This window comes from Oryza glaberrima, chromosome 3 (genome assembly GCF_000147395.1).
Source record: "Oryza glaberrima chromosome 3, OglaRS2, whole genome shotgun sequence".
NCBI lineage: Eukaryota > Viridiplantae > Streptophyta > Magnoliopsida > Poales > Poaceae > Oryza > Oryza glaberrima.
Genome location: NC_068328.1, coordinates 26345444 through 26417078, shown reverse-complemented (window position 1 = coordinate 26417078; position 71635 = coordinate 26345444). Strand labels below are relative to the sequence as shown.

Below are 71635 nucleotides of genomic sequence, written 5' to 3'. Positions count from 1 at the left end.
TTGGGATTCTCCAAAAGATAGTGTCTTTTTTTCTTCCTTTTTCGGTTACGCTTGGTGAGAAGATGATTTATTTGGAGATGGTGGACGACGCCTATTTCTGTTTTCTGGCTGTCTAATTCTGATGATGGCGTCTCATGTTTTTCAGGTGCGTTTTGCGTGAAGCGGGTTTTAAGGATGGTTCTAAACAAGGTGCTTGAGCTGTTTTGTGTGAAGAAGAAGGATTCCAAGAAGAAAGGTGCTGCACAGCTGCACTACTGCCCCTATTTAACATCATCTTTACGTCAGCTGCTTCTGTTTGTTTGATTGATCCTAGGATGCTTTCCTCATCTGATGGCACATTATCAGTTCGTCTTGTGCACTCTTTCTTCCATGAATTCTGTTTTTTTTTTCAAATATGAACGTGTTTTCTGGTGAAAGGATACTGCAGATTAAATGGGGTTGTCATAATGGATTGACATTATTGGATAATTGTGGCTGCTGTACATTATTGCTATATCAGATGCTTTGAGGTTAACAAAGTATACCAAAATGTGATATGTGTAGTAAACTTAATCTCAACAGATTGAGAGTGCTACTAGTGTGATTGGATATATTCACTGGAGAGTGAACTTGTGAATAGTCTGGTATTATGAATCCATGAGTCTTGGTGATCAATATTGTTTTGAAGTTTGTTAAACTGTATAATGAAAAAAAACTTAATATTTCATTAGCCTGTATACCCAGCCACGAAATCCGCATCTCCCTCTGAAGCATGGAATTCTCCTTATTTTGTTTCAGAAAGATAAAATCAAGTGTTTTGCTCTTCTGCCTGGAGTTTTCTAATAAAAGAATATTTTCATGCAGGCAAAGCCATTAATCCTCTTTGTAAAGGTATCTTTTCATGCAACTTTTTCCTCCTTGTTTGTTTTTGTAATTCTTATGCTTCATGTAGCTGAACCTGTTCTTTTAAAAAATTAAAATGAACAAAAAAAAAAAAGCCCCCCCCCCCTCCCTGTTTACCCCCATAGGGGATATTTGTTACTTTAACAGAACTACACATTATCTAAATGTTCATCACTCTTTGCTTTGCTGTCAGTCGGTAGTATTGATGCAAGTAAACCTCTTTTTTGCAGTTAAATGAGCTTCAGTATCCTATTCTGTATCTCTGTCTTTAAGATTGGTGTGCCTTTTTTTGTAACATCTTGGTTTGAAACTAGTTACTCTACTGGCTTTCAGTTGCCGCTCCACACCCCACTGCCAATGTCAGCACAAACAACAGCCTTTTGGATCCCTTTTCAACTGGGAATGGTACTGTGCTATCTGTGCAAAAACATGAGCCTGAATGTTCAAGTGTTATATCATCAATGACAAGGACAGAATATGGATTTGAAAGTGATGGTTGCAATTTGTTTAGCCATTTTGATGTTGTTCAAGATTTTTCTGATCATTACTATGCAAAGAATTCACCAGGGAAGGTAAGCTGTGCGTTTTATGAATTCCATTTCTATCAATAGATCCAACTGTGAATTAATTTCCTGTCTTTATCTGTGGCCACTGATCAGACCTCCAAAGATTGGGTGAAGACAATCCAAAATGAATGGAGGCTTCTACAGAAAGATCTACCTGGTCAGTACATGCTTTTATATGGCAAATCATTGTATTCAATTTTATCAAACCGTCAGTGCCTAGATGGTGAACACATATAATGGTCCTTTCTTATACTGACCTCTGTTTTATGCCAATTATATTGATCCGTGTGACATGCTAACAGACTATGTTTGAAAACTTTCTTGAGTTAAAGGTAGTCACATGCTCAGTTTGGGTTTGAATAGGATATATTCATTGGTTATACCAATTTGTTTGTGGTTTGGAGTTTTGTTACAACTGTTGCTGAATCCCGAACTAGCTAATGATATTGTCTATGCTTGATGTATAAAATACTTTATTCGTGCTATATCTGATTTATCTGTTAGTTTTTGTTAATGTGTCACATATCTTTTAGTTATGGTCTGCATTTATCATCCCTTTTCCATGCAATCTTGTCATAGAAGCATAACAGTCTTCAGAACTTAATCTTGCTAAGTTTGGGTAATGGGACAAATGGAAAAGAATGTACATATCTCAAATCATGTTGCTGAAGGAAGCTAATGTATCACAAGTATCATTACATACAGTTTACATTTGCGCCTTAAGTTTTTCGTTTAGAGCAACTGTGACTGAAATAGCTGATGTCTTCAATACTAGAAACTTGCATCTCAGTCTGGTTTCAATCATGCAGAATCTATCTTAGAGTTTATGAGGATAGGATTGATCTGCTGAGGGCTGCCATTGTTGGGCCAGCTGAAACTCCATATCATGATGGTCTGTTCTTCTTTGATGTTTGCTTTCCTTCTGAATACCCACAATCCCACCGGTATGAAACCACTTCACACACGCTTTCCACCATTATTTTCATGTTACTACCACCACTGGTATAACCTCTTTAAAATAATATCCAACGTGTACAGAAAGTTCATTACCATATGCATTTCCCACTTGATGTAATTTCAAATTGCTTTGTTCTACTTTTGGGCCATATATCTGGCAGTAATTCAAACAAATATAGTTTTGCCAGGAGTTCTAGCTAACGTTTCTTCCCGGTCCTTGAGATCACATCCGCTTGGTTTTGCATGTCCTATTGAAACTTGCTGCCTATTAGAACCTCCTTAGTTGTCTCAATACTTTTACTTTTATTACTGCCATATTAATTATCTTGTTGCTGAGTCCTGTTTTGATGATTATGCACAAAGTATTCAGTTGTTCTGGTACCTAAATGAGTAGTTTGCTTGCTGGCGTATCACATGACTTAAACAATAATACTTCTCTTTTTGTAACTGAAATTAAGTCAATAAAAAGGGAAAAAAACTTGCTATTACATACAAATCAAGAAATTAAGTCAAAAAATGGAGAATAAAAGAATGGTACCTTCAGTGTGGCCAAATTGAAAGGTTGCATGTGATAGTATGCCAATATTGTTAGGTTTACATAGAATCTTTCGTGAGAACCATTGCCATTGTAAGATCATCCACAAAGAATACCATCAATGCATATGTATTATCATCCTGTGTACAAAAATAGCAGGCAGCAAATTAACCAATAAAAAACTGCTCATAGCATAAACAACTAAACCTAAATAGGACCACATATATCATTCATGTTGAACTAATAATGAGCAGCAAACCAGAACAGGGATCAGTGGCTAGATCAAATAGGTACACTTGCATATAGTATATAGAAATCATAGTACAACACAAAGGGAAAAATCGTTCATTGCTTTAAGTAGAACTGCATACCAAATTGGGTTTAGCCGAGTCGTCGCCATACGCTGGTACAGTCATGGCTTGTTATTGTTGTCCTAGTCATGGCCGAGCCGCTGCTCTCAATCTCTCTTATCGTCCCTGGCGTCCTAGCCATCGCTCGGATCTGGCAGTAAATGGAGTGGAGAGCGATTAGAAGAGGGCGAGAGCGAGGGAGGCGATGGTGGGGTGGGGATGGAAGAGGAGAAGATGGTGGCGGCGACTCGTGTCCCTCGCTTCCCTGTGGCCAGATCCACCGGTGACTTATGTGATGGCCTCTCTCGGAGAGAGCGGCGGCGGCACGGTGAAGATGGCTGGAGGAGGGTGAGGAGGCACGCGGGTGAGGATGGGTGGCGGCGCTAGTTGTGACGACGCGGGTGAGAGGAGGAGGGCGGCTAGGGTTTTGGTGCGGTGTGGTGACATCTGCGCCGTTCATTCCCAATCTGACGAGCGCACGGCTTAGGCAGCCACAAAGGAACACGTGGGTGGTCAGATCGACGTTAGTGCGAGATCCAACGGACGACAACAATGGGGCCTGGCACGTAATTAACAGAACTGTGGTGGCTTTTTTTGCAAAAGTGATAGCTGACGTGGCATCCCTACTTCCAGCAATCCCACGGCATTTAGAGAGATTAATATATCCAGTGGTCCAAAACCAAATTGGTGTGTTGGCTGGTTAAGAGTGAGTGCAACTTTTATACAGTCGCATGTGCCTGTTAAATATAGTTGTTAGTGCTCCACTTGAAAAAGTTGCTGTTATTTGTTTAAATCTTATGCTTTAGCTGGAAAACAGTATAATCTCTAAAGCAGCATCGGCATTTTCGAAGATCTTAACATTTGGTTGATTATATGCAGCTTGACGCATGTGCACATCCCTTCTTTGATGAGCTACGAGAGCCCAATGCACGCCTGCCATGGCAAATGGTCGTCCATTCCCTCCTCTGTTCAACTTCAAGCATGAAGTAAGTAAACGAGAACATTTTCGAACAGTCGCTTTTTATGTTACATTTATATTTACCTGTCATGGATGCTTATCAATGCTCATTTCTGCAATGCAGCTAACTGGCGCCTCTCCAGAACTCGTCCACAGACTCATACCGGATCATATCAGACAGCAACATGGCCTCAACTTGCGCATGCTGGGAGTTAGAATGGCACCGTAACGCTCACCGTTTTGTTCGTTTATTTTTCCATGAGCTGGACATTGCAATCCTAGATGACTCCATTGTCTTGGACTTGGGACTCCATCTCAGATTGCACCATCCATGATTCTTCCATGATCTATCCATCCGTCAAGCCATTTCCGCAAGGTCTCAGTACCAGAGAAGTACAATTATGTAAAATATCTAGCCATGGAGAAATGCGTGCTGCTGCTGCTGGTGTTAAGTACGTGACAGGGCATGCTGGTTGAGTAGTAGGTAAGGTTAAGGATAAATATAGTTGGTGGAGACTGAGAGACATGTTAAGCTAGGGAACCCTGCTTTCTTTTTTTTCTCCTTTCATTTTGGTTTCTTCCCATTTTGTGATCCTTAGCATTGCCCTACAGTAGTATAGCTGCTCCCAGTTTTTGTTTGCTCTTTCATCATGTAAATACCAATCCCAATCCCAATCGCAATGAACCCTCTTCCTTTACATCCTGGTCTACTCCCTGTGAGTCTTAGGTCTGTGAGTTTGTGCTGCTGGTTCTCCATTCAAGGTGGCTTGGGTGTGCGTTCTGATCGATTTGGCGTGACATGTCTGTTTCCGTAGGGAAGGACTGCAAGGAGAAGCACCCTAACGTCAAGCAGGTATCTTGTGGCGCGTTTGTGTTGCTCTGCTGCATTAACTGCTACAATGTGTGTTCTGACTTGGTTGATTTGGTGGTGACAAGTGCAAGTCCATGTCTGATGCTGTGAGTTCCTCACTTCCTGTGCCCATGTTCTGAACCGTTCCATATGCATCTCTCACTTGATATAATTTCAAATTGCTGTGTTCCACTTTTGGGCCATATATCTGGTAGTAATTCAAACAAATATAGTTTTACCCGGAGTTCTAGCTAACGTCTCTTCCCGGTCCTTGAGATCACATCTGCTTGGTTCTGCATGTCCTATTGTTTGAAACTTGCTGCCTATTAGAACCTCCTTAGTTGTCTCAATACTTTTAGTTTTATTACTGCCATATTAATTATCTTGTTCTGAGTTCTGTTTTGATGATTATGCGCAAAGTATTCAGTTGTTCTGGTACCTAAATGAGTAGTTTGCTTGCTGGCGTATCACATGACTTAAACAATAATACTTCTCTTTTTGTAATTGCATTTCTTGGTTAAAGCTTATATCTCAGTTGACCATAGGCTATAGTGGAAAGTTCATAGATCAAATATGTTAAGAGTAATGGAATCTATTTACTCTGCTGTGCATTTAATTGAAGCAGAGATTTCTTAATCTGGTTGGCTATTTGATATCAGGTGAAAGCAAATATTTGAATGATATTATGTGAAACATACGACAGGTTTTGGCACTTGACAAATGCTTTGTTGACCCACGTTGTTTATTAAATCCCACACAAGAAGTAATGAAGAGGGCATTATACCATTAACAGATGCTATTCCCAATATTCCAATCGTAAGTTTTATTTTATGTTGGTGAAAATCTAGTTTTCATTGTTTTCTCCATAAATGCCTTGCGTGTGTAATTCTTGTACATATACTCCCTGAACTGTTATTAATATATTTGAACAGTATGATTCATATGATTCTGTCCCGTTTTTGATTAAAAAATTTAGGATATCGCCTAAAAGATGCTATTAGCTGTTACAATCTTATCATGAGCAATTTATGATCTGCACAACCAGTAAGTGATTGCTAATTTCACGTTAGAATGATGGCATAGAGTAGAATGAATTGTACCTTTGTTTATAAGTTAAAAACTTTGGGTTATTTATTCTTGTATTTGGTAATACAATGATGTCCTGTTGCCTTGCTTCTATAACGTGGCAATAATAGGTCGGGCTACTCAATGTCGCTAAGGGCTACTATGGCTCAGATTTACCTTTTTTTTAAAAAAGGAAAGCACTAAACTAATTTTAATTTATCTTTGTAATGAATGATTTTTTGGGATTGTGTTTCTGTGTGTGTGGGGGAGGGGGATGCGAATCCGTATATGTTGTTAGGGGCATGTGGATTTGTAAATTTCAATACACCGGGAAGGGCAAATTTATTGCATTGTTCATGTATATGGTATTTCTCTCAAGTACAAGAGTACATTGATGACATATATTCAGATGTTTGCAAATTTCTTTACTGTAATCTTCCGTTATCAGCTTATAGCCAACAGGACCAGTTTATTACAAGGGTACCAAGATAAGTTTTTTTTTTTCTAGAAAGGAAGACAAATGGAAAACCTGCTACAAGTACTAGTTTAGAAGCTTTAAAATACAAAGGGCAACAAACATTCTCCTCTCTTCTCGTAACTTCTTTTGGTATTCTAAACTCTGAGTAACATCCCTTGATTATTTTTAATAACATTTCTCGATTTTGTAATCGATACATTTATATGGATTATACATGTTCAGTTTCTAACCTACAATTGTTTTTTTTTTTCGGAATTTGGTGTTAACTTTTGTGTGTTCGATGTTTTTTTTTTGTGTTTTAAAGCTTTAATTCTGCATTTCAGATTGGATTGAGACTCTAATTTGGACCTTATTTCGTTTCTTGCATGGCATTTAATACTATTGGTTTCTTACTGTATGCTAATATTTGGACTTGACAGATTCAGTTCTATATGCCTAAATGCTTTTATTAAAGTTGATATTTCTTTTTTTTTAATCATCTGTTACTTTGCACTTCAATCAGTTTTCTAAAGCTTTAATTTGGTATTTCTAATTTCTTATCCAAAAATTACGATTTGTTTTGCAATTCCTTGGTTTCATCCTTGATACTTTTATTGGGATTCAGAAAATTCAGATTTGTTTTTTTTTAATTTGGTACTCCCAACTATAGAAATAGGATATTCTAGTTCACACGTGGCCCTTTTAATTTGTAATCCGTCCTCCCCCCTCCCCTAAAAACACTGAATTGATTTCTTCCTGGACCCTTTTAAGTTGGTGTTTCCTTTTATCCATAAATACTTTCTTTATATTTCGAACCTATTCTCTATTTGAACTTTTCCACTTTAGCTTGCTACTTATGATTGGATTTTTAGAGATTGGTGTTCTTTTTTAGAAAAAGAAGGCCTCTTAGTCTTATGTTTTTTTTTGGTTATGTTATTTTAATTTGGTTATGTTATTTTCAAAAAGAAAATATTTGCCTATATTTCAACCTTGTGGCTTTTTTGTCCCTCGAGGTTTCATTTCCCGTCCTCGTTTAAACTTTATGTTTTTATTTGGATATCTTCGAACGTTCTTCTCTATTAATGGTTTTGATATGCTATTTGGAATTTGGATCCTTAGATACCGGTTATTTTTTGATCCTTGAGTTTCAACTAGGTATTTTTAGTTTGATTTCTTCAATTACCAAACTCTCTTTTTGGAACTTCCCTTTAGACTTTAAAACTTTATTTTACTTCAGAAATGACAATTTTCGTAATTTTGTTTGAACTTATGCTTACTAGTTTGCGGAAAGAAAACATTTGCCCACATTTCAACCTTGCGGCTTTTTTGCCCCTCGACGCTTAATTTCCCGTCCTCGTTTAAACTTTATGTTTTTAGTTGGATTTAATAATCTTCGAAGGTCTTATGTATTAATCGTTTAAACTTCATGTTTTGAGTTGAATTTCTTTATCTTTGAACGTTCTTCTCTATAATGGTTTGGATATACTATCTGGATTTTAAAACATTAATGTGGTTTCTCACTTACCGATTGTTTTTTAATCCTTGAATTTCAACTTAGTATTTTCAATTTGATTTCTTCAATTACCAACTTTCTCTTTTTGGAATTTCCGTCTGGACTTTAAAGCTTTTTTTTACTTCTGAAATCCCATTTTCCATAATTTTCTATGAAGTTATGCTTTCTAGTTTGTGAAAAGAAAATGTTTGCTTACATTTCAAACTTGCGGCTTTTTTTTCACTCGATGCTTCATTTAACGTCTTCGTTTAAACTTTATGTTTTTTTATTTATCTTCGAAAGTTCTTCTCTATTAATGGTTTTGATTTGCTATTTGAACTTTAAAACTTTGATTTGGTTCCTCACTTATCGATTGTTTTTAAATCCTTTAGTTTCAACTGTGTTTTTTCAGTTTGATTTCTTCTATTACAAAATTTCGCTTTTTGGAACTTCCGTTTGGACTTTATAGCTTATTTTTGCTCTGAAATATCATTTTCCGTAATTTTCTATGCATTTATGCTGACTAGTTTATGAAAACAAATTATTTGCTTAGATTTCATCCATGCGGCTTTTTTTTTGTCCCTGGACGGTTTATTTTCTTTCCTAGTTTGAACTATATGTTTTTAGTTGGATTTATTTATCTTCGAATGTTCTTCTCTATCTTTATTAATGGTTTAGATATGCTATTTGGACTTTAAAACTTTAATTTGGTTCCTCACTTACCGGTTGTTTTTTTTTAGTTTGATTTCTTCATTTACAAACTCTCTTTTTGGGACTTCCTTTTGGACTTTAAAGCTTTATTTTATTTCTGAAATGCTAATTTCCATAATTTTGTTTGAACTTATGGTTACTAGGTTGTGAAAAGAAAATATTTGCTTACATTTCAACCTTGCGGCTTTTTTTGTCCCTCGACGCTTCATTTTCCGTCCTCATTTCAACTTTATGTTTTTAGTTGGATTTATTTATCTTCGAACGTTTTACTCTATTAATGGTTTTGATCTACTATTTGGACTTTAAAACATTAATTTGGTTACTCACTTACCGGTTGTTTTTACACCCTTGAGTTTCAACTTGCTTTTTCCAGTTTGATTTATTCATTTACAAACTTTTTCTCTTGGATTCCTTGATTTTGAAAGGTTCTTCTTGCATCGATTCTTCAAAAATATCATTTTTGGAGTATCCAATTTTTTTAGTCGTAACAGTTCGTCTCCCTTAAATTTGTTTGAACTTATGCTTTCTGCTTTGACTTGATGTTTTTAGTTGGATTTCTTTACCTTTACATCGTTGAGTTTCAATTTGGTACTTTAGGTTTGATTTCTTCAGTTACAATGTTTCTCTTTTTTGATGTTCTCATTGGACACTAAAAGCTTTGTTTTAGTTTTGAAACCCTACTTTCCAAAATTTTGTATAAACTTATGCTTACTAGTTTTCGAAAAGAAAATATCTCATTGCGTTTAAACCTTGATTTCTTGAGTTTTAACTTGGTTTTTTCAGTTTGATTTATTCAATTACAAACTTTCTCTTTTTGGAACTTCCCTTTGGACTTTAAAAACTTATTTTGGTTCTGAAATCTTATTTCCTAAATTTTCTAATAACTTATGCATACTTCCTCCGTCCCAGAATGTAGGTATTTCTTAGGTAGGCACATAGATGGAGAAAGTAGGTAGAGATAATTGGAAGAGGGTTGTGATTCGTAGAGAAGAGAGTAGGTGAAGAGAATGGTTGTGATTGGGTTAAGAGGAGAGGGTAGGTTGAGAAATAGCTACATTTTGGGACGGAGGTAGTACTAGTTTGTGAAAAGAAAATATTTCCTTGCATTTAAACCTTGCGGTTTTTTTGTGCTATGACGTTTTAATTGTAGACTTATAAATAAGTTCTAGACTTACGTTTCCCTGTTTATGGAAAAAAATATCGTGGCTGCAAGCTGCTCGTCTTCATTTGGTTGCATCTTATTGATTTTATGAAAATCGTAGCTTGCTTGTCCTAAAAAAAAATTATTGGTTTCTCCGTTGACGCTTCATTTTCTATCCATATGTTTAAATTTTTTTACTTTTAGTTGGATTTCTTTATCTTTTCATCGTTGGGTTTCAATTTGGTACTTTTAGTTTGATTTCTTCTATTGCAAACTTTCTCGTTTTGGAATTTAAAGCTTATTTTAGCTCTGAAATTTTCTATGAACTAGTTTGTGAAATAAAAATATTTGCTTAGATTTCAACCAAGCGGGTTTTTTTTTTTTTTTGTCCCTCGACACTTCATTTTCCGTCCTCGTTTGAACTTTATGTTTTTGGTTGGATTTCTCTAACTTCGAACTTTCTTCTCTATTAATGGTTTTGATATGCTATTTGGACTTTAAAACGTTAATTTGGTTCCTCACTTACCGGTTGTTTTTGCATTCTTGAGTTTCAACTTGGTATTTTCAGTTTGATTTCTTCAATTACAAAATTTCTATCTTTGGAACTTCCCTTTGAATTTTATAGCTTATTTTTCTCTGAAATCTCATTTTCCGTAGTTTTCTATGCATTTATGCTGATTAGTTTGTGAAAACAAAATATTTGCTTAGATTTCATCCATTCGGCTTTTTTGTCCCTCGACGGTTTATTTTCCTTCCTAGTTTGAACTATATGTTTTTAGTTGGATTTATTTATCTTCAAACGTTCTTCTCTATCTGTATTAATGGTTTTGATATGCTATTTGGACTTTAAAACTTTAATTTGGTTCGTCACTTACCGGTTGTTTTTTCGCCCTTGAGTTTCAACTTGATTTCTTCAATTATAAACTCTCTTTTTGGAACATCCCTTTGGACTTTAAAGCTTTATTTTATTTTTGAAATGCCAATTTCCGTAATTTTTTTTGAACTTATGGTTACTAGTTTGTGAAAAGAAATATTTGCTTGCATTTCAACCTTGCTGCTTTTTTTTTTACCATCGACGCTTCATTTTCCGTCCTCGTTTAAACTCTATGTTTTGAGTTGGATTTTATTTATCTTCGAATGTTCTTCTCTATTAATGGTTTTGATATGCTATTTGGACTTTAAAACTTTGATTTGCTTCCTCACTTACCGGTTGTTTTTTAATCCCTTAGTTTCAACTTGGTATTTTTAAGTTTGATTTCTTCAATTACAAACTTTCTTCTTGGAACTTTCCTTTGGACTTTAAAGCTTTATTTCACGTCTAAAATGTCAATTTTTCGTAATTTCATTTGATCTTCTTTTTACTAGTTTGTGAAAACAAAATATTTGCTTACATTTTAACCTTGCAGCTTTTTTGAACGCTTCATTTTCTGTCCTCGTTTGAAATCTATGTTTTGAGTTGGATTTCTTTATCTTCGAACATTCTTCTTTATTGATGGTTTTGATATGCTATTTGGACTTTAAAACTTTAATTTGGTTCCTCACTTACCGGTTGTTTTTATAATCCTTGAGTTACAACGTGTTTTTTTTAGTTTGATTTCTTCATTTACAAACTCTCTTTTTGGGACTTCCAATTGGACTTTAAAGCTTTATTTTATTTCTGAAATGCAAATTTCCATAATTTTGTTTGAACTTATGGTTACTAGGTTGTGAAAAGAAAATATTTGCTTACATTCCAACCTTGCGGCTTTTTTTGTCCCTCGACGCTTCATTTTTCGTCCTCGTTTCAACTCTATGTTTTGAGTTGGATTTTATTTATCTTTGAACGTTCTTCTCTATTAATGGTTTTGATATGCTATTTGGACTTTAAAACTTTGATTTGGTTTCTCACTTACCGGTTGTTTTTTAATCCCTTAGTTTCAGCTTGGTATTTTCAGTTTGATTTCTTCAATTACAAACTTTCTTCTTGGAACTTCCCTTTCGACTTTATAGCTTACTTTTGCTCTGAAATCTCATTTTCCGTAATTTTCTATGAATTTACGCTTACTAGTTTTTTTTTTGAAATCCTAATTTCCGTAATTTTGTTTGAATTTTTGGTTACTATTTTGTGAGAAATATTTGCTTGCATTTCAACCTTGCGGCTTTTTTGTCTCTCGACGCTTCATTTTCTGTTCTCGTAACTTTATGTTTTGAGTTGGCTTTTATTTATCTTGGAACGTTCTTCTCTATTAATGGTTTTGATCTACTATTTGAACTTTTAAACTTTCATTTGGTTATTCACTTACCGGTTGTTTTCTAATCCTTGAATTTCAACTAGATATTTTCAGTTTGATTTCTTCAAGTACAAACTTTCTTCTTGGAACTTCCCTTTGGACTTTAAATATTTATTTTACTTCTAAAATGTCAATTTTTCGTAATTTCGTTTGAACTTATGTTTACTAGTTTGTGAAAATAAAATATTTGCTTACATTTCAACCTTGCGTCTTTTTTGAACGCTTCATTTTCTGTCCTTGTTTAAACTTTATGTTTTGAGTTGGATTTCTTTATCTTCAATTGTTCTTCTCTATTGATGGTTTTGATATGATATTTCGATTTTAAAACTTTAATTTGGTTCCTCACTTACCGGTTGTTTTTTAACCCTTGTATTTCAACTTGGTTTTTCAGTTTGATTTATTCAATTACGAACTCTCTTTTTGGAACTTCCCTGTGGACTTTAAAGCTTCGGTTTACTTCTGAAATCTCGTTTTTCGTAATTTTCTATGAAGTTATGCTTTCTAGTTTGGGAAAATAAAATATTTGCTTACATTTCAACCTTGCGGCTTTGTTTCCCTCGACTTCATTTTTCGTCCTCCTTTAAACTTTATGTTTTGATTTTGATTTCTTTATCTTCAAACGTTCTTCTCTATTGATGGTTTTGATATGCTATTTGGACTTTAAAACTTTAATTTGGTTCCTCACTTACCATTCGTTTTTTAATCCTTGAGTTACAACTTGGTATTTTCGGTCTGATTTTTTCAATTATAGACTTTCTCGATTTTCAGTTTGTATTTGCTTGCATTTAAACCATGCGGTTTTTTCTGATATGGCATTTTACATGTAGACTTATAAAATAAGTTCTAGAGTTACGTTCCCTGTTTATGAAAAAAAAATATCGTGGCTGCAAGCTACATGTCTTCATTTTGGTTGAATCCTGTTGATTTTATGAAAATCGTAGCTTAATTGTCCTGAAAAAATTATTTGTTTCTTCATTGACGCATCATTTTTCATCCATAAGTTTAATTTTTTTTACCTTTAGTTGGATTCCTTGATTTTGAAAGGTTCTTCATGCATCGATTCTTCAAATATCATTTTTGGAGTTTCCAATTTTTTTAGTTGTCATAGTTCGTCTTCCTTAGGTTTGTTTAAACTTATGCTTTCTGCTTTGACTTTTTGTTTTTCGTTGGACTTCTTTACCTTTTCATCGTGTAGTTTCAATTTGGTACTTTTGGTTTGATTTCTTTAGTTACAATGTTTCTCTTTTTTTTATCTTCTCTTTGGACTTTAAAAGCTTTGTTTTAGTTTTGAAATCCTAATTTCCAAAAATTTGTTTAAACTTATGCTTACTAGTTGTTGAAAAGAAAATATCTCTTTGTGTTTAAACCTTGATTTCTTGAGTTTCAACTTGGTTTTTTCAGTTTGATTTCTTCAATTACTAACATTCACTTTTTGGAACTTCCCTTTGGACTTTAAAAACTTATTTTGGTTCTGAAATCTTATTTCTTAAATTTTCTAAGAACTTATGCATACTTTCTCTGTCCTAGAATGTAGGTATTTTTTAGGTAGGCACGGATATGGAGAAAGTAGGTAGAGATAATTGGAGGGTTGTGATTGGTGGAGAAGAGAGAGTAGGTGAAGAGAGGAGAGGGTAGGTGGAGAAATAGCTACATTTTGGGATGGAAGTAGTACTAGTTTGTGAAAAGAAAATATTTCCTTGCATTTAAACCTTGCGGCTTTTTTGTGCTACAACATTTTAACTGTAGACTTATAAATAAGTTCTAGAGTTATGTTTCCCTGTTTATGGAAAAAAAATTATCGTGGCTGCAAGCTACATGTCTTCATTTGGTTGCATCATATTGATTTTATGAAAATCGTAGCTTGCTTGTCTCAAAAAAATTATTGGTTTCTCCATTGACACTTCATTTTTCATCCATAAGTTTAATTTTTTTTACTTTTAGTTTTGGATTTCTTAATCTTTTCATAGTTGAGTTTCAATTTGGTACTTTTAGTTTGATTTCTTCAATTGCAAACTTTCTCGTTTTGGAACTTTCCTTTGGAATTTAAAGCTTATTTTAGCTCTGAAATTTTCTATGAACTTATGCTTACTACTTTGTGAATAGAAATTATTTGCTTGCATTTCAACCTTTCAGCTTTTTTTTTCCCTCGACGCTTCATTTTCTCTCTTAATTTGACGCTTCATTTTCTGTGTTCATTTAAACTTTATAGTTTTAGTGGAATTTCTTTATCTTCGAACGTTCTTCTCTATCTCTATTAATGGTTTCGATATACTATTTGGACTTTAAAACGGTAATTTGGTTGTTCCCTTACCGGTTCTTTCTTCATCCTTGAGTTTCAACTTGGTTTTTGAGTATGATTTCTTCAATTACCAACTTTCTCTTCTTGGAACTAACCTTTGGACTTCAAAGCTTATTTTACTTCCGAAATCTCATTTTCGTAAATTATCTAAGAACTTATGCATACTTCCTCCGTCCCAGAATATATGTATTTTTTAAGGTAGGCACGAATATTAAGAAAGTAGGTAGAGATAATTGGAGGAAGGTTGTGGTTGGTGCAGAATAGAGAGTAGGTGGAAACAATGGTTGTGATTGGTTGAGAGGAGACGTTAGGGGGAGAAATAGCTTCATTTTGGGACAAGTTACTGTGCAGGAAATAGCTAAATTTTGGGACGGAGGTAGTACTAGTTTGAGAAAAGAAAATATTTCGTTGCATTTAAACCTTGCGGCTTTTTTGTGTTATGACGTTTTAATTGTGGACTTATAAATAAGTTCTAGAGTTACGTTTCCCTATTTATGGAAAAAAAATCTTGTGGCTGCAAGCTAGACGTCTTCATTTGGTTGCATCTTATTGATTTTATAAAAATCGTAGCTTGCTTGTCCTAAAAAAAAAATTTGGTTTCGCCGCTGACGCTTCATTTTTCATCTATAAGTTTTAAATTTTTTACCTTTAGTTGGATTCGTTGATTTTGAAAGGTTCTTCATGCATCGATTCTTCAAATATCACTTTTAGAGTTTCCAATATTTTTAGTTGTCACAGTTCGTCTTCCTTAAGTTTGTTTGAACTTATGCTTTATGCTTTGACTTTATGTTTTTAATTGGATTTCTTTACCGTTTCATCGTTGAGCTTCAATTTGGTACTTTTGGTTTGATTTCTTCAGTTACAATGTTTCTCTTTTTTTATCTTCTCTTTGTACTTTAAAAGCTTTGTTTTAGTTTTGAAATCTTAATTTCCAAAATTTTGTTTAAACTTACGCTTACTAGTTTTTGAAAATAAAATATCTCTTTGCGTTTAAACCTTGCGGCTTTTTTGTCCCTCGACGCTTCATTTTTTGTCCTCGTTTAAACTTTATGTTTTTAGTTAGATTTATTTATCTTCGAATGTTCTTCTCTATTAATGGTTTTGATATGTTATTTTGACTTTAAAACTTTAATTTGGTTCCTCACTTGTTTTTTCATCCTGGAATTACAGCTTGGTATTTTCAGTTTGATTTCTTCAATTACAGACTCTCTTCTTGGAACTTCCCTTTGGACTTGAAAGCGTTATTTTACTTCTGAAGTGTCAATTTTTGTAATTTTGTTTGAACTTATGTTTACTAGTTTGTGAAAAGAAAATATTTATTTGCATTTCAACCTTTCGGCTTTTTTGTCGGTCGACGTTTCATTTTCCGTCTTCGTCTAAACGTTATGGTTTTAGTGGGATTTCTTTATCTTCGAACGTTCTTCTCTATTAATGATTTCGATATGCTATTTGGACTTTAAAACTTTAATTTGGTTCCTCCCTTACCAGTTGTTTCTTCATCCTTGAGTTTCAACTTTGTTTTTGAGTATGATTTCATCAATTACCAACTTTCTCTTCTTAGAACTTCCCTTTGGACTTTAAAGCTTTATTTTGCTTCTAAAATCTCAATTTCCGTAATTTTCTAAGAAGTTATGCTTACTAGTTTGTGAAAAGAAATTATTTGCTTACATTTCAACCTTGCGGCTTTTTTGTCCCTCGACGCTTCATTTTCCCTCCTCGTTTGAACTTTATGTTTTTAGTTGGATTTATTTATCTTCGAACGTTCTTCTCTATTAATGGTTTTGATTTGCTCTTTGGACTTTAAAACGTTAATTTGGTTCCTCACTTACCGATTGTATTTTCGTCCTCTAGTTTCAACTTGTTATTTTTAGTTTGATTTCTTCAATTATAAAATTTCTCTTTTTGGAACTTCCCTTTGGACTTTATAGCTTATTTTAGTTCTGAAATCTCATTTTCCGTAATTTTCTATGAACTTGTGCATACTTCCTTCGTCCTAGAATGTATGTATTTTTTAGGTAGGCACGGATATTAAGAAAGTAGGTAGAAATAATTGGAGCATCGTTGTGATTGGTGGAGAAAAGAGAGTAGGTGAAGAGAATGGTTGTGATCGGTTGAGAGGAGAGGGTACGTGGAGAAATAACTTCATTTTGAGACAAGTTACTGTGTTAAAAATAGCTAAATTTTGGGACGGAGGAAGTACTAGCTTGTGAAAAGAAAATATTTCCTTGCATTTAAACCTTGCGGCTTTTTTTGTCCCTCGATGCTTCATTTTCTGTCCTTGTTTAAATTTTATGTTTTTAGTTGGATTTGTTTTTCTTCGAATGTTCTTCTCTATTAATGGTTTTCCGTCCTCGTTTAAACTTTATGTTTTTAGTTGGTATTTTTAGTTTGATTTCTTCAATTATAAGCTTTCTCTATTTTCAGTTTGTATTTGCTTGCGTTTAAACCATGCGGTTTTCTGTGATGTGACGTTTTAATTGTAGACTTATAAATAAGTTCTAGAGTTACGTTTCCCTGTTTATGGAAAAATAATATCGTAGCTGGAAGCTAGACGTCTTCATTTTGGTTGAATCTTGTTGATTTTATGAAAATCGTAGCTTGCTTGTCCTGAAAAATTTATTGGTTTCTCCGTTGACGCTTCATTTTTCATCCATAAGTTTAATGTTTTTACCTTTAGCTGGATTCCTTGATTTTGAAAGGTTCTTCATGCATCGATTCTTCAAATATCAATTTTGGAGTTTCCAATTTTTTTTAGTTGTCACAGTTCGTCTTCTTTAAGTTTGTTTGAACTTATGTTTTCTGCTTTGACTTTATGTTTTAGTTCGATTTCTTTACCTTTTCATCGATGAGTTTCAATTTGGTACTTTGGGTTTGATTTCTTCAATTACAATGTTTCTCTTTTTTGATCTTCTCTTTGGACTTTAAAAGCTTTGTTTTAGTTTTGAAATCCTAATTTCCAAAATTTTGTTTAAACTTATGCTTACTAGTTTTTGAAATGAAAATACTTCTTTATGTTTAAACCTTGCGGCTTTATTGTGCTCTGATGTTTTTTGGACTTATAACTAAGTTCTAGAGTTACGTCTCCTTGTTTATCCAAAAAAATATCTTGGTTGCGGGCTAGACGTCAACATGTGGTTGAATCTTATTGATTTTATGAAAATCGTAGTTTAGTTGTACCAAACGATTTCTTGGTTTCTCCGTTTGTCATCGAGAAGTTTATATTTTACAGTTTTAGTTGGATTCCTTGATTTTGAAATGTTCCTCTTGCATCAATTCTTCAAATATCCTTTTTGGAGTTTCCAATTTTTTCGGTTGTCATAGTTCGTCTTACTTAAATTTTTCTGAACTTTAATTTCTAGATTATATAAACAAAATATTCTTTTGCATTGAAGCCTGACCGTTTTATTTTGCTCCGGCGTTAATTTTGAATTGAGTTGTAGAGGTTGGTCTCCCTGTTTTTTGAAAACAAATAACTTTATTATGACCTGGACCCATGCATTTTGGTATTTTCTGTTTCATTTCTTCAATTACAAAGTTTATCTTTTTGGAACTTCCCTTTGGACTTTAATGCTTATTTTAGTTCGGAAATATCATTTTCAATGAATTTATGCTTAATAGTTTGTGAAAAGAAAATATTTTCTTACATTTCAACCTTGCGGGCTAAGGCTTCATTTGTCATCCAGATATATTTTGCACTTTTAGTTGGATTCCTCGATTTTGAAATGTTCCTCTTACATCGATTCTTCAAATATCCTTTTTGGAGTTTCCTGTTTATTCGGTTGTTATCGTTCGTTTTACCTAAATTTGTCAGAACTTTAATTTCTAGATTATATAAACAAAATATTCTTTTGCATTGAAGCCTGACCGTTTTATTTTGCTCCAGCGTTAATTTTGAATTGAGTTGTAGAGGTTGGTCTCCCTGTTTTTTGAAAACAAATAACTTTGTTGTGCACAAGGCCCATGCATTTCGTTGCCCCTTGAAGCTTTTATGAAAATCGCGGTTTCCTTGTATCGAATGATTTTAGGTTTCTCCCTTGACGTTTCGTGTTCCATCCTTTCGTTTATACTTTATGCTTTTAGTTGGATTTCTTTATTTTCGAACATTCTCTTGTATTAACACTTTTGATCCTCGCTTTGGACTTTAAAGCTTTAGTTTAGTTCTGAATTGTTAATTTCCTAATTTTGTTTGATCTTATACTTACTAGTTTGCGAAAAGAAAATATCTGTTTGCATTTCAACCTTGCGGATTTTCTGTGCTTTGACGTTTTAATTTTGGCCTTATAACAAAGTTCTAGAGTTACGTCTCCTTGTTTATCGAAAAAAAAAACTTAGTTGTGGGCTAGACGTCTACATTTGGTCACATCTTATTGATTTTATGGAAATCGAAGTTTGGTCGTACCAAACAATATCTTGGTTTCTCCGTTTAGGCTTCATTTTTTCATCCAAGAGTTTATATTTTGTACTTTTAGTTGGATTCCTTGATTTTAAAACGTTCGTCTTGCATCAATTCTTCAAATATCCTTTTTCGAGTTTCAAATTTTTTTGGGTTGTCATGGTTCGTCTCCTTTTAAGTTTGTTTGAACTTTGTTTTCTCGTTTATTACAAAATATTCTTTCGCATTTACACCTGACCGATTTATTTTGCTCAGACGTTAATTTTGAACTTATGATTGAGTTGTATAGTTGTGTCCATGTTTATCGAAAATAAATAACCTTGTAGTGAGCTAGACCCATCGATTTTGTTGCACCTTGAAGCTTTTATGAAAATCGCAGTTTCCTTGTATCAAACGTTTCTAGGTTTCTCTCTTGACGCTTCATATTCCATCCTTTGATAACTCTATGCTTTCAGTTGGATTTCTTTATTTTCGATTCTAAAACATTAATTTGTTAAGTTTTACAGTCCAAATATGTTGGTGTTTGAAACTCATTTAAAAAAACTTCAAAAAAATTTAAGTAAATTGCACATGGGGCCACCCCTTTTCACCAATGTTGCAGCTTGGGCTATGGGTAACCCTTGCTTTTCACTTTGGACCTAGGTTCTTTGAAAAATGTTTCACATTGGACCTGTTCTTCTTCCTCTAGCTCTCCCTCATCCTCTCTCTCTCCCTTCTCAATATCGAGCCCTCCATGTTGGTGAGCAGGACCCCTCCCCTACCCCCACGCTTGTCCATGGTAGGCTCCACCAACACCGACGCAGCGACACTATGCTCTCTGTTACTCCTGGTTTTTTCCTCTCCTTGATCTTGATGGTCTCAACCTCCAACACTCTGCCTTGTCCGGGTCCAGGAGCACAAGCAGCTCCTTTCGTTCCACTTGCATTCACATTTTTCTCACATTTTTCTCAACGCCGCTAGCTCTGGTTGGCTCTAGCAGTAAATTTGTTAGCTTGAGCACAGAGAGCATGGAGGCCAAGTTCACGTGTACTGCAAGGTTGCACATCACAAAACAGAAAAGGGAGGACAACCAAAGGAAGAAGAACCAGTCCAAATGGAATATTTGGTTAATACATTCGGTCCAAAGTGAAAAGAGACGCTCATGCCTGGTCCAAGCCACAACATTGGTAAGTAATGGTGGTCCAATGTGAAATTTACTCAAAAAAATTTCTATGATTCGCTTTAGCAATTTTCCAGTAGTTTCTTTTAGATGATTTGTTTTGCAGGTTCCTACTAACATGAAATCTGCCGGAGGTGCAGAAAAGATCCCCTACGAGTAACTGGGGCTCATGGCTTCTGGGGTGCTATCTTTTTTTTTATAGATAATGGATTTTCATTAATCCGGCCTCTATATCCACGAGGGATATACACAGCCAAATGATACAAGAGCACTTAGACTCACACCTCGTTAAAGAGGAGAACACGCACAAAAAAAACCTAGGATCTCAACACATCCCTGCTTCTTGACATTCTCAAATGAAACGGCCATATTTGACGAGTGGAGGTCGTCTAGTTATCACCGCCCCTAGTGCGTTGTAGCTACAAAACTCCGGTGGTGTCATCTTCATCCGCTTCAAGTGAGTTGATGCCACGCTCCGCCGGTAAGCCCACCTTCATCCATCATCGTCCAATCAGAACTAACCGACCAGACGCAAGCCGAAAGTATCCGCTTCCACTTCACCGGATTCCTAGGCCTCCACCTCCAACGTCGGAATCCACCTCTGCCTCTTAGACTCCCAGGCCTCTGCCGCCGACGGGATCTGCCTTCGCCTTATGTGCCTCCTACTTGTCAAGATCCTTGCACTGGCACAGGCCGCCGTTGTCTCGGGCCGTTGGCCACCTGATGTGACCATGGCTACTACGGATACATCTGTTGCTCACATCATGGATGAACAACAAGATATCAAGTTCAAGTCCTCCAAGTGCTGGAATCCGATTCGGCCACCTACTACACTGCTGACTTCAAACGGCCGCCGAATCTCCATACGACCTCCGTTTTCGGCCCGTGAGTACTTGATGGAAAGCTCTCGGAGTCCTCTTTCCAATGCATCAAGCCTTATTGCCAAATTCCATCTCAGTCGGCAGCAACTGAAGAAACAAGGTGCTGCGACACCTGTAATGGGCCTATGGGCTTGTAACTTCGTTTGGGACCCCGGCCCAAGTGGGGCCCATGTGGGGTGTGCCCCAATCAAGTGGAGGACGACCTAGGGTCCTCCTATCTCCATAAATAGCTTGGTACCCCTTCAGGGTATCTCGGGTTTGTTTAGATGAAAGTTTAGCCATTGCTACTTCCTTGCAGCGCGCGTGTCGGCTAGACCGTCCGTCTGCTTGTATTCGAAACCCCAACTTATCATTTGTGCTCAATTCCTATTTGCAATTCATATTGCTTTTATCTTGTTCTTGCTTGTTTCTTTGATTTGCTTGCAGGAATAAAGTTGATCTGCACCGGCAAGATCAACAACCCACGGAGAGGTGTATCGATCGCTAAGGCGCAACACAACGTCTAGTACGGTTGTTGTCGGATCGTTAACGTTTCTTCCAAATCGTAGTTATCACAACTCACCGAAAGATCGGGCCAACAACAGCCTTGAGTTTCGAGAGGAATTCAGGGTTCATCAGGTGGTATCAGAGCTTTCTTTGCTCGGTGAGTTTTTATCTACCTATAACCAGAAAATTTCCCAACAAAAAAAATTGTATCCTATACCTAGCCATCTTTGTGCCTTTGCATGTTCTTTTCAGTTTTTGCGTTGTTGAGTTTTGTGTTGCATTGTCGAGTCGTGTTGCTGGTATTAGCGTCTAGTTCGTTTAGAGTTTCGAGTTCTGGTCACGTTTTGGACCATAGTCGTCGCCGCCCCCGTGTCTCTGTTGTCGTGAGGACCTACGAAAACGGAATCGGCTCGCTGCCACGGTTCTTTTTTCGTAGTTTTCAGAAGAGTTGCATAGCTTCTGTTTGGTGGCTGTGCCGTGATGGTGCGCTTGTGCATGCGCGCATGAGAAAGATGGAAGGAGAATATTAGATTAGATTGACTGGTTTGGTTTCTATTTAGTGCCGAGTCTGTTTCTATTTATCACCTGGTACCTTTCCAAACCGAGGCCGAGTGGGATTCCTTCCCTTGCGTCATCTCGTGGCCGAGACTTGTGAGTCCGACTCACACTTCCTCATGATTGTTTCTGTCTGGGTTGGTTAAACACTTCGGTGAAATTTTATTTTGGTGTCGGATTCAAGATCAATTTGCAAAAACGGAACCGACATAACTTGAGCATTCCATTTTTGTATAATTTTTAATTTTGGTTTGGACTTTTACAGTTGAGTCCCTGTAATTTTCATATTTACATTTGAGTCCCTTTGACCTTACATTGAGGTCCTTGAGTCGGTTTTTGGTAAAAAAATAAAAATAAATAAATAAAAAAGGCAGAAAGGTGCTAAAAAAGAGAGAGAAAACAAAAGCCGCACAAAAAAAAGAGAAAGGAAAAAAAAGAAAATAAAGAAAAATAAAGAAGAAAAAGAAAAGAAAGAAAGAAAAGAGAAAATCAGTTGTATCATTGAGATTTCTTTTATATATTAGAGCATGCTTGAGTTGTTTCTAGTGCTATCTTGTGGTATCGTTTGTGTCTAGGCTCGCGTCTCTAGTACGTTCCAGCCTAGGACTAGCATGGTACTTGACTTTGAACAATTATTCAACTTTGCATTCTTTGATTTGAGCATTTGCTATTCCTTTGCTACATATTTAAGCCTACCCAGAGCTCCACAGATTTGATTGCAGCCGTACAACAAGTGTTTGCCAAGGCATCGATACATCCAAACTCCATTGGGGTGCTTGGTTGAGTCAGTGTACATTACCATTCCGCTTGCTTTGGTAAGAACTTGTAAGAGCTTGGTGAAAAGCTTGAGTGTGTGTAATATTTCAGCTGCCACTACCTAGTAGTTGATAGGAGCGTGCATATTCTTGTGTATGCTTCTTGTTTGCTACTAACCATGGCAGGATTGCACAAGGGGAAACGAGATGGTCATGCTCAACCTCGACTTCTTCACCATCAACGAGATATAGCGACTTCTTCACGCATTGCATACGAGGTACATGATAATGATCTTGCAATGGTAGAATCTAAATTGCCAGTTTTTGATGGTAAGTATGATTCCGCCGCTTATGTTAATTGGGAGCTAACAGTAGACAAACAATTTGATGAGTATGATTTCCCTAATGCTCAAATGATTAAGGCTGCTAGTAATAAGTGTACCGGTTTTGCATCTTTTTGGTGGTATACTATTGGCCATAAGCTTGAAACTTGGGATGAATGCAAAACAATGATGAGGAAAAATTGTGTTTTCATATTATAAACGTACTCTCCTTGAGAAATTAGAACATCTAAAACAAGGTGACAAAACTGTTAGGGAGTACTTTCATGATTTTAAAATTTGTATCACTTATAGTGATTTACAAGAATCTAATGAGAACACAATGACTAGATTTTTCAGAGGGCTTAATTCCAATATTCAGGCTAGGCTTGTTAATGTGAAATATAATCATATAGGCCAATTGTTCATGCTTGCTTGCAATGTTGAGCACAAAATTTTGGACAACCCAACGGAGCAACAAGCTATGCTTGTGCCTCCTATCACTAATGTTTTGCAGGAAGTTCAGAACAGTCCCCAAAATGAGAACGATATGTTTGAGATGTCACTTCCATCACTCGCGAATGAGGAGAAGGCTGATACACCTACATTATCTGAAGAGGGCATAAAAGGTAAATTAAATGGTGCAGAAATTACTCAAGTGAGTATGCTTCTGATGAATTACATTTTTCAACTTTCCATGTTGACCTAGAGCAAACTTTAGTGGAACCTACTTCTGAATTGCCTTTGTCACAAGTTGATTTGCATTCTGTTCCTTGTGATAAAGAAGAGTTGTATGATAGTACTTCACTTATATCCATTCCACAACTAGTGAATGAACATGCTACGTTTAATCTTGATTCTCCATGTACTAAATTTAAGCATGTTATTCACACGTCCAGCGAGAATGATGAACTTCAATTGCAATCTTCTTTAAATACATTGGGCTATATTCTGTTTGATGATTCTTGTGAGCTCAATTGTTTGAAGGACAAAATATTTGCTCATTTTGATTTGCCATGTCCAGCCAATGTTATATTTCACATCTTTGGCGAATATAATGATCTTGGAATATATTTTGTGCATAGACTTTACATCTGCTCGGATTTAGAACTTCCTGTACATGTGGATAAAACATACAAGCTAGAGAGAAATGTTATTGCTAACCAAATTGTCTCGAGTTTGCCTTGTTTTAATTGGAAGAAACAGGTTGTTGTAAATGGACTACGCAAAGAGCATCATATGGAAAAACCGAGGATGGTTTTCTGTGAAGAATGGGAGGATGATATGACCATGACTACTACGGATACATCCGTTGCTCACATCATGGATGAACAAGATATCAAGTTCAAGTCCTCCAAGTGCTGGAATCCGATTCGGCCACCTACTACACTGCTGACTTCAAACGGCCGCCGAATCTCCATACGACCTCCGTTTTCGGCCCGTGAGTACTTGATGGAAAGCTCTCGGAGTCCTCTTTCCAATGCATCAAGCCTTATTGCCAAATTCCATCTCAGTCGGCAGCAACTGAAGAAACAAGGTGCTGCGACACCTGTAATGGGCCTATGGGCTTGTAACTTCGTCTGGGACCCCGGCCCAAGTGGGGCCCATGTGGGGTGCGCCCCAATCAGGTGGAGGACGATCTAGGGTCCTCCTATCTCCATAAATAGCTTGGTACCCCTTCAAGGTATCTCGGGTTTTGTTTAGATAAAGTTTAGCCATTGCTACTTCCTTGCAGCGCGCGTGTCGGCTAGACCGTCCGTCTGCTTGTATTCGAAACCCCAACTTATCATTTGTGCTCAATTCCTATTTGCAATTCATATTGCTTTTATCTTGTTCTTGCTTGTTTCTTTGATTTGCTTGCAGGAATAAAGTTGATCTGCACCGGCAAGATCAACAACCCACGGAGAGGTGTATCGATCGCTAAGGTGCAACACAACGTCTAGTACGATTGTAGTCAGATCGTCAACGTTTCTTTCAAATCGTAGCTATCACAACTCACCGAAAGATCGGGCCAATAACAGCCTTGAGTTCCGAGAGGAATTCAGGGTTCATCACCACCACAACCGAGGAGGTCTTCTCTTCTGCCTGGACTCGCAGGTCAACCGCCACTCCTAGGGTCGTTGCTACCTACGAAGCCACCTCCGTCGGATCCGCCTTCTCCCTGCCGAGGGCTGGTTGTCGACGCTTAGGTCATCGCTGTCCTCTGCCACATCCGCCGCCACAGACCTCCATCGCGCCTGCCGCCAGCGTCCTCCACAGCGCCCACCGCCTCCCGAAGAAACGCCACCGCAGACGGCTCGCCGCTACCAGCCACGGCGCCGTTCTCCTGACCACCTTTGCTACCACGCGCGGCCAGGCGCAAGCCCCCCACCACTGCCCACGGCCCCATCGTCTCCGGCGTTGGCGCGCCACCAGATCTGGGGGCAAACCCGAGACCAACTCCCCCGTCAGGTCCCTCCGGAGCCTTGCTGCTGCCTTCCTCGCAGTCGCACGGCACATTGGCGGCAAGGCAACAGCGAGGAGACGAGAAGTCAAGGAGAATGTAACCCAATTGTTCTGGGGTGCTAGCTTATGCCTCCATGACTTTGCAGCACATATGCAGGTACATAGTGAATACTAATCCTTCATAATGTGGAATTGTCGAGGTTTGTTTATTCTATTAGTTTCACAGACAGTCTGATTGATACATGTACTTTTAGGGGTTTTGCAAGATAGGTTTCTAAGTTCAGTTTTCCTTGTTTGCTTGTAATGTTTGTGATATAGTTGTTTAATTAGTGTGATTTATAGATTTCCCTTGTATAGTTGCCCCTTAGTTTCTTGTGAAGGTGACCTTGCGTGTATTGCTAATATCGTTGTTGCTTATGCTTCATTCTGCCATGATGGGTGATGGAGATTTTGTAAGCTTTTGCGATGGTTGGAACACAGTAGTTGAGTGGCTAATTGATTTTGTGGTGTTTAATAGGTTACAGCATTCTGCTGATGGGTGGAGCACAATAGTTGAGTGAACAGTATATAACATCTTTAGTCTATTATTTCAATACCTAAATTATCATGAATGTGTTGAATTCACTTTCCATGGTAGTACTAGTTGAGAGATTGGCTATTGTTTTTTTTTCATTTCTCTGATCTAAAGTTTGTTCCATGTTTTTTGTTCACATCTTGCTTTTCCTAGCTCTTCAAACCTGTCCCTTCCAATGCATTACCTGTCAATGCATTGTGTTATGTGAGGAAGGACCAAGTGATACGTGTTCTAAGTAGAACTACCTGTCTGTGCCAACCAATAACTCTACAACAGTTCTTACAGTATATCTAGTTCATTTTTTTTCTCCTTACAAATTTTGAAGATAATTTCGTAACACTTGGGGCTAGAAAGTCTGGTTAGTACGAAGGATTTTTTTTTTGTTATGTTCTTGATTTGTCCTGTTAAATTGCTGTCATATGTGTTGTTCAAACTTGAAATTTGGAAATAAAATTAAGATATTACCAGTAAACATAAATGCTAAAAGCCTAAAACTAAGAATGGTTTCCTGTACTTGTGGTTGTGTATTCATCTATTTGCATGGGTCTCTTCAATAGCTGGAGGGTGAATACTCTTTGGAACTGTATCTTCCATAGGTCATTTCATTAATGGAATACTGGACTTGTGTCAGGGAAGCTGAAAACTAACAAGAATCTCAAACTAACCACGGTAGTTGGTTCTTTATATTATACATATGAAATAAGGAGGCCGCTAGTAATATTTCTTAATGTTAATGGATGTTTCTTCTTAATATTCTCTGTTAATGGATGTTTCTCAGTTTTGACAAAGAGATATAACATACTTAGGTTCTCTTAATGTTTTTGGTCGGAGATTGATAACTCAATATCACTATTTGTGAACTGATGCCAATTTTGATTAAGGTTCCTAATGCAATACCAGAAAACCTATAGTAGAAAGCATAAATCCACACTGCACTATGCCACTATGTACTGGTTATCTTCTTTGCTTGAAGCTCAATGGTCTGGTCTGCAGTTGGCTATCCATTTCTTTCATGTGAAGACAGAGCACCAGATTTTTATATGACCTTGAACTAACCAAAATGCTTCTGTGTTCTTCTATATTTTGAGCTTACTTCATGTTTTTTTAGGTGTGCTAGATACTGCCTATTTATTAGAACTGATCTTGGAGTGATTCTGTCCTTCCAAGTATCCAATTGAGAAGTATTCGCGGGTGATGTGTTTCTGTTTTGTCCTGAAATTACAGCTTGATGATAGAATAGGATGGTCCTGGCCTTCCAGAGCCTGGAGACGATTGCAGGAGAGGTGGTGCCACACTGTCTGCTTGGGTGGTGTGTGTTCTGGTGTTGGAGATGGGAGTGTGTGTGATTGTGATTGAATTGATTTGCAGGTGTCGATAGCGCCCATTCCAGGTAAAAGGGTTGAGCACCAAGGTGTCAAGATTGAGCTTCTGGGTCAGATAGGTATGATATGCGCCCTTGATCTGGTTGATTCTGAATATGAGTGCCCTAATGCCTATGGTGACTGCATCAAATTGGTGGTGTATTATAAGACATGTTAGTTCAGGTTGCTGAAAATGTGATTTGTTTGTAGACAAACAAATGTGAACGGACAGGTTCTTTGTTCCGCTGAAAATTCATTAGAGTATTTACCCAGCCAATGTTGTTTCAAATTCTCATAACCATGATAAAGTATAGGATTTAATTGCTTGAGAAACTGGAAAAAGTACTCACATGAGCACTTCTTTTCTTCTACCATTATCAGCAGCATTGATCTTCAATAGTTCAGGTACTTCCAAGTTCTAACATTATTATTACCTGTGATCTTTTATATTGCAGAGCTGTACCATGAGAGAGGCAACTTCTATGACTTCACTTCGTTAGGTAGCTCTCTCAAGTGATTTTGAAGAGTCAAGGAAAAAGAGCTCTCTATTAAGGTAGTCTTGATCTTTTTGCATCTCTTCTTGTATGTCATTGTTCCCTTCAGGTTCTTTGCACTCTTCATATCTTGATAAATTTTGATGCTTTACATTGTTGATTGACCCCAAGAGCACTATCTTGCAAGTTTAGCAGGAAAATTGAACCCTCTGAAAACTTTCCTATCTACAAATAATGGAATATGACTTAGAGCTTGCTGTTCAGTTGTAAGCCAGTAAAGCTGTTCAGTATCTTAAGTATTTTTCTCCTTTTTTTTGTCTGTGTAGTGCGAGAATTAGATGTCGCTGGTGAAATCTATGAAAGGAAGACTTATCCATTTGAGTTCTCTACTGTTGAGATGCCTTATGATTCGTATAACGGAACAAATGTCAGATTGAGGTAAGAAGGCCAAGATGCTTTCGTTATGCATTGCACAGGTCATAACAAGAACAGCTTGCATGACTTGTAGTATCGACAACTTTAATAACACTATCTTAAAGATCAGCCCCCCTTGGATTTTAGGTTCTTAACTACCGAAGCGAAGAAAAGGCTGGATCAAGAAAAGGGGTACTACGAGCCCTCTGCCCCACGCATCTAACCAGCTCGCGTGGTTCACCGGTTCCACCGACGTCACCCTTAGATAGAGTTATTCTGTCGATACAGAGATGCGCTTGAAAAGATCAAACTGATTATTGATCAAAATTTAGGGTTTGAAACTTAGGTAATTAACTTCTTCTGCGTAACCCAAGAAGAAATTGGATCGATTTTTGAGAAATCGAATTCAGTTAAGACAAGGGAAATTAAGATAGCAATTTCTGAGCCGTATGAGGTAGGAAACTCTCAAGTACGGTTCTAGGGGAAGGAACTACCTATTCCGAAAAGTCGTGTGGAATGCTTGTAGGTACATCCTAAAAGTTAGGATTGGCAGACCATATGCTACTATTGTTGTGGAATATCGAGATTTCTGTGTAAGTCTGTAACTCCTACAATTTCATTTGGCGGACCATATGCTACTTCTAAAAGTCATGCTTCATTTCGCTACCTTTATATATGTTGATAATCTGTAACTCCAGAAATTTTTGCCATTCTAGTTGGTCTTGGTAAAATTAGATGTATGTTGGCAGTCTCATATGCATCCATTGTTCTAATTTATCCTTTCTTGTTATTAATAGGTTTGAATGGAATTCGTTTCAGATTTCATCATTGAAAACATACAAGGGTTAATTAGTTTATGTTTCTTTTTTTTTTCAGGTAAGTAATTACACTCCTCTTCCTTCAATTAATACTCCAATAGCATCAAGCTGAGTGCTAGTAATTGGATGGCTGTGTTAGATGTCAGTTTCGGTTATATTTCTTTATTTGTAAAGGGGTTTTCTGCATATTTGTATGCACCTGTACATGTATGCACATATTTGGGCCTTTGCCCTGGGATGAATACAAGTGCTATTCACAGCATGGTATCAAGAGCCAAACTAGGGTTAGACTCCTCTTGCCTTAGATGATCCAATTTTTTCGGCACTTCCGTGCATCGATTTTTCTATCGAGTACCTGGGTTACTGTTGCTGCCTCATTGTCGGCGTTGCTCGTCACAGCCGCCGTCCGTGGCTAGCTCTGCTGCTACCGTCGCTCGTCGTCGCCGGCCGCCCGTCGCCAGCCGTTGCTGGCCGTCGGGGCCTCGTGGGGGCGGGGGCTCGTCGCCGGCTGTCGCTGGTCGTTGCCCGTCGCCGAGGGCCGCTGGCCGTCGCCCGTCGTCGGCAGCCACTCGCCACCGGCTGCGCAAGTTCGCGGCTGCTCGCCTTCGTGCGCGGCTTCGATCTGTACGGCTTCGAGCCTTCGACGTTTCGTTTTCATTTTTTTTTCTTCTTTTGACCGATCTGGATAAGATCCTTAAAAAAAAAAAAGCCACGCCTCTCCGGAAAGGCTAAGGGCGATCGATCGCCCCTGGCCTGGCGCGGTCCCCGCACCCTCCACCTGGTTTCTTTCTATTTTAGTAAAATGCACCTAAAGTTTTATTTTAGAGACTAAAAGTTTATAAGTCAAAAGTTTATATATCTGATTCAAATTTAAATTTGAATTCAAATATTTTTATATATAGTATTTCTATACATCTAAAGTTTATACACCTAAAATTTATATACCTAAAGTTTATATACCCGTTTCAAATTTGAATTTGAATTATATTTGAATTAAATTTGAATTTGAATTCAAATATTTTTTATATATATAGTATTTCTATGCATCTAAAGTTTATAACCTAAAGTTTATAGACCCAAAGTTTATAAGTGAAAAGTTTACATAACCGATTCAAATTTGAATTTGAATTCAAATATTAGTTTATAGATCTAAAGTTTATAAGTCAAAAGTTTACATACCCGTTTTAAATTTAAATTTAAATTCTAATATTAGTTTATAGACCCAAAGTTTATAAGTGAAAAGTTTACATAACCGATTCAAATTTGAATTTGAATTCAAATATTAGTTTATAGATCTAAAGTTTATAAGTCAAAAGTTTACATACCCGTTTCAAATTTAAATTTAAATTCTAATATTAGTTTATAGACCCAAAGTTTATAAGTCAAAAGTTTATATACCCGTTTCAAATTTAAATTTGAATTCAAATATTTTTTATAGTATTTCTATACATAAATTTTTTCTAACTTTATTTTTTTCTTTTTATTTTTTTGGTGTACTGTATAGGAAGAGAAGGAGGGGAGGAAGAAGGTGAGAAAGCGCATAGGGGGGAGGGGAGTGCGGGCGCGCATTAGCAACACCCACGCCTCTCCTAGTCTTTTTTGTGACCGAGGCTTAAAAAAACAAAACAGAAAAAAAAATAGCCGCCTCTCCTGATCTTTTCTGTGACCGAGGCTATAAAAAAGAAAAGAAAAGGAAAAAGAAAGAAAAGAAAGAATTTCCCGCTTCTCTGCTTGCTGCCGCCGCTTTACTTTTGCACTCTCGTCGTCAGCCATTGCTCTTTGATCTTTGATGATGTCATCTTTGTCGGACATAGTTTCAGTTTCTTGTTGCCCGGTTATTTTTGATGGTGTCACTATAATCATTGGACTCAGCATATGCGTCTTCACATGCGTGGTCAGCGTCTTTGGGATGTTATTTCTGGTGAGCTACTTTTTCCGGCTTGCCCCGAGGTTCCTTCTGCCTGTTCTTTCGGCTTAGCCTACTGATGAGGACAGAGCAAAGGTGCGAAAGACTTATGGAGACTTATCAGAGTCAATATGCTATGTACAAGGCTTGGTTAGATGAGGATGCTCGTGCTTCTGCTATTCTTGTGGCTAGTATGGAGGTTCATCTTACTGGCGATGTGGTCATCCTTGCTTCTGCTCATCTTGTGTGGACACACCTTCGTGATCGTTATGCGTCTATCGGTGATGCTCTTTATCTTGCTATGGTGCGTCAAGAGCAGTCTTTACAGCAGAGGGATGCTTTAGTGGATGAGTTCTATACACAGACTACACAGGTATCCTCTATTTGGTGCCAGCTTGATTCTTTGGTCCCTGATGTTTGTCGTACCTGTAAGTGTTGTCAGCGTCAGCGTTCTCACATGGATCTTCGTCGTATCTATGACTTTCTCACTTGTCTTCGCTCCGAGTATGAATCGACTCGTGCACAGTTGCTTGCTCGACACCCTCGTGTTACTTTGATGGAAGCTCTTCCGGAGATTCGTCTTCGCGAAGCGGGTGTTCTAGTGCTTCCTTCTGGCTGTTCGTACTACAGCTTCGGTACCTTCATCACCGGCAGCCGCTTCCTTTACTTTGCCATCACGTACTTCTTCACCAGTTGTACTATCTACCAGTAGTCATCTTCATTACACTTATTGTGATAAGGATGGACATGTGGAATCGTTTTGCTTTCGGAAGAAGGATTTGCGACGTGGTCGTTCTTCACAGGTTACCAGAGGTTCTTCTCCGAAGAGTACTGGTAGTTCTTCTTAGAGGAGTACTGGAAGCTCAGATACATAGGAGAACCTTACGTTGCTACGTCGCCTCACTGCCTCTGCTTCGACTGGTTCAGTTGGTTCAGTTGCTTTGCCTTCTACACACTCGGGCTCTGTTGTTTCTGGTTCTCACCCTTTCACTGAGGGATCACCATCTGCTTCATTGTTGCCCTTTTCGCCTGGTTTATTGGCGCGTTCCTGTTGAACTTGATATGGTCTCCAAGTCTTAGAGATGTGCTGCTGGCTGCATGTTGATTTTTCACCCAAAATATCCAGCATGGCTTGGTCCAATAAACACTGTAAGGATGTCGACTCTGGCTGTGTTCAGTGGTGGGTGTTGGGAACCCATCACCCACGCACGGAAAACGGAGCAGTCCATTAGCGCGTGATTAATTAAGTATTAGCTAATTTTTTTTAAAAAAATGCATCAATATGATTTTTAAGCAACTTTCGTATATAATTTTTTTTGCAAAAGCGGAAAACGAGAAGAGAGAGTTGGGAACTCGTGATACCGAACACAGCCTGAATGTTTGCATGTGTATGGTGAGCTATACTGTGTTTAAGTCAATCTGAGGAACAGCAGCATAGCTGCTTTGGGTTAATCATTCTTCAGAAGAGTCCAACCATGATGAGCACATGTTTGAATCAGTTTGAACTGAATATGTGGATGCGTGATTGAACAGGTGTTTTGTTGGAATCAGTACAACCATGATGAGCGCAGTATTGTTGAATAAAACTAGATTTGTGTTTGTATAATCAAACCCTGTTGCAATTAATTAAGTCAAGTTAGTGAGAATTGGGCGTACGGCTATATATAACGGTTCTGTTTCGTAGCGGATCGATTAGAGAAATGGATCATGCGCACCTCATAAAAAAAAAGGGAAAAACGGGATCCTGCTGCCATGATGAACCTCGTCCCCCCGCACGTCTTCTCATAAAAAAGTCTACCTGTTGCTGTATACTTGGAAAGTATTTCAATACCAGAAATATATAAAGAAGTGTATTCTAAATAAAGTATAAAGCTTACAAAAGAGAAGAGAAGAGCTACTAGAACCATACCCGAACTCTTCCGAAGGCTTCCGGACTTCGATTTCTACTCTATTTCTATTCCATTAGCTTAAGAACACTAAACTAAACTTTAGAGAATATAAAAGAGCTTTGCTTGAGGTGTGTGAAGAGAGTGAGGAGGTGAAGTCCTTTTATAGCTGCTAATGACAGTTGTGGCAGTTGGAAATGTCCTAATTGCCCTGCAACCGTTCATGGGGATGAATCCTGGACGTCCACACAAAACCCCAAGATGGACAGCACTGATGGGGGTTCGGCCGAACCACCAGGGGCTGGGCCAAACCAGCCCATACTCGGCTGGCGACCTCCTCCACTGCTTCTCTCCGTAGACTTGTGAATTTTTGGCCCAATTGGTCGTATAATTTCTGAGTTCTTGGCACATTCATACATAAGTCTGGTTTTCGACATCGTTCGATTGATTTATTGTCTGATTCGATGTCAATTCTCCTTCACTTTATGGTTATTCTCTGCAAAAAGGTTAGTAAACATAATACTAATGGAATATTATTATTCTAAATTGAATATGCATTGCAAACATAACTAGTTCTCCTCTATTTTGGTAATATTGACGGTCGAAACTGATCGCTAACGACCATCAACAGTGGGCCAGCTCCCGCCTTGCCCATCCCTTGACGAAGGGGGCGTGGGGTGGCTTCGTGGTTGAGCGGTGGAGTTGGGCTTATCTCAACGGGAATTAGGAAAGCGGCGAGTTTCTGAACCTCGGTGAAAAATCTCTTGTCTCCTTGTCTCATTTATTTATCGCATTTATATTTGTGCAATTTACATTGATAGAGACATACTTGAGATCATATCATCATAGGATTGCTAAACTGAACTTAGGAGTGTAATTTACTTTCCTAGAGATATAATTGAGCCACTATCACCCTAGGTTTGTAAAACATAACTTAGTTGTTTAGTTAGACTTGACCCTCACCGAGCCTAGTAACTTAGGTTAGTTTTGATTAGGTGTCATTTAGTTTTAAATCGCCTATTCACCCCCCTCTAGTCGAAATCTCGATCCTACACCCTAAACCGAAATACTAATATAAAGCATCCCTGATTTTGCAAAACTAGGTCACGTTAAGTCCCAAGGCAACATTGCTCCTCGGTTTTGGTGACATGGCGACTGAGTCAGCGTGGGCCGATATGGGCCCCACATGTTAGCCGATAATCTTCTTCCACCTATCTCCTGTCTCTTTCCATCTCAACCCAAAACTCCAAGGCAGCCGGCAACATGTGGGGAGAAAAGTGGTGGCTAACGGCCGCGTCATGCACATGCGCGTGCAAAGAGCGGCCGAGCTCGGTGAAGAGTGCGGAGAAGCGAAGTAGGAAGGGCTCCCGGCACGTCGTCCCCTCAGGGCACACCGCCACGCCGCTGTGCGGTAGCTCGCGCGCATCTGCGTCTTGGTCGCGTGTCAGCCACACCATCGGGATTGGCGAGAGGCTCTCCTAAGAGACGGGAGATAGAGTACATTGAGATGCCTGAGCACGGTCGTGAGCACCACTGGCTCCATGAGTGTCCGTGCGTGCACATGAAGAGGACGTCGAACGTTGAATCAAGGGAGAGCTACTCGGTGGCCGACGGCGGTAGGTAGAAGCTCGACAGCGACGACCAACGATGGGCGGGGAGAAGGCTGGCAGCTGTCGAGAAGCTTGATAGTGGCGGGCGACAGGGAAAAGGGCGTAGGCATCGAGGATGATGTAACCACATCGTGGTGTAAATGGAGTTGACCTCGAAGATGATGCGGCGGAGCCGCGCGTGCTCTCCGCAGAGGAGAGGCAGAGCTCGGGGACACCTGAACACATCGACTTTTGAGTAGCTCGGCAGGGATGGCCCTGAGCTCGAGGGATAGGAGCTTGGCCAGCGTGACGAGGCGGAAACCCTAGCCCTCGCGCACACAGGTGAAGACGACGTTGCTGTTGTAGTTGGGACCTGCCCGTACAGCGCGTGCACAAGTCCATGACGCGAGCGCTCCAGGCCGTTGGGAGCCACGTCGGCCGGCGGCCTCCGCCGTCGAGCTTTTCCCCACCGGCTATCACCATTCTCCCCACAGATTCACGGCTGCCCTAGAGGTTTGGGTTGAGATGGGAAGAAAGGGGAGTGAGGTGGAAGAAAATTGCCGGCTGACATGTGGTGTCCACGTGGGCACCATATGACTCAGCCGTCACGTTAACAAAACCGGAGAGCATACCTTGAGATCAAATGTGACCCGTTTTACAATATTAGGGATACATTACATCTGGTCTTCCGGTTAGGGACAGTTTTAAAACTCGACGACAAGATAAGGGACCTTAGGTGAACTTCTTCCGAGACGAAAAATTTCCAGCCTCATGGGCCTGTGCATATGATATGACCCATAGGCAAGCGGCCACTGCGGCAGCAGAGCGCTGCACAATCGACCTCCGCCTCCCCAATCCATCCCGTCTCGTCGCCCGCCGCCGTCGACGACTCCCGTCTCCTCCGCCTGCCGCCGGCGCCGATCTCCATCCTGCTAGCAGAGGTGGCGCCGGCGTTCTCCTGCTCCCGCCGCATCATCGCTCACCGGTGAGCATCCTAATCCATCCCGTCCGGCCTCGAATTTCGGTCTCCTCGCCCGCCGCTTGTGCCGAACCACCCCAATCCGGCGAGCAGAGGTCGGCGCCCGGCGTCCTCCTGCAGTCCTGCTTCCGCCGCATCGTCGCTCACCTGTGAGCATCCTTCATCAGGTATTTTGTGTTTTTCTCGAGACATCGAACCAGCCTCGTCGTCGCCGGCGACCGCCGCCGAGGATGCCGGTGAGGGTGGTAGACACCGCAACCCCTTCCTCCCAGCCCTCATCAGGTTCGTCCACCTCCCCTACCTTCTCTATGCTAATGCACCCAACCCCTAATTTGCTGTGTAATCCAAGTTTTTTTGGATCTGATATAGCCTAATCAGGTATCTTCTAGGGTTTGATTTAGTGCGATTTTAAGGTCTATTGGTAATCTAGATTGGTCTGAGTTGTACTGGGGTATATGTGTTTTGATCCTTTTGGAATACTCAATTGTTATAATTTTGGCCACTGACGCAATGCATTATTTGGGGAGAGCTCGGATGGTTTTGTAGCTAAGTTGCCAACTGCTTGTAATGTATTGTATGTTTTTAAGGCGTTGCAATGCTTGTGGTTTTGTGTCAAGTGTTTTCTGTTTCAGGAGGCCTTCTAAATAAATAAACCAATTGTTGTTTTAGTTCACCTGCAATTGAAATTCATTAGTTATTTTGTATGAATTTCTGGCAATAGATAGCCCACCATGCCAATGTGCCATACTGATTAAAATGTTGCAGGTCAAGATGCAAATGCTGGGCATCCGTCTCCTCCTAGCTGTTCCCTCTTAAGTGCTGGAAGAGTAAGTCTTTTTGTGTTGTTATTTGGAACTTGACCAAGGATCAATTTTTGTGTTGTTATTTGGAACTTGACCAAGGATCAAATCTTCTTATCGGTGTGGTTTATGGAACTGACCATATGCTTGTACCATCTTTCAGTGTTATGCTGGAACCCAGAATGTCTCTAATATACAAAAAGAAGAAGCTTGGAAAGTTAATGTGCGGATCCATGGCTGTGATCTTGAACAGGGTTATTTATGTGGAACAATGGAAGCACTTAATGTTCCCTTAGCTGATACCCCTGTGAGCAACCTACTTCATTTTCCACTTTGACTCTGATCTTTATGTTCCAAAATTGTTCAACTTTGTTTTCCACTTTGACTCTGATCTTTATGTTCCAAAATTGTTCATTAAGAATACATTTGTATACTAATTCAGTAGGCAAACAGTTTGTCCGATAAAATTTTAAAATATGCTATGCTTTACTTCTTGTTCCCATTATCTGATTTGCATAGCAATTTGCAAATAATTTCCATAGGTGGTAACGTTCTGGGAGGGGGAGATAGTGGATGCTAAAAATTATACATTTTTCACTGGCAAGTGGGAAGCATCGTGAGTATTTAACTATTTACGTTTTATCCTTGATACTATCATCTACTTGTTTTATTAATAGATGCCCAAGTGTATGGTAACAGTCCAAACTTACTCATGAAACATTACTCCTGCTTCTGCTTTTGCAGCCCAGAGGATGATATTAGACACTGGTCCAAGTTCCCATCATTTACGCCTCTTCTGGTATTCTGTTGCCTATCTTCGTGTTGTTAGTTGCCACGATTTTTTTGGATACATTTCTCACTTATGTTTTTCCACAGAGTCAGATTGAGACAGATGGTGGCAAGTCCGTGGACCTCAGCAACTATGCTTACATATTCATGGTACTGCACCATCTGACCTTTCATGTATGTGCACCATTTATTGAAATACAAAGCCATAACAACTTAGCATTATTCTGATGCTACATGTAGAGATGGAAAGAGCAGTACTTTGTCAATGTTGGAGTGGACTGTGGGTTGACCATAGCTGGTTTCTACTATGTCTGCTTTTCATGTAGCGACGGTTCCATTAGCGGGTATTATTATGATCCAAACAGCAGGTAATGTATAATTTGCTGGCACTTTTTATTGCGATGTTACAACTAAATTCTATCGAGGAATTGAAGTGATATAAATATTTCCTGCTCTCTCAATTTACAGTCCGTTTCAGAAGCTTGAACTGAAGTGTACCAATGAGAAAGATTCTGGATTTACCTTTTCGTCCTACGAGCTGCAGTGAGAGACTGACAGGCCTGCTGTCATTATAGTATGTGCGGATGTTAATATACACAATGTATGTACTGAACTCATAATTCTGAATGGTGTCCCATTAAAAGGGCTGAGATGGCATGTTTGTAACAGTGATTTGGAGCAAGATGTATTTTATTTTCTTTGTAATATGAATATAAGCTGGTAAACTTTCTAGTTTGAACTACTTGTGTGTTCTTTTTGTGCTAATCATGGCATGGTTATGTCCAAAATAAATAAGACAAGAATGTGAGGGCTAGTTGCTCGTTCAAAGAAATATATACTTCTTTCCAGAGTAATTGTAGTTCTGCAGTTGGAGGATTTTTGTTTTGTTTCAATATTTCTGTTCTGCCTACATTGTGGAATTTGTGGTCACTGATTGTGAATCTAATCTCTGGTACTGAGCTTTATCTGAAGAGACACTTAAGATTGCAATCTTGTACATTAGTTTCTGGTACACAGCCACATAAACCTCCTTTTGGTTTCACATGCAGCCTGCCATTGTAAGGTATGATGTAATTCTATGAACAAAGTATACTTGGGGCAAACACTCTGTCTTCGCCTCCGGTCTTCGGACATTGTAAGGTAAACATCTCTCTCTACTTATGTTGTTTCATAGAGTCTTGATCTCGTGCTTCAAGCCGTAGTCAATTCTCTAATGAGAATTCTTCTGCATCTTCATTGCACAGGCTTCAAGTTATTGCTAAACCCTATAATAATATTCTGCAGATAGGACTACCCTTGCATACTTGGTGAAACTTACCTTCATAAACACAAGGATGGGTGGACAGTGGAACAGGATGGAGGTAACTCTTCTCTCCTTTCTGGCAGAAACCAAGAAGACACTTCCTTTGCCCTCTGTACCAAAGGCCTCTCAACATTCACACACCAGGCATCAAACATATCGAGGGCAGCCTCAGTAATGACTTTTGAGAGTACTTTTATCACCTTCTCCAGGTGCCAGCTTCAGCATCAGGTATCTATTGAACGATATGATCTTCTCTAACATTTGCCTTCTGCCAATATTATATGATAACATTGCGTCTTGGATTATAGAGACCATCCTGAGGACTGCCTCATAGACTATAGCATATGCATGACTGAATATCTCGGTTGCTGTTTCCCACAGTTCTTTTCTGTGCCAATCATTTTTTACAGTTTCTGCCCCCTGTTCTAAGATTGGCGCAAATGTTACAGTCTTTGGTTTGGTTGTGTTGACACGCAGCTGCTTCGATTCCCTCAGCATGGCTTCCTTCATTTCTGACTTAAACCTGCTGCTGATCTTGAAGTATTGTTGTTCATTGTGTGCAGTTGGGCTCGGGAGTGGTGAATTTTGCCTTGGTGATGCTTCCATGTATACCTCAGGTGCACATGCTGATTCACACGCTACAATTCACATGGAAAACACATGTATTACTCTTCATCATAACAAAATTATACTGGAATTGATATCTTGACTGAATTTAACTGGAGAAGAGGTGGTGCTCTTCTTTTTTTTTTTTTCATTTCAATTAACAGATTGTCCAATGTATGCAATATTGTGAAGTCTGGCAGACATACAGGAATGGGGATGGATGTCGAGCTGTGCTTGGGGATCCGTAGTCTGCATTGTTGTGCTCATTGCTGCTGCTGTCGTCTGCACTGGGTCCTGCATGTCCTCTTGCGGCTTCTTCTTGTGATGCAGTAGGTGCATCCATTTCTTAGCCTTGCTCTTCACCTTGCCGAGAACCGGCTTCTTCTGGCTCCCATTTGGGGTCCGCGGTGATCCCATCGGACTCTCCGGCTGCTGTTGATTTGGATGACGTGGATGAACCACAGTACAGGAAATTGAGTTAGTGGGGATCACTTGTAAAGTATTATAGGATAAAAAAAGAAATAGCAGTCAAAACTTCAGTCTTTTTTATGGGCCTTCTGGCTTTAGATCGGCCTGAACAAGGGCCATGAAAGTCCCCGAGCACTGGCCTAGTAATCAACATTCTTGAAGACCCATATGGCAAGTATCAGCCCAACAGGGCGACTGGACATGAAGCTTTTTACATTGAAAAAAGTTCACTTTTACGGCGAGTTTGAATCGCGTTTCTCAACCATAAAACCAGGTATAACTCATCTCTTATCTCCTAAAATCAATGAAAATGAGGTCCTAAGGCGGTACTGAGGTAGGTTTTACTCACATGGTGCCTGGGTGACAGTTTGACTTGGCACTTATCCCATGTAACATTGATGTGACAGTGGAAACAAAATTATTTGTTTCAAAAAAAAAATATGTGGGCCTATATATCAATCAAACAAAAAGATTATAACCCACATGCCATTGATATCCACTTCTTCCTATTCTACCCCTACCATCTTTTCTCTCCACCGGCGAGCAGAACGAGTCGATGACGACGGTAGGCTGGGCAACGTGCTCATCACTGATGCTGGTGACAAGGACGGTGGAAGCTTCCACGCAGTACAACATGGTAATTACATATAGCCTAGAGATCCCTCCTCCCTCTCCCCTTTTCTCTCCCTTTATCTCATTATCCCAGTGAAGAGAGAGAGAAAGAGAGGCAGATGACGGCAAGGAGGAATGGAGATTTGGGGTGGGGGTGCATTGTTGATGTGACACAACTCTTCTCGGGCCGATGTTCCTGTTGAGATCCCACACGGTTGGTGCCCTCATGGAACAAGGATAGGAGGTGGTGGGATCACACTGTGGTCGATGGGCCCAAATCCGTGCCGTGAGCCCATGACCCACAAGCCTAGTGGACACAGGATGGTGGCGCTAGCGTTCGGAGGAGGTGGAGGAAGCTCGTCGGCCTCCCCGCTAGTCCCTCAGCGGCGCTTCCTCTATATGCTGGCCTCTCGTCAATGTCGTCCTTTATCGTTGCCAACTCCAGCTTGTTTAGCGCACCGAGGTGGATGCCACCACCAAGCTCCTCCTTCTCGCCCCACCTCGTGCCTTCCTCCCACAGTGGCAAGGCTTGGGGTTCTGGGACAATGGAGTCCTGTCGCGCGCCCGATCTAAGGCCTGCTGCCCTCTACCACCACGGGCAGTGCTGGGGAATGAGCTTCACGCAACATAGTCTGCCACTTGCCTTGAACGTCGACAAGAGAGGGTCCGATAGGCTGGCACTTGCACCTCCACCATAGGGAAGCCATGAGTTGTGTTGTCGTTGTTGACATCAACGCCAATGAGCGCCCCATCAAACATGGGCAAAATGTGTCCAGGCAGTGGTGGTGATCCTCCTCCAACGCAACTCGTGAGGAGGCTGATGTACCGCCGTTGTTGGCGTCGACGCCGACGAGCACCTCTCGTTGAGCTCACCACCTTGAATACGACATGTGTAAGAAGAAAGGGAGAAGTAGATGAAGGATATCTCGGTGACATGTAGGTCCTGAATTAGGGATTTTATTTTTATTTTCGCATGTAATGCCTTGTAGGATAAAGACTAAGTCAACAAACCATATAGATGTCACGTGAGTTGAAACTGACCTTAATACTGTTTGGAATCTCGTTTGCATTGATTTCGAGAGAGAAAGGATATTAAGGGACACGATTCAAACTAAACACTTAGACAAAGAACTTAAAAGTGAACTTTTCCTTTTACGTTAACCGGGATCTTATCTGCTGATCACACAGAATACGTAAGCACTTACAACTTGCAAGTTGGAACTCTCACATCTCACAATGTGACACCGAATAAACATTGCATGTCTCTCTCAATCTCAAAAAAAGGAAAAAAAAACAGCACTGAATATTAATATAAGTGCAAAGAAAACGAAGTGCATATTTGCAAGCAACTTTTTTCTTTTGCTTCTCTTTTTTTTGCAAGAAGCGTGTATCTTCTTGTTATCCTAGTGAAGTTAACAGCACGATCCCGCGCATGTACGTACGTACTGCATCTAGTGATAATCCACTCGCCAAAGGATCTGCAGCGTCCCAAGCCAAATCCAACATCACGCAAGCAACTTACCTGCTGCTTTTTTTTGGCCATGGCATAATTTTCTAAGATAATAAAAAATATTAAACCCCATCAATTATATAAGATGATACAATATCGTACTAAGAATACTACTAGCCTCTCTATAACTAAGATGCACGCACAACCAAACTACTTCCTTTGTACTCGTAAAGGAAGTCGTTTAGAACCATGTTTAAGTCAAACCTTGGGAATATAAATCATGAATAACTCTTAAGTTGTTAAGTTTGAAAATGTAAAAATTATATGAATAGATTTGTCTTCATGGAATGCGCAAATTTAATTCCAACAACCTAGAACAATGTGTAAAACACAAAAATCCCAACTTGCACAAATCCTTTCCATACTTTTCGAAAAACTGTCGCATTAATCCTTTCCATAGAGCGTGACACTTGGGGTGCGGGCGTGTGGCTAGCACTGATGAGACATGACCAAGCTATGCAAAAATGGAGTACACACTTGGAACATTCTGTCAAAGGATTAAAACTCGTTCCCCTATTGTGACCACGCATTGGGAGCTGGCCATCCGCATCATGCGAGTACCCTCCATCTCCTAGTTGCAGCCATAGCAGCGAATCATTAGCTAATTTGGTCTCGTTGTTTTCTGATTAAGAAACATGTTTTCTGATTAAGATACATATTTTATTCTTGTTAGCACGTTATTCAAACTAAACTGTATGTTTCATATTAAAACTTTTTATATAGGTTGCTTTAAAATACCATATAAATCCAATTCTCAAGCTTAAAAATATTAAAACTTAATTAATCATACGCTAATGGTTTTCTTATTTTACGTATATGTATTTAATTTTTATCCATTATCCATTGCAGGTTTGAGCCGGGCGCAAGTCGAAGAAAAGATCATAAAATGATGGATCGATCGACATCAATCTTGGGGAGGAGGAGAGGAGATTGGATCAGTAGGAGTGGAGATGCCACCGCAAATCAAAATATCAAATCGGGAAAAAAGATGATCGATCGATTAGCTATACAAAGATAGATAGATAGATAGATAGATACTAGGCTGAGAGATGCACATAATGGCCTCCAAAAGTGCAGGCCTAACGGTGTACACGGCCCCGGTCGAAACGGCGCCATCGCTGCACATACCCCCGGATGGATTAATTGTTGGATTGCCACCAACTCGATCGACGGCGCAATCATGTCGGGGGGGTCCAAAGCAAGCCCCGGAACAGTGCCCGGATCAGCTTGGGCACAAAACCTTTTTAAGCGCCAATTAGAAACTGGCCTAAAAGAATAGGAAATGGAGAAAAGGGCACACAAGTTAAAGTTTGGTTGCTACTTTATACTGTTCATTTTTGGGTACAGATTTGCATCGGTAAAGAGTGGACTAGGTTTTTTTATGGGGTTATGTAGATACTTTCTTCATGCTAAAATAAAATAATCTAGGATGTCACTCTCATTTTATTATTGTAAATCTGGACAGATAGAATATGTATAATCTCATCTTCTTTTGCCATATTCTGTTTAGATTCGTAATAATAAGACAAGTCTATTGTTTTTATGGATTTTGTTATATTTTGGGACGAAGGTATTATATAGTTTGATCCAAATTTTAATGCATGCAACAAACTGAAACTGTTCAATTGTTGTCAGGCCAGGACAACTGGAAAGATTGTAAGCGGGATATTTAAAATTTGTCAAATGCAGTAAAACAGCCCTCCGAATTAATTCAAAAGGCGACGCACTGAAGCAGCCATTTTTTTTTAATTTGAAGAGGAATCAAACCATCCTTTTACACCTCACATTTCTCTAATTTTCTTGGTTCCTGATTATTTGAATTTTCTAAACACAACATTAATGCATACACTCGTCTCTACAAGCATTATCAAGATTAAATCAACATATGTTAAGATTAATAAATTCATCACATCCATTTTGTTATCGACGAGTACATCACTATCAATGGATGAAAAAATAATTAGCTATAAATACAAACAGGCATATAAAAGAATTGAATACAATGAATATGTTCTACCCCCAAAGAATCTAACATGCCGAGCTAACTCAGTTCGTGGAATTTTTATTTTCTTGGTTCTGAAATCCACGGTGGCCACATGGATGCTGTTCCAAATCCAATTGTATATCTAGCTAATAAAGTGTGTGTGAATATAATTAGCTCGGCGTGGGAGCACAAAGATAAAAAGCACATAAAAATAAAACAAAAGGCAAATGGGCGCGGTCGCATCAGTTAATCCGACAATCACTCTTCACCCATTATGCTAAAAACGAGCTTTCGCCACTAATCAAGCCCAAAATTAGTGGGAGGCACAAAAGAACATAGGCTTTAATTAAAGGAAGAGCAGCTCGTTGTTAAAGTGTTTAAAAATTGGCCAAATTGATTGAAAACAACAAGAAAAATGTTTGAAATAGACACATGCACAATCGCCATAATTAAAAGATCAGGCCAAAGTAGGCAACTGAGTGCAAACCTTGCCCCGTAGTATATATAGTAGCAACCATTAATTATTTACACTAATTGGCACCATTATATATATAGCTAGCTAGGAGAAATGTAGACAAAAATAAAATTTTTAAAAACCAACAATGCATGCATGCCAAACGAAGAAAACAACATCCACAAGGGCACACACAAAAGCTTAAGAAATTCAAATCTAATAAAAACTCGAAACTTTAGATCAAAAAAGTTGGCATCATCACTGTTCATTCCTCTAAACAATATTTACACTTGGCATAAACATCTCTGATGATCTATGAACAACCAAAGAACCAACACATTCTTTCTTCTTCTAAAAAAACAAAAAAAAGGCGAGCAGCTCAGTCGATCTCACGAGGTCTCGATCGCCGCCGCCGGCCGGAGCAGGTCGTACTTGGCCCAGACGGCGTCGAGCGGGCACGGCTTGCCGGCGTCGAGCCTGTCCCATGGCTTCCCCTTGCCGCTCCAGTGCAGGAGGCTGACGGCGCCGGCGTGCAGGCCGCGGCAGAGCCCCCGGTAGTTGTCGCCGCCGAGGCCGTGCTGGTTCCAGCGGTGGTCGACGGCGGCGATGCGGCCGGCGAACACGAGGAGGAACGGCGGCAGCGAGCCCAGCTCGTAGATGCGCACCCGTCTCTGCAGCTCCATCCACTCCTCGATCTGCGCCGTGTACCCCGCGCGCCGCCACCGGGGCAGGTCGAGCACCATCACCCCCGTGTTGAAGTAGCACGCGCGCCGCCCCGCGAACGCCGCCTCCGACAGCGCCCGCGACGCCCAGAACCCCGGCGTGAAGTAGGCCGTGAAGTTGGCGCCGCAGTACTCGGGCGCCGCCACGGCCGCCTCCCCCGGGAGCGGCGTCGCGGCGAGCGCCGCGATGTCGTCGGTGACCACGACGTCGGAGTCGAGGTAGACGACGCGGCGGACGCAGGCGGGGAGCGTGGTGGCGAGGTAGGAGCGGGCGTAGTTGAGCGGGCGGTCGAGCGCGCCGCGGATGGAGGTGGAGATGAGCCCCGCGACGCGGGACTCGTCGAACGGGTACACCCGGAACGCCAGCGACGGGAACGACGCCCGCACGGTGTCCCTCAGCTCCCGCACCGCCGCCGCCGCCTCCGGCGACGAGGAGGAGGAGGCGAGGAAGTGGAAGTGGACGGACTCCGGGCAGGAGGCGTGGCGGAGGACGGAGAGCACCGCGGCCATGGTGCCCCTCAGGTACGGCGCGTCCAGCGTCATGGCCACGTGCACCGCCGCGTGCGGCGAGCACGCCGCGTCCGCGTCCGTCGCCGGCAGCGGCGGCGGGCACCGCGCCGCCGCCGAGTTGGTGAAGTGCGGCGCCTCCCTGTACTCCGGCACGGCCACCGCCGCGCCGACCCCCAGCATCAGCAGCAGGACGAGCAGAGGAGCGCGCGGCATCTGAGCTAGCTTGGCCATGTCGTCCATGTCCTCGCGTGTTCGCGTTTGCGTGCGAGAGACTGAGAGGAGAGCGCGCGCGCGCGCGTTTTATATACGGCGCGGCGCGGCGTGGCGTGGCGTGGCGTGGCGTGGCGCGGCGCGTGGAGAGGCGCGTCAAACTGGGGGGTCAAACTGTCAAAGGCTTTTTGGGAGGGGGGAAAGCGTGTTCAGACTTCAGACACGTGACGCGTACAGGAGTGGTACTAAACGGGTTTGAGAGAGGACGCGTGATTAATGGAAGGGGGTTAAATGCTTAACTTCGCGTGAGGATGGGATTACCGGCACGTTTGGCGTTTTTACTACAAGTAGCGCATAGTTTGCTATTTTAGGGTAAAAAAGAAAGATTTGCAAGTGGTGATGCTATTGGAAGGGAGTGTAATTAATCATGCCTAGGATGGTTCTCTTCTTTTTTTAAGTATAGCTTTTACATGTTTACCTCATGTTGGTTTGTTTAATTGGGATTGAGACCATCTGATAAGGAGTGGCACTTGGGTTAACTGTGAGTAACTCAACAGAAATTATGTTAGTTCCAAGGTTGTCAGGATCGGGATACTAAGTAGTATCATTTTGTTTAAAGTAATATCGAATCGTTGGATCGTATCGTAGTATCGGGATACTATGAGATTTTCTTTTTTAAGTTTAATTAATATTTATATTAATTATATATAGCCATTCTATATAAAAAAAATGTCATGCAAATAGAGACATTTATCAAGAGAAACCACGTTAGTTTTGATATATTTAACTAATTTTCATATAAATTTGAGTATATTTAGTTATATTATTTTTCAAACCATGTTATTTTAAATAATATTTTGTAGTATTGTAGGGATCGTAGAATCGGGATACCATCTAAGATTTTGTAGGATCGTGTAGTAATGAATAGTAGGATCGAGATATTATAAAAATTAGGATACTAGGTGGGATCGGTATCGTTTCGGCTCGGTAGGATCATAATATCGTAAGATACTAGATACGAATCGGGATAATGACAACCTTGGTTAGTTCTAAAAAACAGAAATTATGTTCTGTTTAAATTTCGCATGAAGTTTTGTCACTAATAAAAAAAGACGTGAATATTAGGGCATGACCTAATATTAAATAATTAGAAGAGGTGAGGCATCGAACTTAGGTTGTCTAGCCAGCCACCTTGCGAAGCTAGTCGGAAAACCCCTAGATGTTTCTCGAGTTTTGTTCCTAGTAAATGGTTTAATTTTTTCACATGACTATTTTGTTCTTCATTGCCCTCAATTATAAGGAGCAACATCACACATTTTGCCATCGGTTCTCTTCCTGCGCTTTTAGGGCTTCTTTACCACAGTTGCAACATAGAACATACCTGTTCTCATGTTTTTGTACTTTGAATCAGGTAAACTTGCAATCCCTTTGTCTCTAGTTAGGCTAAATTTTGTCCTTTTTGTCATCACTATTTCAAGCCAACCAACGACCACCATTGCAAGCTACCTGCCACAACCTTAGGCCTTGTTTAGTTTATGAAAATTTTTTGGGTTTGATGTCATATCAGATATATAAACATACATTTAAAGTATTAAACGTAGCTTAATAACAAAACAAATTATAGATTTCGCCAGAAAACTGCGAGACGGATTTGTTAAGCCTAATTAATCCGTCATTAGTAAATGTTTACCGTAGCACTATATTGTCAAATCATGGCGCAATTAGGCTTAAAAGATTTGTCTCGTAATTTACACACAAACTGTGTAATTGGTTTTTTTTTCTAAATTTAATACTCTATGCATGTGTCCAAACATTCGATGTGATGATTGAAAAGTTTTTGTTTTTTTTTCCTCCAAATCAGGCAGAACCCTAGAGTTGAGGACGATCTCACTGCCATGCTCTTCCAAACTTCCACAAGCTTGGGCGCAATGCCGCGACCTTAGTGATAATTCCTTCAAATCAGGTTGAACCCCAAGCTCTTTCTCTCCTTCACATGGTTGCCCCTAATCCGCATCTTTAGCGCTAGCCATGGTGGCCGATAAGCTCGATCTCCACTTCCACGAGGGCCACTTATAAAGAAATAGAAGCTGGTATAATGTGCAATTTATTCTTTGGAAAGATAGGAATAGAAAAGGAACAATATTGAAATATATGTGCTCGCAGATCCCAAAGGAATCTAAAAACATAGATGCAATCCAAATGAATTCGGCTATCCTTAATGCTATCTTCCAAACAACCTGGATAATTAGAAAAAAAGAAAAAAAAAGTACAAATTACGTCCCGAACTATGACGACAATATGAATTACCCCTAAACCACAAAATCAGATATTTTATACCCTGAAATATCTATACTGGACGAATAACCCCCCTCGACCCAATCCAAATCGGTATTGTCCTACATAACGTTCACGTGGTAATCTAGTCATCATTTTTTTAAATGGTGGGGCCCACCTGTCATACTCTCCCACCTCTCTCTTCCCCTCTTCCTCTCAATCTCTCTCTATCTCTATCTCAGATGTCGTTGGGAGCGACGAGTTGGTGGCTGGCGATGGGCGTGCCGGGGGCGCGGCAGGCGGTGGGCGTGGCTGAGCCCGTGTCCCCCTGCTGCCGCGCCGCCTTGCTGTCCCCCTGTCGCGATGGAGGGCGGCGAAGTGGCGAGGGTGGAGGCGGAGGTCGTCTCCGCCCTTCTGCTCCGAGCCCCCGGCGACCGCCGCCATCACCACCACCCCGTCTGAGTTCGTCATCATCATCTTCAACCTGGGGTCGTCGGTCTCTCTCTCTCTCTCACCCCTCTCTCGGGCCGTCGGGTGGTCAGCGTGCACAGCAGCGGGTCGACATGGCCGTGTCTCTCTTCATCCTCGGCTTCTCCCTCCGCGTGTGGTGGGCGGCAGCGACGGGTCGACATGGCCTCATCTCTCTTTGTCCTCAGCTTCTCCCTCTGCGTGTCGTCACCTGGCTCCGAATGGTGGGCGGCGTCGACCGGCGTGGCGGCAGCTGTCGACGTTTGATGTCGCGATTCCGGTATTTGCATAGTATGGGGATCGTTGATACCAGGATATATGCGAGATTGAGGTAAAAGAGATGGAGACGAGGATTTTTATACAGGTTCGGGCCCCTGAATTGTCAGGTAATAACCCTACATCCTGTTGGCCGAAGCCGGTATTGCTCTTATTCACCATAATCACACCCGTACAATATTTGGGGTAGCCTATCTAACTGTTATCGACATGGCGGTCTGAATGTCTGACTCGTAGTCGACAACAGGGTAGCCTTCCTCCTCGAATCCGCATCCGGCGAGATCAGAGACAACGCTATATCTCTCCTGACGGTATCCGTAGGCACCATAGGGGATTAGTCATGCCTATCTCTGAAGTCGATATCTGGTGTCTTGTCTTAGCGTATGTTGGCTTGTATGTTGTGGCTTCTGTTGTTCCGTGTTCACTCTCCTCCTAGGGGGCCTTGTATTTATACCCATAGGTGTCCCCTTGTCCAAGTAGAACTAGGGAAACCAATATGGATACAATCCGAGTAATCCTTGTCGTTTTCATGTAGAACTCTGGTTATCCTTCCTTATGCGGAACTACTCCTATATCCGAAGATTGTTTCCGTATAAGACATGGTATGTGGTGGGTCCTGCTGAGATTTAGTCAACTACTATTAGGTATGTGGTATCCATAACCCTGACAGCAGCGGCGGCGGCGTTCTTGATGGGGTTTGGATTGTCCAGCGCAGGTCGAGCACACGGCGTTGCGCGCGCGGGGGGGGGGGGGGGGGGGAGGCGGAGGGAGGGTGCGGGACGCGGACCGCGGGCTACGGGCGTCGGCGAGGAGAGCGCTAGAGGCGATGGGGCTGTAGTGTCGCGGACTCACGGAGAGGGCACGAGAGGCGGCGGGTTGCGGCGAGGAGGGCGCTCCCTCGCTGGTGCATCCTCCAACCTCATCTGCCCCTCTCCCCACGACGATGACAACGAAGCCCGCCTCCTCCAACGCCCTCCTCGCCGCTTGCCGCCCGCGTGCCATTCTCGCGCTTTGTCGCCACCCCCCACATGCCAACCGCCTGTTCGTGCGCCGCCACCGCCGCCGACAGCCCGTCCACGCGCGCCCGAGAAAGAGAAGGGGGGAGGGGGAAGAGAGGTAATGACAGGTGGGCCCTATATTTTCTTTTATTTCTTTTTGCTGATTGGATTTCCATGTCGACGTCATGTGTATGCCACGTAGGAGAAAAATAGCTCAGGATTGAGTCGGAGGGGGGAGGGGGGAGGGGGAGTTCATCCGGTATCAATAGTTTAAGGTGTAATATGTCTGATTTTGTGGTTTAGGTGGTAATTCGTACTGTCGCAATAGTTAGGGGGAGAGGGGTAATTCGTACATTTTTTTTTCTTAGAGAAACAAACATCTAAGGATTTGAATTCTTAGAAACTCCTGTGAAAACCTTCAAATCGAAAGGTACATTCAGGAGGCCATTATTCATGTGCCAAAAAAAGGCGACCATTATTCGTTTCATTTCGTAGCATTCGTCGGTGAGGAATTGGGATCAGGTGCAGTGAGGGGAGGCATACTGCACAGCAGCTGTAGGTGGGACCCTGTAAGAACGTGCCACGTGGTCGTCTGATACATCCATATGATGCCTAGAGTCAGATGCCTTGCCTTCAGCTGCATAGGAAGTCATTTTGAACAGCGACGTGATCTCTAAAACATAATTTTAATTTTTTTTTCTATAAAAATATTTATTGAAAAGTGGCACATATATATATATATATATATATATATATATATATATATATATATATATATATATATATATATGAAAGCTAAATCTATTCATATAGTTTTTATATTTTCAGACTCAATAATTTGAAAACTATTCATGATTTATATTTCTAAGATTTTACTTAAATTTTATCCTAAACGACTTCCTTTAATAGTACGAGAGGAGTATGTATACTAGTACCAGTACTCCTGTACAGTAGTAGTAATGAAATTCTTAAAAAAAAAAGAAAGAATTGATCGAGAAGCAATCATGAGCCAAGATCAACGTTGGATCGTGAGGGACGACAACGTGGCGTTTTCAGATGCCAAAGCACTGTCCCAATTCTTCGTGTGCATTGCAAGCAAAATGGCCTGTCGGTGTGCACATGTCAAAAGACTTCCTTTTTTTTGAAAGTCTTGTCGTCTGATTATTGTCTTACAAATCACACCAATTTCAAATTTAGAACCTACATTTTTTTAAAAAAAAACTTATAAATTTGTTCTCTTCATTTTTCTACGGCTTATTAGTCGTTGCTCGTAATTTAACACATAACTTGATCAGAGCTGGAATAATCCATATATTTGCTGAAACTTCTCTGGCCCTGTCAAACATGTTTTTTTTAAAAAAGAAGAAGAACTTGAAAATTTTATGATAATCTAAATGCTGTCATTAACTCCTCGTGACATGGCCGCGTAGTTCAACAGGTAATGTGAAATCTTCAATGCCACACCGTTTATACCAGTATGGCTCTCCATGCCCTGCAAAAACATCTATCCATTCACATCAGCCTTCATTATGTGCCGGCTCTAGTTAATGCCTCCTCCCTACCTAATCTCAAATTCACACAGGCAAATTAATCGGTGAAATGAGATTAATTAACCTAAATGCATGGTTAAAAAAAGAAAACCATACTGGCTGCTGCACCGACACAAGCGTAGCTACAAGGAGACGAGATGACGAACACATCACACAACTATACACAAAGCATCTTCATTATGAGGTGACAGTGAGAGGAAGCTGCTGCTCCCTTGGAAAGCTCTACAGATCTGAATGATCTCGTGAAAAACTGAAAATGATGTGGAGATTTTTAAAAAAAAAGAAAGCAAAGGCAACAGTAATAAGATCGAATCAGAGGTGGAGAGGTGCTAAACAGAGTAAAAAATGGTGGCTTTTTCACATGGAAGATCAGCAAGTTCAGGAAGGAATGGTAAATATATCGTTTTCAGGTGGATCAAGTCGATGTCTCGATGATATCTCCGTCGATGCTCAACTAAATTAAGCAAGAAAGCAAAGTCAAGATCTCTCCTCACTCTTCATCCTCGGTAAAAAAATAAAAATAAATTACAGGAAGTCAAAGACATCTAAAACCGTGTAAAACATGAAACTAGTAATTAAAAAGAATGAATTACAGGAAGTCAAAGATCTCTCGAACGGTGTAAAACACAAAGCAAGTAAACTAATCATCCCCACCGTCAATTGTCATAAAAACTACCCCTCCGTCCCTGAATATAGCAACCTAAAATCAGATGGAACGTATTCTAAATCGGATGGAATACGAATACGTTCCATCCGATTCTAGGTTGCTATATTCTGGGAGGGAGTAATTGATTATAAAAACTGAACGGTATCAGTATCAGTAGAGATAACGGTAAAACACTGGTAGGAATGTTCATGAGCTAATAACTCATCCCTGTTCGCATTCAAAAAATAAAACTCAACCGTGTTAATGTGTACTATGTACAACCGGGTTCAAATATTAGGTCTGTGCGAATTGTGCATGACTCAACTGGTTATGTTTTCTTTAATCAACCCACATGTATTTAAGTTTTAGACTTGATACCGATGCTCTTATTTACGGTTAATTATTTTTTTCAGTGGTAAGTAACGTACCCATCAATAGCGAAATGTTCATGATGACTAGGTCAATTTTAAGATATAACGACCCATCATTTTGAAGGCGCTCATAGGGGTAAGGTGCGGGGATGTGCGTTTATAGGGGTGATCATGCCTGTGTTATAAGCAACTACGCTTGTACTGTGTTTCTGAAAAAATATTGGGTCTATGGTCATATGGATAATGCATAGGTCAAATATACTTTTATATATACGGTATTGCTAGATTTCAAAATTTCAGTAAAAAAAAAATTACACATCCATAAGCCAAAATTACATTGGTATGTAATATACAATTTTACTTAATTTTGTGGTTACATATATGGTTTTACTTTATTTTATCTGAGTTTGAATACTTGTTTACATCTAGTAATATTGTAAATCTGTATAAATTGTAAGTTTCTTTCATGTAGTTTGGTGTTTTTTTAAAAAAACTTTTTGTATGTTAGACTAGTTTATTGCTTAACTTGTTATCTAAGAAAGAGCTAGGTGTGATGAGAACCATTAGATTAAATAAGAAAAGTGACTGAAATTTAATTCAGGTTGCCCATCTCTTGAAGATCACCTTCCTTGCAAAGCTTCTGTTTAATTTGCCCCGTTCACTCTACAAATTCAGATTGATTTAGAGATTGTCCCCTTCCCTCTACAATTTCCTATTGAATTCGAGATTGTCTACAACTGAAGATAATCAATTATCCCCAAAAAGTTGTCCAACTCGTTAATCACAAAGACGCTTAACAAACTAACTAACCAGCTCCGTCTAAAACCGATCGAGTTTTTCATGTACAGCTAGGTCATAGCATGCCAAATTTCTGTGCATCACCGCACTAACCAAAGCACACCTACCAAAACCATTTCCTAGTACACGAACGACGTCGCGGTCTCCGCAACTTGTCTCCCATTACTGTGACCTGTACCTGAACCAGCTGCTGCTGCTGCCGCCGCCTACAATTCCAAACCCAATTCCAACACATGAATGTCTCACCAAGAGCAAGCTGCAATGCAACCAGGGTTCGCAACAGGGACGGATCTAGCGTGGAACGGCGAGGGTTCAAACTTCGAACCCTTCACTATCAACACCGTGACCAGGAGAGCCCCTGAAATTTTCTGTCATACATATACCTTAAAAAAGTGTTGAAAAAGTGTTGGAGTTTTTACTAATTTATTCAGTCTCTCTTGCTATCTTTCTGAATCCGCCTCTAGTTCACAATCTCAGTACTAGATAAAAATCACTTGCAAGCGGTATCTCCATTAATAAACCAATAAAGACAGATAAAATCCAGACATATCTTGTCAAAAGTTTTAAATCTACTTTGATTTTTCTTTAACTTAATAAAAAATTAAGCCGATCCCAAAAAATAATAATCCGGGTTTCGTGGTTTCTAGATAGATTGTAAACCTGAATGCAACTATGCAAACTAAAGCCAATGAGTCCAAAGATGGCTTTGACGGGCAGGTCAAACAGGTAAACTCGCCGTCAACTATTAGGCTCGGAATTAGGTACGTGCACCACCACTGTGTGATTAGGATCTCAGGATGATCTGCTAAAATTAGTCGCCCATTTGTAAATTCGAAGTCAGAGTTGGGTTCAGAGGCTGGACGATGGTGCGACCACGAGCCTGAGAAACTGGACAGTTTTTTTTGCCTTTTGAAGCGTCTAATTTTGGAGCCGTCGTTTGCAGAAAAGAAAATTCACAGGTAAGCCAGCTGTTAGACCGGACTAGCATACATCTCACCGTCAAGAAAGCTCTGTTCGTCAACTGATTTCAGTTCATCAACCACGAAGCTGATTGACCCGACAAGCTGCAGAAAAAGGGTCCAAAGCAGTCGTAAAATCATGCAGGTAAACCAAAGTAATGTAGTAGTTATATTACTTACATATGCAGCTGGATTACTTGCTGATAAGTTTTATATACGATTCACCGTGTTGATCTGGCATCACGCACAGCTAGGATTAGCGGCTGATCAGATCCTTCCAAACTGACTAGGATAATTAAAGCTGGTATTGTTGTCCACTAAGCACACATCAACTTAATCTATTTCTATGATTAGTAAGAGTTGATATCGCCGGACTGATTAGGCTGTGTTTCGGCGCATTAGGTTTCTAACATCCACTCCCTCGTTGTCCACACATGCTTCTGAAACTGATAAGCGGTGTTTTTTTTAAAAAAAACTATATGAAAAAGTTGTTTTTAAAAATTATATTATTTTTTAATTTTTTAACTAATGTTTAATAATTATGCGTTAATGGATTTTTCATAAGGGAAAGCGGAGTTTCCAACTTCAACCTCTAAATGCAGAATTAATGCAGTTATAGGTCTAGTTTAGTTCCAAAATTTTTCTTCAAACTTTCAACTTTTTTATTGCATCAAAACTTTCCTACACACACAAACATCTAATTTTTCTGTCACATCGTTTTAATTTCAACTAAACTTTTAATTTTGACGTGAAAAACACACCATAGTCTTGTAGTACTACAAGGAAGCAAAACGCAGACAGCCCAGTCACGCAGCATAGCAAAGCAAAGTAGAGGTAGTCGATGAGTTGGTCACAAGGAAGGTAGGCAGAGGCAGTGGCGTCTCCACTAAACCCAAGCCCAGCCAAGGCTATAGTTGCCCAACCCACTTGCCCATTGCAGATTTGCAGGTCCAAACCCCGTACGTACTTACCCGCGTCCGTCTCGTCTCGCCTTCCCTTTCCAAGAAGCTTCCCGCCGCGACGCGCAGCCGCGCCCGCGCCATCGTTGCTGCCTTGCTGGCTTTGCTGCTGCGTGGACGTCGCTTTTTCCTTGCTCAGTTCAGGCCTTTCAACCGATTGACCAAAAACTCTTCGCGGCATTTGTAAATTTGCCACCGATTTTTTTAATATTATAAGTATGTCACTCGAACGATAGTTCTAGTAGCATTTTTGTAATTTTCTAGTGACAGTCTTGTAATAACGATTTAAAATAGTGGTAAATTTGTAATTGCCTCAAACTCTTTATAAGGGGGAGCTATGGGTGTAAAGTTTTAGCGTGTCATATTAGGTTATTATATATGGTGTTGTTTAGGGTGCTGGGCAATTATGGGCCTGTTTAGTTTCCACCCCAAAATTTTTCACCCCGTCACATCGAACGTTTGAACACCTGCATGAAGTAAATATAGGCTAATAAAGTAGCTAATTGCACATATTGCAACTAATTTACGAGACGAATTTTTAAGCCTAATTGCTTCATGATTTGACAATGTGGTACTACAATAAATATTGTTAATGATGGATTAATTAGGCTTAATAAATTTGTCTCGCGGTTTATTGACGGATTCTGTAATTAGTTTTTTTACTAGTGCCCAAACACCCCATGCGACACCTATATAATATCCGATGTGACACGCCAAAACTTTACACCTCTGGATCTAAACACCCTCTATGACACGAAAGTACTACTGTGTTCTTAGCGACTTAGGTTGCGTTAGTTTCCCTGGGTTGGGAACGCTATCTTCTGGCACGGAAAACGGAACGGTCCATTAGCCTGTGATTGATTAAATATTTACTATTTTTTTTAAAAAAATGTATCAATATGATTTTTTTTAAACTTTCATATATAAACTTTTTACAAAACACACACCATTTAGCAGTTTGCGTGTGTGCGGAAAACAAGAGAGAGGGGTTGGGAACCAGCTGGAACGAACGCAACCTTAGAAATCAATGAAAATTATTATATTAAAATTATTATTAAATTAGCTACAAAATTAAGTTTTAGAATTTAAATTTTGGCTTCGGCTGATTCTTAACGCTCTTCAGCTTGTATTGCGATCGGTGGCGTGGTTTCTGCAGTGGTAGCAGCGGCAGCTTTCCTCAGTAGCTTTACGGTCACAATCAAGAATTCCAGATATGGCAGGCTGCTGTTCCATCCATCGGTGGTTTTTGGGGATCGGCCGAATTTTCAACGCCCTTCACATCCAAACGGATGCGCACAGGAACAAACAATGCTCTGCTTGCTTTTCTGGAGGGAGAAGAATTGTCTCGACTGCTCTTCTTCTTTGCAGATTTGGACCATTTTGGTGCTTCAAAAGTTTGTGGCATCGAGGTCAAACTGGCTGGCCCTACGATTGTCAAAAAGTTTCAGAATCGTCTATAAATAAATACGCACTCAGACAGTTCCAAGCCTCTCGTTAAGAAAATACTAGTACTAATATTAGATAATCTTCTTAGAGCAAGTTTAATAGTATAGACCACTACTAGCTCTAATTCATCTATAGCCAATTCATACAATAGTTGCTTACTATACTATTAATACATGGTCCCACCTGTCATACATACATTGCGTCTTGGAGTCCATGCTGCAGCTGGCTATAGATCTGTAGCCCACTGCTCTTCTCTCTCATCATTTATCTCATTAAAATATGTTTATAGCTGGCTAATAGTTTGCTATTATACCTGCTCTTAGCTGAGGGCACAAGTTGTGATTTGGGAATGACCTAGATTGGAGGCGACTAACATTTTTGGAAATAGGAGGAACTGACTGATACATGATGCTTTGGATCCAATCCAAGCACACTAGCACAGAGCACATTCATGTGCTACCAACACAGCGTTTCTTCTCCTCTCAAACAAACAACCGTCTCATTCGATACGACTTTAATGAGCTTAGAGATTCATCATTGACCCTCGTCTTTTAGCATGCTAGGAGGCCACATTCGAGAGTGTGTGTTTTGTAACATGTAACTGCGAAAAAAAAAAAAGAACAATCTCACTCCCAATCACAAAAAATTGCAGACTGAAACGGTACCAGAAGAGTTGTTTTGACTGTTTGAGAGAGCTGCCGAGCATGTCACTGACACTGTTAGTAGTATTCTCTTGACACATGGCCACTCCATGATGGACGTCACATTGTCACTACCCTGATTGGTAGTACTCCTTTGCCAGACGTACTGCGACTCTTCCTCTGTGCACATTTTGAGGTCTTAAAATGTCCCGTATTTATCTTTTTGTTTATACTTATATTTATTAGCTAAAATTTAATTTTTAACCTTAAATTTGTAGTCGATCTTGAAATTTTTTCATCGTAATTTATTTTCAGCCTTTACTTCTAGATCATTAAAAACACACATATAAAAGTTTTATTTATAAATTATTCTTCGTTTACGGCGGGGGCTTCAAGCATGCAAGCAAGCAAAATTGGCCAGATCACTTAGGCCTTGTTTAGATAAAAAAAATTTTAGCAAAAAAGATCACATCAAATGTTTGGACACATGCATAGGGCATTAAATGTGGGGAAAAAACCAATAGCATAGTTTGTATGTAAATTGTGAAATAAATCTTTTTAGCCTAATTACGCCATGATTTGACAATGTGATTTAGTAAATATTTACTAATAACAGATAAATTAGGCTTAATAAATTCGTCTCGCAGTTTACAGGTGAAATCTGTAATTTGTTTTCTTATTAGTCTACGTTAATTTGTTTTGTTATTAGTCTATGTTTAATACTTCAAATTTCCGTCCGTATACTTCAAAAACTTTAGGCCTGTTCACTTTGATGCCAAAAAAACCTTACCAAAATTTGGCATTGCCAAAATTGCCAAAATTTTGACAAGATTTCTTATATAGTTACTAAAATTTGGCAACAAACTAAATGTAGTCACTTTTTTGATAATTTTAACGAAATTTGGTAAGATTGAAAATAACATCAAAGTGAACAGGCCCTTTACACCCAAATAAAACTAAACAAACCCTCACTCCCGTACAAGGGTAGTACAACCCATTTTCTGAGAGAGCCGTACTACACGTTACATGATTGAGAGAGGATCGAAACCGACTCCAAATGAGTAGTCGACCATTCATTTTTTTTGCGAATCTCTCCTGTTGATAATCTTATGAGAGGGCACAAACTGCAAATGATCTGTCCACGTACATTCTGGATAAAGAAGGCGATCAACATTTTTTTGGATAGGCATCCAAGCGCAGAGCCAGTGCACATCCTGCGTGACAAAATATCTCATTTCCTGATCACAGATTGCGGGCAGAAACATCCCAGAATAGTTTGTCATTTCCAGATCACAGATTGCGAGCAGAAACATCCCAGAATAGTTTGGAGAAAACAGCCGAGGGGCAACAATCCAAACTCAAAACCTGATCGGCCATCATATTTTCTTACCATTCTTCAAATATTCAACTGACATTGGCACTCCCTGACATAATGACATATATCAAATAACTCTTACCAAGAATTATATTGTATCTTCTGTTCAAGACTATAATAATATCAGCACACTGACTGTCAAGCATCAATGTATATAAACTGGAAATTGGTGCAAATTGCAAGCAAGAGTTTGGGAAGAACTATTCTTACATGTATACAACACATGGAGACAACATCCCAATAATTGTACATCATATCCATCAAAACAGTCAAAACTAAAAAAAGAAAAGAAAAGAAAATAAAATGGCTCCTCCTAATTATAGTACTACATATGAGGCTATAAAAAGCCAGATGCTTATCCTACATCTACATGCAAATATTCTATGAACACTTCATGTAAATACGCAAAATAACTTATGCCACATTTGGCAGGAAGAAACTGCACGCACCACAACGCCACAGGGATATGCTGGCAATTCTTTTACCATCTTCTATCACCAGGTGAATCTGTTAACAATCTTAAAATGCAAGAAGGCTTGCAACCACAAGAAATCCAACCATGATTAGCAGGGCCTTCAGGTAGATGTCTGCCTGCTGCGGTTGCTCCAGTGGTCCTTGTCGAGGGACACCGTGGGCGGCATGACCCATATGTCCGCCATGGAATCCATGACCATGGCCATACCCATAGTGAAACCCAGCAGGCTGTGCATAAGGATTTGCATCTGGAAATCCATGCACTTGGAAGCTAAGCATAGGGAATAGGCCTCCAAACGCAGCTGAGAATGCATAATTCCCCCACCGTGCATTAGCCAATGGTACTCCAGTGCCCATGAACCATGGATTGGCATTAGCATTAGGATTGGCATGGGCAAAATTGTTGTTAGGATCGGCCTGTGGAGCTGTGGCAGGCCTCTGGCCAGTTGGGCGGTTAGGAATGTCAGCCTCGGGTATGTTCTTTGACCTTGGATCGACGCGGTCCTTGCCACGCCCATAAAGGGGAACGAGCTTATCCTCTTCAACGACAGCTTTGCACACCGGGCACTCTGGAGAGTGTGCGTGGATGTGCAACCACCTGTAAATACATGGCCAGCAGAAGAGGTGGCCACAGAGAGTAACTATTGGTTCTTGTGGCAATTCAAAGCAGATATTGCATTCAAAGCTCCCCCCAGCTGCATCGCCATTGGTGCCGCTGCTTGTAGATTCCCCAACATTGGCTGCCATCTTGCTGTTTCTTCAAAGTGCAAGAAGCTGCAATTGCCAATGAAACTACAATCACCAACAATGCTAGAAATAGCTACGCAAAACTGATAGAATATATTAGGAGTACTATGTAATATAATGGCTACTAGCAACAATTACGAAGTTGCTCCGCCAGCTACTAGTATGTGGTCATACATAAGGACCCAGCATTAAACGATAAAAATCTCATGAGTTTGAGCAAAACATAAAAAAGGTATAAGCCAACAAGAACACAACCAAGAAAGATTCCCCAAATTCGTGCCGGTAAAGAGGACAGCTGATGATCAGAAACCCTCCCAACAACCTCAATTTTGTTTCACACAATTATATAGGATCATCTAGAATAAGATGCTGACGATCCACAAGGATGGAATCAACAATCTAAGCATAAATAAACAACACAAGGAAATAAAACATCTAGGAATATCTCCCACGTTGGAGGATAAAATCACACGCTAGAAGAAGACGGGATTATCCATAAGCCCGATCTATTTCTACCGTAATCGCAGAACAATTAAAAAAAAATCCCAATTCTCTAGGAAAACCAACCCGCGTATGAACAACTAGCAAACAACAGATCGCCATAAACAAACAAACCAAATCTACGCCTGAATCGCCCAGTGCCCCCTCCGAATCGACCACCGGCCCCGAACCCAAATCCGAATCGCACAAACCCAGCATACAAGCACCCAAGCAACCGCGAGACGAGAGGAGAGGGTGGGGGCAAGCGGGAAGCGGCATCACCTCCTCCTCCTCTCGGCGAGCGTGGGGATCCGCGACGCGGCGGCGGCGGCGGCGTGGCTCGATCCGACGGCGAGGCCACGCGGGGGAAGGCGAGGCGAGGCGAGGCGACGACGATGACCTGGACGCGGCCGCGTGGGGGGAGGACGAGGAGTATAAAGTTAGGGGTCGCGCGGGGGGCCCACATGGAAGAATCTAGAATCCGGGGACGCTTTCGCGGCGGTTCACCCCCGCTTTACCCTGCGGAATTCCGGGGCGGGAGGCGTTTTCCGTGAAGGGAAACGGAAACTCTCCCCCGCTGGATCGAAGAAAGTACAGTACTTGTTGAGAGTTGAAACTGCCTTCACACTCGCTCACGCAAGGTATCACGCTGATCGTGCTTTTCGAATGCTGGAAGCGTGTGTTGCAAGGGATATGATGCTCTGTCGATGGTACTAATATTCAGCCCCACCGTTTGCCTTATTCTAAGAAATAAATCCAAATCAATATATTTGCAAACGTAAAATAATTTATGAATAAAATTTTTATACACGTGTTCTTAGTGATTTAAAACAAAGGCTGAAAAATAAACTACGATGAAAAAACTCTAAAATTAACTCCCAATTTGAAATGAAAACTTTAAATTATAGCTGATAAGTATAAATATAAGCGAAAAGATGAGATCGATTGTTACCCATCAATGTTATTAGAAAAACAAACATTATATACTCCCTTTATATCTTCTTTTTAACGTTATATACATTTAGAAATTACCGTAGTATTTTCGGTACTCATCGGTTGCCTATATTTTTTAATAAGTCAAAATGGTTTATTAGAAAATAAAAATTAATTTACATGTACAATTTTTATATATGTGTTATTAGTGCGACTTAAAAGTCAATGTAGAAAATAAACCACGTTGAAATTATCTTAAAATTAACTTTAAAAATTAAAATTAAAAATTTAAAATTTGACTTTCACTTTAACTTATTAGGGCAATCCATGGAGCTCTCAATAATTCTATGAATTTATCCGTTGTCCAACATATATATATATCGGACACGAAAACTATCGCACCCCTCCCATCGCTACGAGCACGAGTTATATTGTGAACTATTTTATTAACAACCATGTTAGTCTCCCATTACTTTTACAGCAGATTGTTATTAGTATATACCAGTTATAAAAGAAAAGATTAATTGTTACTATACCAGACTATTTAACGGCACAAACTTTGATATAATCTCTAATATGTTTGATATATACCTATGAACATTATTAGTTTCATCGAGTATTTTCCAGCTAGCAATAGCATGCCGCATCACATTCTTGGGCAGAACTAGGCTCAATCTCATCATCTTGCAAGCAATTCCAAATGCCTCCCGTTCATATGTACTATAGACTATAGTTTTGTTGTCATTTGATAGATTTGATATGTCTATCAAATGACAACAAACAAAGAGCAGTACTGCCGTTAACAATTCAATACTTGAAGAAAAATAATTCTTCAACAAACAAAGAGCAGGGCGCGTTCGTTGTTGGCTCTCTGTGTGATATCAGTCTATAAATTTAACCAAAAGTTGGGCAACTACCATGTACTTGTCAAGGACCTTCGTTATAAGTTCTTGGCAATTGGTCCGTGTGACCATTAAGTATTTCCTTGTCCATGTCAAAGACATTGAGTAGTTACTATCGCTTTTTACCTGTCTTAATTTCCTAAAAAATATTAGTTGATTATATCTCATGACCCAAGTACGTACAAATTCCTTGCTGCTCTGTAATGCTCAAGAGCGAATAAACACATGCATTGCTGGTGAACAAAATATTCAGAAGTTAAAAAAATGATATATGCAGACAGATGGTAATAATAAGTTAATGATAATTCTTTAATTAAAATCGTATATTACAATGCACGAGTGATATGCTAAGTATAATTTAAAACATTGTAGGCTTATGACAAAAGCACCGGTGATATCTACTGCAATATTTCCTAAATATGACTAGCGAGATTTTTTTTTTCTCAACAGCATCAAAACAAATATGTCCCGCCGTTAAGTTTTCGATCGTTTCACCTGTGTCTAGGGTGATAAAGGACCTAACTTTTTAGTATATAAAATTTAAGAGCTAATCTAAAATAGAATAGGCTGAATTTTAATTAATTTTTGACCTTAAAAATATTCGAGAGCCTGGTACATGGGTCTTGACCCATTGCCACCGCTACCTGTGTGGCTGTCATGGAAACATAGGGGCATTTGATTTTAAGGAAACTTGCAAAAACACCACAAATATCACCTTGAGTTTGTTGCAAATACCCCTCTCGTAAGTCATTTTTGTTTGAGATTACCCCCAAGTGCCGTTACTCGTCCATTCTCGGGGCCGCAAACCCACGACCGTGGTGGTCATCGTGTCTAGCGTGGACGATGACATGATCGTGGAATCCCTACTTATGGTGTCTAGCATGTAGTTGGACGGTGATAGTCCAAAGTCTTCGCTCTTAAGCATTGAGATTGCTGGAAGATGAGCTATTACACTTGTCTCGTGGGATTCAACGGTGACTTGTTTCTTTGGTTAGATTCAAAATGAGAAAGATGAGCTCGGTATAGCACACATTATTGGGAAAGAAAATGTATATGTCCATTGAAAAGTGCGCTGAGTCATATTACACACATGAAAAGATGCAAGACTACGAGATCTGTCTTCAACCAATCCATTTGGAAAGCGTGGCCCCCACCAAAATGCAAATTCTTTTCCTGGCTCGTCACCCGAAATAGACTTTGGACAGCTGACAGACTCGAGAAAAGAGGTTGGCAAAATCAGAAGATTTGTCCGCTGTGCTACATAATCAACGAATCAACGGTCCACCTTCTAACACACTGTAGAGTTACCAAGAGGGTATGGATAGAAATACAAAGGTGGACCAAACTGACCTCCAAATGAGCAAATGGAGTGACTACGACTCGGTGGAACAATGGTGGAGCCTTGTGGTAGACTCCCCTAACAATTCCCGCATTCCTTTGCGAACATTGGTGATCTTGGTTTCCTGGAAAATTTGGTGCAAACGAAACACAAAAATCTTCCGAAACACAGCCTCAACGCCGGCTTCCATCATCGCCAAGATCGAGGAGGAAGCTCGAGCTTGGGTCAAGGCTGGAGCCTCAAAGCTTCAAGACTTTGGAATTTTTCGCGGGTTCTTGCGGGTTTAGCTTTCGAGGCTTGCCCTGTACATGTTACTTTGATCTATTTTTTCTCCATCTCTATTAATATACGAGACAAAGCTTTTGCCCAACTTTAAAAAAAACAAAGAAAAGATGCAAGAAAAAACACAAAAAATGGTAATTGCTTATTGGGAAGGAACATCAAACCAAAATAGATTGAAAGGGGCTGTTTGCAACAAATCGTTTTATGATAAGAATCTCAAACTCAAGCTGATATTTGGGGTGTTTTTTTTTTCAAATTTCCCTTGATTTCATGCCTTCCTCATCTTAAGCTGGCACTGAAGGTGTTTGATGAGCTGCTTGATGTGGTCGTACTGGTCGCTGCAAACACTTCGGGAGTTGCTCTTGTCGATGGATCCTTCTTTCCACACTCCACAGCAAGCAGCGAGGCGAAACGTGGCACACCATCGTCCTTCTCAGAGCCTCCTATTCCCGCAGCTTAGCTATCTTGTGGTCATCAAGCACAGAGAACAAGTTTGGACCAAAGCAAATGTGTCAAAAGTGTAGTTCACTCAACCTCTCTGCTCAAGCTAATGTTGAGTCGTGTTTCTTTCAAAATTTTGGGCTTTGGCTTACAGGTTTCCATTACTTGGAACCAATACTCCTAGTGTTTCCTTCATCTTGTATTGGATGTATCATCTATGGCTGACAAAATTTTGGGGCATTTATAACAAAGTAAATTTAAATAGCATGTACTGTATATGGACTGAAAGAGACAATTGCAACGCATGTATTTTATAATGTATAATTCATTTGTTGTAAAACATACATGAATTTCGAAAAAAATATGATTAAAGATAAAAGTATATAACATAGGACAAAACTAGAATGAGAAGTAATGTGAAATGGAAGGAATATATGATCCTTGATTTTCTTTCAAACTTTGACCAATAATATTTATGGTGGCGCTAATACATGCACTGCGCGCAGAATATTAGTTTGAGCGCCGCACAATGCTTTCTTCTTCTATTTTTTCCCTTTTTTACCACCCACCTTTCCTATGTCCGTTCCTTTCGTTTTTTACCACCCCATCTTTCGTGTTTCTTTTTTCTCTTTTCCATCTCATCCGTGCTTCATCAAAGGGCCCGGTAAAATATTAACCATCCAGATTTAAAATATTAACCATCCAGATTTTTCACTTTTTCATTCTTTCTTTCCAGTTTTTCTGTTTTTATATTTTAGTAAAATATTTACCGTCTAGTTTTTGTTTGGGAATTTTCTGATTTTCTAGTGTCTCCCCACGTTTAAAAAGTAAAAAATTTTACTTTTGTGGAGTTTTCCTTTTACTCTTAGCCTCCCACATCTGCCCATTCAAAAGTAACAAATTTACTCACATGAATGTCCCGTTCAAAAGTAAAAAAATTACTTTCATAAATGCCCCCCATTGTACGACACCATTCCTAGATGGCAGTAAAAGAATTACTAACATCTTACAAACTAGTAATTATTTTACCAGTATTATAAACATTTAGACTTCGTGGTCTGTGAGTAAAACAATACCACCTTCCTCTCGATATAACCCATGATTTCATAGCCACCGCATAGTAATATGTTTACTGATGTGTTCAATATATAGTATAAGAGTAAAAGCTGATACTAAGAGTATTGTTAATCTGTTCACAAAATGGTCGTATGAATGAAAAAAATTATAGGCTCAATTACACACGAGTGATAAAATTACTCACAGGTGAATCAAACTAGAAAAGAAAGAAAATTGATTCAACCAAAAATCCATGGTGAAGTTGGGATCCTGGTGGCTTTGCTTGATCTTGCTATAAGGATGGAGAGGCTGGTCTGTCTCTTGTGACTGGTAGTGGAGAGGGCAACCGAGTGGCGAGTGGTAGTCGACGATGGAATCATGGAAGGATGTAGCGGCATGGTATAGACATGAGCTCAACGTTATGCAGTAGCTGCCATCCATCATTTAGCAAGCACGAAAAAAATGCAAAAACATTCTCGTTCATGTCATACAAACGACGAGCAAAAGAAAAATAGCTAACAACCTTCATCACAGGCAGACTCCACCCTATCCTTTGCAACCAGCCACATGGAGCACGATGTGCAAATGTAGGACTTGTGCAGCCCATCAGTTCAGATCGGGTAATATTGGAGATTGCACGTTAATTTGATTTGCAAAAAGAAATTAGGGCTTCATACGTGAAGGTGAAGGAGAGTATGTAGATACAAATTAGAGTGTCATTTCCTTACTTGCTTGTTTTGTCAATATCGCCGACGTGGAGCAGCCGCCGGTTGGTTCTCTTGGCCCAGCTGAACACCTCCTTGCTGGTTAAGGTGTTGTCTGGCGTTCGGTAGCAAGGCCCGAAGCAACACCTTCGTCTCAACTGCCATGGTGCTGTTCTCCTCCTCCATGGTGTGTCCCCAATCTGTGGGCTGGCAGTGGCGGAGCCAGAAATTACTAAAGAGTAGGGCTAACCTAGGGCTCAACTAATGAGTTGTTGATTTCTCTCTAAAATTACATGGTGATTTAACATAATTTATACATGATTTTGGAGGCAAGCCTAGGGCTCCTAAGCCCTAGTTGCCCTATGCTTGCCTCCGCCCCTGTGGGCTGGGATGGTGGGTCGATTTAGATCCGAAAAAAAGGAAAAAAAATGAAGTGGGGGCGAGAGTGATTGGTTGGGTATGGGAAAAATAGAATATATACTGAAAGCAGGGAAGTTGTTTTTATCTAAATAAATCGTTTACTCCGATAATGGTGGGAGCAGGATGACGGGACGTGGGGTAGGATCGGAAGCATGAAAGTTGTTTTTATGTAGTAAATCGTTTACTCTGATAACGGTGGGAGCGGAATGACGGGACGTGGGATGAGGCGGGTCTGAGCTGATACATGTTTGGCGCTCGGAATGCTACACTCCTAGTAGTATCTCTACAATATTTATCCAATTACTTAGTTCACTAAATTGAAAATAGTACCACTAGATCTATTATCAAAATTACTTTCACCATGTCTAGTATGTTACTCTATTTATACAAATATTTCTAAAAAAGGACGAATACTCAAATAATTTTAAAAAGTCAATTTCATCATATATTAAAAAAACAAAAGGCAGTGTGTGGGCATGATATCGTTAAGCTATACTACAACGAGGTTCCCTTACAAAAACTTTACCACTAGAAATTAACATGCTAGTTGTTAAGTCAAATATTATTACGTAAAAGAAATTAAGTTGTTTAGTCGAATACCGGTTCTTCCTTTGAAGAGGCATGTACATTCCTCCGCTTTTGATCAGCATAAGCACCTAACAACTGAGTTTGAAAGCCGAGCATCCAATGAGCCAGCGTGAGGCTACCCATGCATGCCGGTGATACTAAACTCCCGTGTGCCTCCCATTTCCATCAGTGTTCTGAACATTTGAAACTAGCAACCACATCCGCATGACAAATCAAACCATGGAACCTTTTGAAGAAACGGCCATGAGTGAAGCTCTGAAGGAGAAACAAACTTAAGCTAGTACAGGTGTACATCAATCGATCAGTTTCTTCTTGTTCTTCTATAAATATATCTTTTAAAACCAAAGCTAGGCTAAGCTGGTGTTATATTCAGAAGAGGATCAGAAAGTATTTAAAGTTCACCAAACAATGATGGAAACAGAAGGAAGGGGAAGAACAAAACAAGAACAGAAACACACTAATACAGAAACTTAAGCCGATATTCTCACGATGGTTCTTTTATAAATATATCATGCTGGCTGTGTATATCGTGGCCACCTTAATTAATTTTTTCAAGTAGGGGCTACCTTTAAATTAAGATTCTCTCTGCTACTATGGGATTCACGTAGTACATATTGGTATATGCAGCTGTAAAGAAGAGTTTGTGGGAGATATTGTGGTACAACAAATGAGAGCTGTGTGCTACGTTGGAGGAAAAAGAGAAACGCCCAGGGGTTTTCCGGCTAGCTCCATAAGGTGGTGGGCAAGACGACATGGGTTCGAAGCCTCACCCCTTCTAATTATTTGATATTAGATCCTTCCCTAATATTCGCATCTTATTTCGTTGGAGGAAACATATCTATCGTCTGCAGAGAAAGCAGGTAAATGTGTCTCAACTGTAGAGGAATGCCGTTATTAAGTTGGCCATATCAGTATGTACCTCTGCTTGTGCTCTTTTCCTCTTCAGATGAGCCTTAATCTTGTCTCATCCCCGTTCTTTTGCTCATATTATGAATTACAGTGGACATGCTTCCTAAGTTTATGTTTTTTGAAAAAAAATCTATATATAAATTACTTAGAGTACTTTTTAGAATAACTTTTGAACTTCATAATAATTAATTCACTCAATTGTACCCTCAAATATTTCTACTATCTTAAAAGTGGAGTCATCCTTCTCCTTCCAACCCCTACTCCCAATGCTCAGCGTGTCCAAACACGAAATGTAAGTACCATTCCTTCCTAGTTTTATGGGCCCGACCCATCAACGTACGGGCTCCAAGTCTATTCCTAATTATATAGACCTGATCCGTTATAACTCATGGCATAAAACTAGTTATAAAAAGAAAATCAAATAATCCTCACCCATTCATCCGTTCAGCCCTTGTGAACCGGGCAACACCTATCTGCCGAGTTGTTCCACTACGTTGTCTGTTGCCTATTGCCCACTTTGTTGTGCGTTGCCCACAATAGAAGGAGCACTGCCAATGGAAGGAACATATATCTTCTTCGCAGGTGGTGCCAGGTAACTTGCTCGGCCTTCTCGCCAGCGATCGTTGCCTCGCACCATGGAAGTTCATAGCAGCTGTTATTGGCACAATCGGCACGAAGAATTCCTGTATGCCTCCCATTTCCAATGATGCCCTCAACACAACAGATCAATTAATGTTATTTACGGATTCCTTTGAAGAAATGGGAGGGACTTATACAAGGAACCGACTGCTGATTGCTCGCTGCATTTTTTTATTGCACTTCCATTGCATTGTTTGATCTTCTTTTCTTGTTTTCACTTCCACATGTGTGTAGGAAGAGTTCTGTTAGACAGTGCCACCGGCATATGGCAATGGTGTAAATTGTGCCATACAGGCTAGTAATTGTAAGTGGTAGTTGTGGTGATAAATGATGGCTAACTCAACATGAACAGATAACCGATCTGTCATATTTTGGTCATCCATACAAATCTACTTATTTGGTCCCAAAATATAACAATTTAGGTATGAATTAGACTCTTCCTTGTACTACGAATCTGGACAGGAGGTCTATCCACTTTCATTGTAGAAGGATGTATCTAATTTATGCCTAAATTATTATAGTATTTTATAACAGAGGGAATAGCAAATTGTAGCATCTTATAATTCCAATGTTTCATATGTTTTGTGTATCAAATGGTGGATGTCTCAAATGATTTTGCTGAACATTCCACCTGTAGTTGTACAACAATGGGAAAGCTGGCCGTGTTCTCTCTCTCTTTTTTTTTTACTGTATCTCCTCGTATTGTCTTGTATAAGGATTTTCCATGCGTGTTCATCTATTCTACCGTGCAAATACAAACAGCATGAAAGCAAAAAAATTGCTACTCCTATGTCCCATCTGGGGTTTCATTGTGTGCGTGTGTAATACACCAGAGGAAGCTTAGGTTAGGTTTGTAGTGACTGTCCCATTTCCCCATTTGGGAATTGATCACCACCTACACCTATCTTGTGGCTCCAAACACGGAAAACGAATTGAAGCAACAGATCATATAGTTGATTTTTCCAGTACAAGTGTGTCAAAAGTATAGAGTTTCATTGTACGTCTCTTGCACTTACGCAAATGTTGTGCTGGTTTGTCAGCCTTTGTCTTACTATATCCGTATCATATTATAAAACTTCCTAGCATTGCCCATATTTATATAGATATTAATGGAGTCTAGATATATATATATATATATTCCATTAACATCTATATGAATGTGGGCAATGCTAGAAAGTTTTATAGTATGAAACAGAGGGAGTATATTTTTTTCTACTGCATTTGTTTAGAGTCTACATCTTCTTGGCTTAAAGCCTACCGTCCAGCTATTACCAGATGGAACCTCAGAATCCGGAGTAGTGATGAATTAATGTGCACATCGATACCATGAACTCCCAATTTACCTCCTATTTCCATAAGTGTTTTCAAGTCGACGCCGAACATTGCAACCATAACCACATGAGAAATCAACCACGGATCCAAGTTCTCTTGGAAGAAATGGGGCTATTGAAGTTAAGGTCATGAAGGAGAAATGAGCTTAAGTTAGTACAAGAAACCTCCTCCTTTTCTAGACCTTTCTAGGTGCATATATATCTTGGCCACCTTCTGTACCATTGGGCCAAATCTTTGGAGTAATAAGAAGATTCATTATTATGAGCTATAAGAAAGAGTATGGACATGTGGGCAATAGCTCGATCTTTGATTGCATTTACTTTTCTAGAGAAAAATGGTTGATCACAATTAAGAAGTGATAGGCAGGTGCAATTATAGATGGCCAAATGGGTTGCTTGACCCGGGCACAACCGGGCTTGGGCCCGAGATCAGTCGGGCTAGCACGGCTTGACCTACACGCTGGGGTGGGCTAGGCCTACCCACTTGCTGCACCAATGGCCCAGACATGGCCCTTAGGCCCTATAAGGCTTGGGCCATGTCGGGGCAACCCAAAGGCATATAGGTGTACTGTGCTCCTCATTGGAAAAAGTCTGTTTTGCCTCCCTTATTTCTTTGGGTCCTCTTATATGCCTAATAAGTCTATTTTGTATCCCTCATTTTCTTTGGGCCATGCTTTATATAGCTGGAATAAGTCTATTTTGCCTCCGTCAACTATTTGCCTCCTTGGTCTTTGGACCGTGCCGTTCCAAGCAACTCACCGTGCCGAGGCAGAGGCCCTGGCACGGGCTTGACACCAGTTAGGTGGTGCCATGCCTGGGTTAGGCCAAAACCTTATGCCATGGGCTAGGCCATCGGGCCTCGCGCCTTTTGGCCAACTATGGGTGCAAAATGGTAAATGACAGACAACTCAAAATTACAACTTAGCACGTAGCTGTCCAGTGCCTGTTGTACTTGCATCTTGCACGTAGTAGAACGAATTTTTATGGTACTATGCCATCCAAACTGGAATAAAAGAATAAAATCAGAGTGCATGAGTAACCATTACATCTCCCTGAGGAAGAGATCGAGATTAGAGCACTGATAACTTAATTTTTGCATGTAGTCTAATCCAAATACTTTACTCATAATCTCATCCAAAAGGGGGTATGGATAGAATGAGCCAAATCAAAAACTTCTAATCTTTTCCTAATCCTTCCTATGGAATGAGCATGGCGGCCACTACGGTTCTCCCTGTTTCTTTCTAATTCATCTTCCATTTTTCTTCGAAATTTCCGCTTTAGATGATTTTCTGTCCTTTGGAGTTAGCATTTCGTGTTGTCCTTCCTCGAAATTATTATTGATTTTCTATTTCTTAGTAACTGTACATACATACTTTTTCTGGAATTACAATTGTTGGCTTCTGGCTTCTAGTTAGCACGGTGATACATGGCCGTGGCCCGCGGGTATGGGGTACGATAGTCGACGGAAGAGCCCACAGGTATCCAATCACCTGCTGTCGCACTTGGACGGCTGTCAATTTCTTGTGGGATTGTAGAATGGACCTTTTGAGCAGCCTATGGGGAGTTTTTGACATGGCGGATTCCCATATGCCCTCCTATTTCCATTGCTGCTCTCACTCAACATGCTATGGGGATTAACCACACAGAAGATCAGCAATGGATCCAATTACTCTTTCAAGAAACAGGAGTGAATGTGAATCGAGGTAACACAAGAATCCTTGCAGAGTCGCTCGCTGTATTAGGTTTGCAAGTATATATAAGAGGAGTTGGTCAGGCATTGGCAATGTCAATAGCACAATCGTCTTATACTTCCCCCGTACACAAATACAACAAATTAAACGAAGGGTTTAAAATTTTTCCATAATTATCAGGAATCCCATGGAGTACTACTTCCACCCAACTATTCCTCATTTAATTGTTCATCCATTTTTATCCCTAAACACCCTTCCGCTCCCCATCATGGGTTCTGTCAAGGGGATTTCGCGAGATGGCCGAGCATTGATGTGATTTGCCCGTAACACTTCCGTAATCATGATTATGGAGTAATACACATGATAAATGATGAAACTATCCTTGATAAATGACGTTTAGTCCATTAAGTAGCTTCTAATTG

The 71635-nt window shown here is 40.0% G+C and overlaps 4 protein-coding genes and 1 pseudogene across 5 annotated transcripts in view; 2 read left to right on the top strand and 3 right to left on the bottom strand.

Annotated features, from left to right (window-relative positions):
• Positions 1-6039, top strand: part of LOC127765178 (probable ubiquitin-conjugating enzyme E2 25) — a 7943-nt gene extending 1904 nt beyond the window's left edge. The window contains exons 2-10 of the mRNA XM_052290023.1: positions 146-235; positions 844-870; positions 1216-1454; positions 1542-1609; positions 2258-2392; positions 4170-4276; positions 4373-4732; positions 5064-5205; positions 5802-6039. Of these exons, the coding sequence (XP_052145983.1) occupies positions 146-235; positions 844-870; positions 1216-1454; positions 1542-1609; positions 2258-2392; positions 4170-4275 (665 nt within the window). The 3' untranslated portion in view covers position 4276; positions 4373-4732; positions 5064-5205; positions 5802-6039. The remainder of the gene's footprint in view (positions 1-145; positions 236-843; positions 871-1215; positions 1455-1541; positions 1610-2257; positions 2393-4169; positions 4277-4372; positions 4733-5063; positions 5206-5801) is intronic.
• Positions 6040-35394: 29355 nt separating this feature from the next.
• On the top strand, positions 35395-37872 carry LOC127769042 (uncharacterized). 2 transcript variants are annotated; one of them, XM_052294745.1, is made up of 9 exons: positions 35395-35554; positions 35716-35830; positions 36314-36375; positions 36512-36655; positions 36891-36964; positions 37093-37147; positions 37225-37287; positions 37378-37505; positions 37606-37872. In XM_052294745.1, exons 2-9 carry the CDS (start codon positions 35779-35781, stop codon positions 37682-37684), a joined length of 657 nt encoding a protein of 218 aa, XP_052150705.1. In that variant the 5' UTR covers positions 35395-35554; positions 35716-35778; the 3' UTR covers positions 37685-37872. The 2 variants fall into 2 exon arrangements, with proteins under 2 accessions (XP_052150705.1, XP_052150704.1); XM_052294744.1 differs by having other exon boundaries at positions 35395-35830.
• Positions 37873-37875: 3 nt separating this feature from the next.
• LOC127766368 (uncharacterized) lies at positions 37876-39463 on the bottom strand (annotated as a pseudogene).
• A 4432-nt stretch (positions 39464-43895) lies between these two features.
• On the bottom strand, positions 43896-45563 carry LOC127765877 (probable galacturonosyltransferase-like 1). Its single transcript, XM_052290844.1, has one exon. It carries the CDS (start codon positions 45544-45546, stop codon positions 44464-44466), a length of 1083 nt encoding a protein of 360 aa, XP_052146804.1. The 5' UTR covers positions 45547-45563; the 3' UTR covers positions 43896-44463.
• Positions 45564-58409: 12846 nt separating this feature from the next.
• On the bottom strand, positions 58410-60475 carry LOC127765132 (uncharacterized). The gene is made up of 2 exons (XM_052289971.1): positions 60261-60475; positions 58410-59525 (listed from the first exon to the last, which is right to left on the bottom strand). The coding sequence occupies exon 2, from the start codon at positions 59496-59498 to the stop codon at positions 58797-58799; it is 702 nt and encodes a 233-aa protein (XP_052145931.1). The 5' UTR covers positions 59499-59525; positions 60261-60475; the 3' UTR covers positions 58410-58796.
• Positions 60476-71635: the final 11160 nt, after the last annotated feature.

Excerpts from the sequence above, each read along its gene's own strand:
- LOC127765132 (XM_052289971.1), bottom strand. The coding sequence starts at position 59,498 with ATGGCAGCCAATGTTGGGGAATCTACAAGCAGCGGCACCAATGGCGAT.
- LOC127769042 (XM_052294745.1), top strand. The coding sequence starts at position 35,779 with ATGCCGGTGAGGGTGGTAGACACCGCAACCCCTTCCTCCCAGCCCTCA. Across the intron at positions 36,376-36,511 it reads CCCTCTTAAGTGCTGGAAGA|TGTTATGCTGGAACCCAGAA; the intron begins GTAAGTCTTTTT and ends ACCATCTTTCAG. Across the intron at positions 37,148-37,224 it reads CATCATTTACGCCTCTTCTG|AGTCAGATTGAGACAGATGG; the intron begins GTATTCTGTTGC and ends GTTTTTCCACAG.
- LOC127765877 (XM_052290844.1), bottom strand. The coding sequence starts at position 45,546 with ATGGACGACATGGCCAAGCTAGCTCAGATGCCGCGCGCTCCTCTGCTC.